The sequence below is a fragment of the Haliotis asinina genome, chromosome 11, assembly GCF_037392515.1.
Source record: "Haliotis asinina isolate JCU_RB_2024 chromosome 11, JCU_Hal_asi_v2, whole genome shotgun sequence".
NCBI lineage: Eukaryota > Metazoa > Mollusca > Gastropoda > Lepetellida > Haliotidae > Haliotis > Haliotis asinina.
Window position 1 is genome coordinate 4,444,384 of NC_090290.1, and position 72,089 is coordinate 4,516,472.

Here is a 72,089-nt window from a genome sequence, read left to right on the forward strand (position 1 = left end):
GGATCCGCTATTACCGCAGATTTAAATGCAAACATCAGATCTATGTTAACTGGGTTCATGGAGGAATCTGGATTCACTGAACGTAACTTGGTGGATCTTATTCTTAGCATGAGTCTAAATCTATAACAACGAAAGGCACAGCGCTGGATAGCTCTGGACATGCGACTTCCTTATTGCCTGGACAAAGTTTGAGCCTCTACTTGTGGATATCCAGACATCTTGCTTGTCCATATCACCCAAGTCCAGAAACCAACACCTTTCTGTCTTGTTCAAGACGTGTACTTGCATGTATATATGGGCATTACTCTGTACCCGTGATTCGTGAATGCGGAAATCCAAGCGACATTTACAGAAAGCATCTAGATTATCGAGATCTTACTGATCTAATATGCTGACCCCAGCAATGACAGGCAATCAGCAGTTACACGACGCTGGCCTCCAAATAATCGAGTCCGGAACAAGGTCCTAGTATGGTCCTTCCCGACAGTTGCTGGCGGTCAATAGCCAAGCTTTACATTGCATTTTCCTAAAATAGGTTTCTACTTTTAAAGATATATGCTAGCTAGTTGTAACTCACATTGTGATACTCTAATGATTTTACTGGAACACAACAGCCACTACTAGTCGCTATGCGTGATGATGTCAAAGATGAATATTCATGATGTGCTGAAAACTGGATGAAGCAATAAACAGGAATATAACTGGCATGATGAATATGTTGAGTTGGGGAATCCACACATTAACTGCAATAAACATATTCAATCTTGAGTTTGTTTGTTATTTGATATTCCAGTTATATTCTGTCGGTCTGTAGATAACTGAGTCTGTACCAGACAATCCAGTGATCAACAACTTGAGCGTCGATCTACGCAACTGTCATACGATAGCATGTGTCAACCTAGTCAGTTAGCCTGACCACCCCATCCGCTAGTCACATCTTGCGACAGTCATCGGTCGTTGAAGATCCTAACCGAGGTCTAACCTAGGTCTTCAGTTACTGTTATAAGACGTGACTGAAGATTGCTGATAACCCGAATGTGTTGGTTTATTTGTAACACACGCACACGCACACGCACACGCACACGCGCACCCACACGCACGCGCACGCACACGGACACGCACACACACACCCTTTGACACGTATAAAAGTTGGCAGATTTATCCAGTGGGGAGAGTACTTGGGTAAGGTGCTGGGCGGTACTGTAGAATACGGTGTCACGGGAACAGACTAATAGACGAGCTCTGACGGGGTTCATGTGGATTTTGACTGTGACTCTGGCATAAGATGGCTGGGGGTGAGATACTGTCAGTTTGCGATACAGATCTGTTGAGAGTTCATATTTATTGTGGAGCGTCTTTAACGTAGCCTTGTGCTGACGATGAAGCTTGGCAGAAGGATCCCTCTTCATCTTCCTGTAGGTTGAGGTGTCATCTAGGAGGTTGTCCACCATGGAGTGGACGTGGTCTTTGTCTAGGATTACAGTGGCTCTGCCCTTGTCAGCTGGAGCGACGACAATATCTGGATCCTGTTTTAGTTGTTTAATGACTTGTTTCTCAGCTTATGTGATATTGGCTTTTTGAGGTTGGGCTTTGTGGAGAATGCTGATGATCTGGGGTCTGATGAAGTCAATCTTTCCACCGGGTGCAAGCTGTTGGAGGCCTTTCTCAATGATGGCGACAAAGATTTGATTTTGGATGGTGTGGGGGCAAACTTGAGACCTTTGGCAAGGGCACTGACCTGTTGGTTGGTGAGTTGCTTCTTGCTGAGGTTGACGACTGTGTTGTGGATATCGCGGGCTTGTGGTCTTCTTCCGGTTGGTTGCTGAGGTGGTGAGTTGTTGTAGCTTCTTGATGTGTCCTGCCTTAGTTGAGGTATCTAGTTTGTTGCTGGCGATGGTTTGGGCAGCCCGTAAGGATGAGAAGAGTTCGGGGTCGAAGGTGGAACTGAGAGAGGTGTGGATGTCACTGATGGCGGACATAGATGTGGCCTTGACTTTACGATGCGCTCAGCGAGGAGTTTTCTAGACGCCTGGTGAAGAATGGTTTTAGCTGCCACAGACTGGATAGGGGAGCGGAGCTGTTGGCCTTTAGGTATGATTTGTTGGTCACGACATCTCATCAGGAAAGTAAGGTGGTTACTTGAAAGGATGTGCTTCTTCTCAAAACGGGACAATGTGTGTGAACTGCCACGTCTCCATGTAGACGGCGGATAACTTGTTTGGGTGGCATTTTAGAAGTTGAGGTGTACAAATAGGTCAAATTGTTACTTCTTTGTTGCGTGATTGCGACGTTCCGGTACAGATTCTTGTACTGTTGTCAAGCAGGAATGATGCATAGTTATAGTTTACTGGCGTTTTACGTCGGCTATTAACATTTTGCCAATATCGCCGACGGGGTAGGTGGGGGTAAATTTAATATTAAATACTGGTAATAAATTAAACCACCTACCCCAAAAAGTGGTAAATGAAGGTAGTAAACCTAAGTAATTTGGATGGGACCATGTTGGTTGGATGCCGAAAGGAAAGAGGGGAGAGGGTAGTTAACTTGTTGGTATAAGTTGTAGAAAGATTGGAAAATAGATAGTTGGGTGTAGAAATGGGTGGGGTGTGTGGAGCCGTTGAGGGTGGCAGGTGGGGAAGGGGATGTTGAGGCGGGAGGGGGTGGTATAGCATAGGGGGTAACAGTGAATAATACAGTTAGGCTGTATGCACTCTAGATATGAATAAAAATAAAGTAGATAAAGGGTGAGGGGTGGAGGGGGAATTAAGCGCTGTAAGGCTGGGGCCTGTGTTTGCTAAAATTGAGTGTTGATTAAGAAGTGGTGAACTGGCTAAAAATGGGGGAGAATAAGTTTAAGATATGTTTTGGTTATAATGGGTATGGTATATGATAAAATAAGTATTAAAATGTAGGTGATTGTGAAGATTGATGAATTAACGGTGATATATGTACAATGGTTGGGGGTGGTGGTGGTTGGGGTCTGGTTGTAGTGTGCTTTGTTATGTACATGATGTTGTGGGATAAAATATTTTTTTGGTTATGAAAATATATGTGATATATAATAAAATATAGGATAAGATATGGATTGGTATAGGTTAAGACGTGATGACTGAGCTGACGGTAGAGGTTGCTTGTCATATCTTCCTACACACCTCTATTCTAGCGGCGAAAAATGGCAGCAGATTTATTTCCCTTTTTTCTGTCCAATCAGAACACGTGTTACATCGACCTAGATTCAACTTGACAAATGCAAGCAATGTGGAGAAACGTGACTGAGTTCTGTCTAGAAGGAACATTTGAGTATCGCGCTCGGGAAGAGGTTCTAGTTTTCAAGATGCATCCGGAAATTACCGAGATCTTGCGAACGATCACTTTTGAAACAAGGTCGCTGACTGCACTACTAAATCTGATTGCCTCCAATCACGAGTCGTATTAGAACAGTGGTTACGTAGGAAGATATGACAAATAACCTCTGTGGGAAGAGAATGAGGGGATTAAGTACAGACGGAGAGCGTGTAGCCGGGCGTGGACGTCGGAGAAGACGACCGCGCACCGGCTTGTGGGACCGTTCGGTGGCTTACGGTAGAACTGTGAGCAAGATGGCGGACGTGGCTGGAGATGTTATGGCGGAGAGTGTTTATATTTTGTGAGCTATGGCAGAGTTTAAAATGAAAGTTGCAATGGCGTTGAAAATAGGTTTTGCGTTAGCGGGGTTGAGTAGGAGGTGTATGTTATGGTGATATTTAGGGGGTATTGAGCTGTGTAGTTGGGTAATGTTGGTGTGTTGTTGTTTACATTATGTGTGTTATTGATTCTTTTGTTTTGCAGTGTGGGCAGAGTCCATCTGGGTGTGACCTGTGAAGGTCCCGGGGTAGAATAGCCCTTCAGCAACACATGCTTGCCATAAAAGGCGACTATGTTTGTCGTAAGAGGCGACTAACGGGATCGGGTGGTCAGGCTTGCTGACTTGGCTGGGACATGTTATCGGTTCCCAATTGCGCAGGTCGATGTTCATGTTGTTGATCACTGGATTGTTTGGTCCAGCCTCGATTATTTACAGACCGCCGCCATATAGCTGAAATATTGCTGGGTGCGGCGTAAAACTCAGTCACTCATCTGGGTGTCTGTTTTGTCTGTATAAATTGTAGTTAAGGTTGGTGTTGCCTGTGATGAGTCGTGCAATGAGGGTGTTTGTGTGGGGGGTGTTTGAGAATGAAGGTGTTTTAGTAATGAGTTGTGTGATGATGGATTTGTAAAGTTGAGCGTGGATGTATTTGTTTTGATGAGCTGTTTGATTTCTGTTTTTGAGGTCTGGAATGGAATGTGTGGGGATGGGTGGGTAGTTGCTAATTTTGCTGTTATGTCTGCTGTATTATTGCCTATGTTGTTTGTGTGTGTGCTGGGATCCATAGTAGAGTGATATTTTTGTTAAGTTCCTGAAGAGTGCTGGTTTGTAGGGTGATTTGGTGAATGAGGTGGGGACAGGATTTAGAGTATTTGTTTTGGAGTTGTTTGATGGCTGAGAGGGATTCGGATACAATTAGGAAGTGGGTGGCTGGGAGGGTGGGGATAGTGTGTAGGGCTGTGAGGATAGCTAGCAGTTCTGCGGTTGTGATGTTATGTGATTTGTAAGGTGAAAGTTTGTGGTGATGGAGGGGGTTGTTTGTACGTGTATGCCTATTCCTGCTGTTTTGTGTGGTGAGATGGATGCGTCTGTATGTATGTGTATGGTTGGGGTAGTGAGTGTCTAAGTGGGTTTGGATGATGTTTGTTTTGGAGTGAGTGTCAGGTTTTGTTGTGGAGTTGAGTATAGTAGCTTGTAGTGTGGTGTCTGTTGTGGGTGGTGTATGTAGTTTGCTATGGGAGTTGTGTTTTGTATTGTGTGTAGTTGTTGTGCATGCAGTAGACTCGTGAGATGTGAATGGAATGGTCCGAAATTTTATTGTTTTTAAACTTTTTAAGCATGGATTTTTTTATGTTAGTGTATTTTGTTTTAATGGTGTTATAGAAGGGGTTATATCGGGCCCCAAATCGAGTGCGGTTTGGTTTATTCTTGTACTGATTGAAGGGATGCCTGTGAGTAGGAGTGTGGATAGGGGGGTGCCAGTCCTGACCCCTAGGGCTAGTTTGAGGGCTTTATATTGGATGGAGTTGGCTTTTGGAGGTTGTAGGGGGAGAGAGAGTGCAGGACTGGAGTGGCGTAGTCCTGTTTCAACTGTATGAGGCAATGGTGTCTGTTTATACGTGTTTGTTTGTCAGCTCCCCATGTGGTGCCACGAATACATTTCATTAAATTTAAGTCTTTTTGACAATTGTTGACCAAGTTATTAATATGGGGAGTCCATGTTAGGTGTTGATCAAACATTATTCCTAGAAATTTGGCTTCCATTTCGAAAATGATTTTTTTATTGTATAAGTGTAGTTTGGGGTATAATTTTGCATATGCTGTTTTTTTAATATTAAGATGCCCACGGTTTTTTAACGTTAATATGGAACCCCCACTTATGGGCCCAATTTTGAACGTGATTTAACATGCGCTGGGCTTTAGTAGTGGCTTGTGTGATTGAAGTAGAGGAGATCAAAAATGAAATGTCATCTGCAAATATGGCGGTGGATATCCGGCCATTTTTCAGGGAAAATGTCATTAATCATGAAGTTAAAGAGAGTTGTTGATAGGATACTGCCCATGGGGGTGGCATTTTCTAAGAGATATGGGTCCGAAAGGGTGTTGTGAGTTTTGACTATTATTTGTCTGGTGAATGAAATTTAGAATATTTCCGTGTATGGCATTTTCTTGGAGTTTTTGATGAGGCCGTTGTGCCAAACCGTGTCGAATGCTTTACTAAAATCGATGCAAATGGCCAATGTGTATTGTTTCTGTACTTGTGCGACTCTAATATCATCCAAATGCAAAATGTGGTCTAAAGTTTGTCGATTTGGAGTGAAGCCGCTCTGGTCCTGTTTTACGAGTTGGTTGGATTGAATATGGCGCTTTAACCTATTGTTTACTATTGTTTCCATGGTTTTGCAAAGATGTGAAGTTAGTGAAATTGGCCTAAAGGAATCTGGGGAGTTGGTGGGTTTCCCTGGTTTCAGGATTGGCACCACCTTGGCTGTTTTCCAAGAGTTGGGTAGGGTTCCTAGGGTCCAGATTTTATTAAATAGTGTTAGGGTGAGAGAGAGCATGTTAGGGGGGAGTTTGTTATGATTGTGTAGGTGATTTGATCTGGACCCCGGGCTGAGACTGTCTTTTTGTGTTTGAGTTCGTGTATATTTATTGATTTATTAAGGGGTAGGTGTGTGTGTGTGTGTGTGTGGGGGGGGGGGGGGGGGGGGGGTTAGGGTGTGAATGGGTGATGGTAGGCGGTATGTTGTTGGAAGGTGGGTGAGTAGTTGGTGGAGCTGCTAGTGTCCGAAAAGTGGGCTGTCATCGCATCGCTTTGTCTTTGTTTGTGGGGTGGTCCGAGAGATTGGATTGAATGAGGTTTTTTTTTAATTTCCCTGTATACCTTTAAATTTGTTCCACAGTTTGACTGAATTTGAGGGATGAGCAAAGCTTTCGCCAGTGGTTTATTTTGGCAGCCGTGATAGCTTTTTTGGTGTTGTTTCTTAGTTTTTTGGCCCAAAAGATTTTGGAACGGCCCTTCTTAGCTTGATTGAGGGGCTTTTTTCTTGCCTTCCTGGCGTTAATGATTTCTGTGCTCCACCAGGGGACTGTTTTTAGTGCAGGGGTGGGCCGAAAAGTGGGGATGTATATATTTGTGATGTCTATTATGGTGTTTGTGAGGTTAGAGTTAAAGGTGTTAATGTCGTGGTTGTATATGTCTTTTGTATTGATTTGGCAGCAAATGTTATGGAATTTATTCCCGTCTGCTTTTTTTATTGTATTTTGTTTCTGTGGGTGGTGTTGGGGTAGTGTTGGGTTGGTGCTGTGCTTGTAGGTGGGGTATTGTTATTTTGATGGGGCAGTGGTCACTGCCCCAGGTGTCTTGGTGTGCCTCCCATAGGCAAGCTTTTGGTAAGGTTGGTGATGTGATGGATAGATCTATAGCGCTTGGGAGTTGAAAGTGAGATAGGGGAATTCTAGTGGGCTGGCTGTCGTGGAGGGTAATGAGGTTGTGGTTGTCTAGCCAGTCTGATAGGAGAAGTCCATTTCGGCAGGTATATGGTTTGGTGCCCCATGATGGATGGTGGGCATTGAAGTCCCCGAGGATGAAGGTGTTGGGGGTTATGAATTTTGAAATGGTTTCTAAATCTTTTATATTGAATTTGACTGATGGACTTCTATAGACGTTTATAAAGGTAAGTTCTTTATTTTTAATGGTGGTTTTTATGGCCAGGACTTCGAGGTCTAAAGTTGGTATGTCAATTTCGGAATAAGTTAATTGGTCTGATATGAAGATGCCCAGCCCTCCTGAGGGGGGCCGGGGTTATTTACGGGCCGAGGGCGGTCTTTCCGAATGTAAAAAAAGCCTGGTATTTTGAAGGCATTTCTGGGGGATAATTTTGTTTCCTGTAAAAAGATTAACTTGGGGGGCAATTTTGTTTTGGGCGATGAGTGCCTTAAGCTCATGCCCGTTTGCTCGGAGACTGTTGCAGTTCCACTGCATCAGAGCCATGATCGCAGTGATTTGGAATAACAGTTTATTAAAGATCATGGGTGGGGCACATAATTTTGATAAATAGGGTAGGTATGCTAGAGCAGCTTAGTGGGTGTAGTTTAGGAAAGAGTTTTGACAGCTACGAGGAGACTGGCCAGGGGCTTATGGTAAATATTGAGTTTGCGGGCAATTGTGTGAATTTTCTTGGCGGTGGGATTTTGAGTGAGGGCTATGGTGGTGATACATTCTACAAGGATGTTGAGGTTTTGATTAAGTTTTTGGGGGGTGAGCGTGATGTTGGAGTTGGTTGTAGGTGTGGTGGGGGTTTTGTGCTTACGTGAGTGGGGCTTTATGATAGCTGGGTATGTGGGTTGTGTAATAGTTGGGCGGAGGTTTGTTTTGAGGGTGGGTTATGGGGGAGGTGTGGCAGTTTTGGGCCGGGGTTTGATTGGGAGGATGGGGGAGGTGGTAGTTGGTGTGGGGAGGAGGGGGCGTTTAGTGGATGTTTTGGGTTGGGTGGGTGGTTGGGGCTTGGGGATGGGTTGGGGTTGGGTGTAGTGTTTGGTGTGTTTGGGTCCAGCCTGATTCTCACATCCCTGTTCATAAAAGCTCTGTATTGCATCACACCTGAAATTGGAGGAGGTGTGGATCTGTATCCTATACAGAGTACTGCTGATCGGCTGTCTTTATTCTGCATGGAGCAATCTGTTCAGTTTTGTTCAGTAGCTTCAAAAAGTTTTCGACTTGTCCGTTCGCATTCGGGTGAATTCTGTGGTGCTTGAATCCACCTTTGAAAGCAAAGTCCGTTACTTGCTGTGAACTATATATCAGTTTCTATTTGTCGTGCCACATCGTGCACGAGATTGTAGTGACCATCCAGCTACAGTCCATGGATACCACCTCCCGTGGTCTGTCAGGTATAGTTGTTCTTTCCACAGGCTCTCTGGTATGACCCTTTGTCGTCACTTGGCATTCATAGCAATCATTTATGGCTGCTTCTATCACACTGTCCATGCTTGGGAATCAATATATTTCTCTTAGCATTATTTTAGTCTTGGACATGCCTGTGTGGCCTAGGGAGTGTCTGGCCTTGATTACAATTCTTTGTAATTGTCTCGCAATTTCAAACTTGTGAAGTCCGAAGATAATTCCATTGAAAACACTATATCTTTCTGAATTCCATAGAACAACAGAACATCTGGGTCTTTTCAGTGCTGTTCCCAGTTTTCCTTTTGTATTGATTTTGTTTGATTTTCTGTAACTGTTCATCTCCCTTTATCTCGTTTAGTTCTGAACACCACTGTATGTTCTTTTTCTATGAAGCTTTAACAGTTTCTTCTGTGTTGCCGTGTCCAGTCCCCAGTAAGGGATGGCATGAAAGGAAGTTGAGTGGGTCTGCAGCGTCTCTCCCTGGTGACCCGTGAAGGTCCTGGTGTAGAATAGAACACCCATGCTTGCCATAAAAGGCGACTGTGCCTTTCGTGAGAGGCGACTAACGGGATCAGGTGGTCAGACTCGCTGACTTGGTTGACACATGTCATCGGTTCCCAAATGTGCAGATCGATGCTCATGTTGTTGATCACTGAATTGTCTGGTCCAGCCTCGATTATTTACAGACCACCGCCATATAGCTGCAATATTGCTAAACTCACTCACTCACTCACTCACTCTCACTGGCTCATAGATCAGATCATAGTCAATATTCTACATATCCACCACCCATCTTCCTGTTCTCTGTGGCAGTTTGACGCTAGCTTTGTTGAACAATGGGAACAAGGGTCTCTGTGCTGTGGTGATTTTGAGTCTAGGTGCTCCAAGCAGGTACATGCCGAAACGTTGTTTCACCTACCTGATCTATAGCATCCTTTTCTGTTTGACTGTAGCATTTTTCTGTGTCAGACATGTTGTGAACTGACTGCATACCTTGTCAGTTTCTTGGAATATTCCCACTGCTATTCCTCCTCAGTAACTTGCTTCCACACGTACCACTGTTGGTTTTCTGGAATCGAAGTAGGTGACAGTTATACCATTTGTGAGATGGTCTTTGGGGTCTTGGAAAGCACTATTTTCTGCTTTGCCCCAATGGAATTTGGCATTCTTGTGGGCCAGTTCTCGGAGAAGAGCTGCAAGGATTGCATATTTTGGAATGAATTTCGAGAGATATCCAGTCATCCCCTGACAACTTCTAATCACTTCCTTCGACTTCGGTGCTTTATAATTCTTCACAGATTTCAGCTTTCATTCGGTGGGTTTCAGCTTTCACTCAGTATAGATGTGACCTTAGAACCCCATGGCCTTGACTCCAAAGTGACACTTGTCCCTGTTTAGTGTGATACCGAAGTCACTTTTGTTTTGTCATGCTCTTCCTTACTCAAACAGATCTTGGGATGCTTTAGCTTCAAATATCAGCCGTTTCGACCTGTAGTTACCCCCAGGACGTTCTGAATGTTGTGACGCTTCTTCAGGCTTGGTCCATTACAAGTTGTCGGTATCTCTGACGCATATCCAGCTTGGAAAGGATGACACAGTCGTTGAATTTGTAGATGGAATCAACAACTGGTGCCTGTATGATTCTGCTTTTTTCCATACTCTTGTTTGCGACCCTCATGTCAATACTGGCTCTGATCATGTTTGGTGAAAGTATTTTCTGTGCTACACCTTTTAACTTTGGTTTCAGTTGTACAACCAGTGGCGAAGTTATTAGTTCGTATGTAGGGACACGTTCATAGATATCGTTCTCAAGACCCTGCTCAATCAACTCTTTCAAAGGTTTCTGAAGATAACATGGAATCTGGCGTGGCTTCTGCGCCATTGATACAGCATCGGTTTCATTGGTAAGGAACATGGAAAGTCTCTAATACTCCTGAGATCACAAAAATCTTCCCAATTTCATTGAACAAATGTCAGGATTCCTCCATCATGTTTTCCGTGTTACAAGTTTCCTTCACAACTTGCTCTGTTTTGTCTCGAAGATTGTTTCCTGCTTTGAGTCATCCATCTTCTCTGATTTGCAACATTCCTAACTCCACGAGAGATTTTCCTCTAATCAGCGGGGGTGAGTTTGGTGTGTCCTTTCACAACGATGAACTTTGTCTTGATATCATTCGTTGGATTTTTAACTGTAGTCTCGAACTCTCCGTTAACTGTTAACTTGAACTTGATTAAATCTAAATGTGCTGTACCACCAGTTGTACTTTGCTTTCTTTTACCAAACTGTCAAACTGAAATTCGTCCATTATATTAACATCTGCCCCAAAGTCAGGTTCTATGTGTAGAGGCACATCATTAATGACAATTGGTACCGTTTTACTGCGACTTTCCACCTTCTTGATTACTATAATGAACAGGTGAGACTTGAAACATTCTTCATCTGATGAATCTGAACATCTGCAGCCTCTGGTTTCTTCACAGTCTTGTGTTTGTATTTACCTTGTGTTTGCCTTGATTTATGACCTGAATGTTGAGCTATTCATGCCTGGTTTGTGTACGCCTGTCAGTCCACAGTACGTACACTGCTGTCCTTGAAATCCATGATTCTAGAATCCTCATCCCCGTCCATTATTTTGTACCACTTGCACTCTCAGGCCTCATTTCCTGTATTTGTGACCTTTTGTCTTCGACCTGTCATGCTTCAGTGAGGAACTGGTTAAGATTAAATGATTTGTTGATTGTCCTTGTATCAAATTTTAGTTCTCACTGGTTTGGATTTAACGTTAAAGAATTCGTTCATCTTTCGAATTACCAAATTCATAATCGTGTGCTTTCTCTCTTAATCTAGCTGCATAAGATGTGGTGCTTTCTTGAGAGTGAGGTTTCATTTTTAAAAATAATAATCTTTCAGCTTCTACGTCTAACGCTGCATCTTCAGAATCCGGTAAACTCTTCTCTAGTCTTGAAATTTATTTCCCACCGTAAATAATAAGAGCATCTGTCTTATCTTTGACACTCGTGATGCAAAAATACCGAAATTAGCGCTCATTTCCCTCTAAAATTCGTCCCAGGCGCTGTCGCTGGTTATATGGTTGCCTGGTATGAACTGGGAACTCTTCAGGTTTTAGTCTGAATTGTGACAGTAGTTAGCGCCGGGGCAGCTTCTAGGTCTGCGTCCACCATTTTCTAAAACACATGTTGTGAACCCGCCCTCTATCGCCGAAACAGGTAAAGTCATAAATTACAACCTTCTGTCTATTAAAACTTGCACTGTTCAGTATACGCACTTACCTGTCCGTTCTTCACACTCGTCCCCAATGCAATATTGTTCACCTTGCCAGCATGCTCACAACCCTTGCTCGAAGACAGCATGACAAGTACTTAGCTTACTAGAGAGACTATAATTCCCTCCCTTAGACTGCATGCTGAGTGAGGAGGTGTGTCAGCTTCGATCACTGTTATCAAAGAGGGGTCCATTTAGGATATAGATTCATAGCGGGATATATACACATACACCATAATGACACAAACTAGCAGAACTAGTCTTGTTCTCAAGAAGACGTTCCCGTACAATGTAAGACACCGGAGGATGTCGTCCATCCATATACTTCACCCCTTGCATGAAAGCACAAGGAAGATGGTCAGTAAACATGAATATCAGGAACTATGTCTTGAATACAAACTACAACACAAGGAAACGACTTAGAGTGAATAACAAGTGGACATGAGTGTGCATAACTTCCATGTCAACAACTGTTTAACATTGTTTAACATTTGCACAGAACGACAATCGAGACAAATCTAACATGGGATCATCAGTATATATTATAGCATGTCGCAAACTGAGTTATAGCTTCAATCCTTCACAAAATAAAGACTAACAAGAAAATAACAGGAGTACATCAATGTCTGTAGTTACATAAGTCCTACGTAGGAGACAGTAAGTTCTACGTAGAGATAGTGACACCACAAAACATTTTCACCGTGGCCCTAATACGCTTCCGTAGTTACACGCCTTCAAAGAACCATGTTTAATTATTCTACCGTATCACACTGTGTGGCAAAATACTAACAATTTACATTGATATTACTCGTCAAACATGAGAATCAAAGAGGTTATACATGTCAGGTCTTCCTGCACGGTTTGCTAGAATGGCTGCTGTGTCCCCATCCTTGTTCCTGTCGTTTATGTCGACAAGGTTCTGTGAAAGGATATACCCCACTATCTCCAGATGTCCACCTAAAGTGGCCAGATGAAGTATGTTATTACCCCAAACATCTACTATGTTTGTTAAACCACCTTCACGCACAAGCAGATCAACCACCTTTCCTTTTCCATAATATGCCGCCTTCATCAAAGCTGTCCTCCTGTGTTTTCCTCTGCTGTTGATATTCACCATTTCTCGTGACAGGATATACTGAACCATCTTTGTATCATCCCTTAATGAAGCATAATGAAGTATGTTTTCTCCATTACCATCAACCTGTGACACATTAGCTTTCATGCGCACGAGGTACTCAAAAACATTGATGTGTCCGATAAGAGCAGCCTTCATCAGAGGGGTAGCTCCGTATTTTTCACGACTGTTGATATTCACCAGGTTTTGTGACAGGATATACTGAACCATGTCTGTATGGCCCCCGAATGAGGCATGATGAAGTATGTTGTCTCCCCTATCATCAACATGTGACACATTAGCTCCATTAGATACGAGGAACTCAAAAACGTTTTTGTGTCCTACATATGCAGCCTTCATCAGCGGGGTTGCTCCCGTTTGTGTTCTACTGTCAATGTCTGTGGTGTTTAGGGAAAGGATATACTTCATCATCTCGACCTGTCCACTCAAAGCGGAAAGATGAAGGATGTTGTGACCCTTATCATCCACTAAGTCCATTCGACCACCAAACCTCACAAGCAGATCACAAATTTCTCTATGTCCATAATATGCTGCTCTCATCAATGGTGTCCTCTCGTATTTACCTCTACTGTTAATGTCCACCATCTCTCGTGTTACGATAAACACAACCATGTTTCCATGTCCCGCAATTGAAGCATGATGAAGTATGTTGTCTCCGTCAGTATCCACGAGATGCCTATTAGCTCCAAATGACATGAGGCACCTAAAAACGTGTATGTGTCCTTCTGATGCAGCCTTCATCAGAGAGGTTTCTCCGTTATTCCCCCTACTGTTAATATCAACACTGCATTCCTCGAGTACATACCTCACCATATACTCATGCCCTCCTCTGCATGCCAAGTGCAGGATATTCTCACCATCGTCATCCACGTGTGACACATTAGCTTCCTTGGACACTAGGAAAATGAACACGTCCATGTAACCACAATATACAGTCTGGAGCAATGGAGTTGATCCACGCATTCCCTTACTGTTAATATCAACAGTAGTATGTTTGACTATATACTTCACAATAGCCATAAGTCCTCCTCTGCAGGCCATGTGCAGGACATTGTCTCCGTTTTCATCTACGAGTGATACATCAGCTCCTTTGCGTACGAAAAAGTGAACTAGTTTTACATGTCCCTCTTGAGCCGCCACCATAAGTGGTGTCTTTCTGTGCTTCTCACCTCTACTGTTGACATCAACCGAACCTTGGAACAGGATGTGTTTCACTCGGCCCAGGTCCCCTTTCCTGCAGGCTTTGTGGAGCTGTCTGTTATCGTGGGTTTCCATCTTGTCTTCTTTTTCTTGTTTGCATCGTTCATGGGTGTTCCGCTTCTTATCTGTTGAATGAATATTTGAATACAAAATGACAATTTGATAGCAGTTAGAATTACTGTGAAATCGTCTAAACTTAATTATAAAGAAAATGTAAGTTATATAGTGTCGCTTTTCTCGGTTAAATTGAACATTGAAACTTCACTTGGGCAGGCACATAAATGTTTTTGACTGTAAACTCCGGTTGCATATCTTGGCAATTCTTACTACAACCCTGCACTTTAGTCTCAATTAGATCTTATACAAGTCATCAAATCAGTAACGTCAATTAGAAGTTACAAAGTCTGTTTTTACATGTAAATATTATTTCCCCATACACTGTTTCAGAGAGCATGTTACTATTATACTTTATTGAAAACTTCAAAAACATTATGCTTGAAACCATTAACAAGTATGGATTATTGTAACAAATAAATTATAGTTCGTAACCTTTCAGTGATACAATGCCACGTTGGCTGTATTGCAAATTTATCGTGACAGTGAAAGCTCCTAGAAACAGACATGAATCATATATTAATTGTATCTGTCAACAAAGGAGAGCAAAACAGTTAAAGTGTTACAAAGTATTCCTTAGCTCTATCATGTTATCATAAAAAGGCATGATGCACAATGCAGGACGAACAGCATAATACGGGCTATAGATCATAAGCGAGTGAAAGAATACGACACTCTCAGGTCTAACAACGTTTTAAGGCTTGCTTGATTTTAGGTGAATGTACAAGAAGGATAGCGCAGTGCAGTATGTAGTATTCCCAGGAAGTATTGAGAAAACATCTTCAATCTAGAAACAATCACTATTTTGTTGGGATGCATATTGTAAGTACTGCAGTATCAGCAATGCAGGTATACGTACTCGTAGCCCAACAATACATTGCTCACATGCCCCAGTTCATAATAAGAATGTGTTCATTATTTCTTGATTAATATTGATATATGTCAATAACGCATTTTGCATGTTGAAAGACATTAACGTTGCATTTTTAAAACCACCGAGTTCTGCAAAGCACTGAGTTCTCCAGAGGACTTTCTTATATTACCATGACAACATTGTCTATAAAATCAGGGACAATGAGTTACCTGTAGAGATAAGGATTGTGGATGAAAAAGCGATTGACTGAATTCATTTATGCCAGGAAATGCAGAGCACCCATCACCATAATTAATTGTTCTTCACTTCACACCGTTGTCAATCAGATCCACTCATGTCTAACTCGATATATTGTTAAAACATATGTCCTTTTCAGACTATCGCTCCTCTTCCTTATTTTCTTGGTGTTTATTGGCCTCATCACTCGTCGCTAGGATTTCAAACAGCACGAAACCGTCGTCACAACTCAACCCTTTCCGAAACCCGCAGGTGACCATAAAAGTGTTCCAGAAATGACCCAAGTTGCCATGAAGGCAATACAAAACACATTGAATAAAACGGCAAAACAATAAATTACGTCAGGACGTGATGTTTTGTTGTGGATATCTGTTATGTTCTTCAACAGTGGCCATAAGGCTTTGGTGGTACATCACTGATGATATGGTGCACGTTTTAATATTTATAGCCCGGAGTCACTTACACGAAATATTGCTGGTTGCAACATTCCTCCATTCTTATCAAGTCACAAACACGTTCAAGTCAATCCCTATAGTCTTTCTTCTTCGGCAAATGGGGTCTGATAGTAAAGCGTCCGCTTGTCACACTGATGACCCGGGTTCGATTCTCCACATGGGTACAATGTGTGACGCCCTTTTCCTGTGTCAATCTGTGTCATGGTGATGTACCATCACTTGTTGGCGATCTATAGCCTGTTTTTATACACTGTATCGTCTTTTCTAGCTTTTAAACTTCCTGACTAGTTTTAACATCAATATATCTGTGAGAATCTAGTCCGCTTTACTGTCTTTCCTCGACGAATATTTTAGATTGATTACCTTGTTTTTATCTCTGTATGGCTGTAATATTGCCGATGCGATGTAAAATTTTAACTCACCCACTCTGTGTCAACCGCCGTATTAGCGCTAGAATAGTGCTAAATGCGGCGTAAAACTGAACTCACACACTTACGTGAGAGAATGCTGATTGGAACATTCAACGGTATCAAGTTACACGCAAATTCGAGTCAATCTCTGTAGCCTCTTATCTATGGGAACCTTTGTCATTCCTGAAGTCGGCATATTTTTTTTGAGTTATCGATATCACAACACGCATCTTGCTGAAAGGTTGAAAGAGGGCTTGCCAGGTCACGAAATGCCTAGAGTCAGCAGTTGTTCGTTATAAGAACAGAACTGCCCCGCATAGTGATCTTAAAGGGAGCTGGGACACACGTGTTACTATATATCCCAAATACGCACTTGTTTCATAGGCCGAAAATACGCAGAAAAATCATTGGACTGGGGTATCTTCAGGGTGTCGTAGTTAAATATTGCAGATAACTATTGAATACAGAACCATTCCTCGGAACGCCATCGTTACGTGGGTTCCTGTAGGCTTAGCTAAAGAGTTCACGTTTGGAATCACAGTCAGATCAATGACTGACATTTTCATTCTTTAGATGGATGAGCACCCTGACCTTCATGAGTGAGTGAGTTTACTTTTACGCCGCACACACAGTCGCTTTTTATGGCAAGCGTGGGTTGCTGAAGACCTGTTCTACCACGTATCTTCACGGGTCCTAAACTTAATGAACAAGATTCGCAATAGCACTCTTGAATCACGATACAGATCTTCGCCCTCTACTAGATTCATTACAAACATAGATACACAAACAAATACACACACACACACACACACACACACAAACACAAACACACACACACACTCACACACACACACACACACATTCACTGAGACTCATAAATCCAAGCCTTACACGAAATGTATAGCAAAGAGACACATTTATTCTGGAAGTGTGTCCATTACAACATAATACATAATACACATCACAAACTCAAATCTCTTCATTATCATATACATTTACCAGATACACAAATCATTAACAATTACTTCCCATATTCAGTATCAAATGTAATATAAAGATAACATTTCATTTTAAACATTCACTTTGTGTTATTCAATATAATACAATTAATGGCAAATTTAATTATGACTTGGAATATATTCATCACAACACACCTGCAAATATGAAGGAATGATCAATTATCTATAATATTTAGTTCACCTTGCAGTGGCATTTCAATGTAAAGACAATAATAGTTTTGTACACAGTAGCCATCTCAATATTTACAGTCAGTTGGAATATGTACTAAGGGAGACAAGAAAGATAATTATTATAAAGATTCGTCCCTTAATAAACAAAATATACATACGTCAGCAGACTCAATTAAGTTATTTATAACTTAGACTTTTAATTTAACAATTAAGCCTAACTACATGATTTTGTTAAACAGTGGCATGGAGAACTATGAAATAATACTAATTAATTGAATTGGCGGTTGTCAAGGTGAGCCAGTGACAAAATGTGTACCTTTTTTCATATTTTACACACAAGTACTTTAGAGTATTTTTACTGTAATATTTTAACATAATTTATGTATATATTTAATTTGTCCACTTTTATTGTCATAAGTTTCAAGCTTGGCAGACGCTAATCCGTTAATCTCTTATAACAACATCTAGTTGCCAAGTTGCTAAGTAAACAGCTTGTAATTAATATAGCTCACCTTGTCAACCTCCAATTGCTGACGTAGTTTCCTTAGCTGCGAAGACCTATAAAAGTCGGGTCTGTGTGCAACTTGAAGAATAAACTGTGGAAACTACATCAGCAGACTCAATTAAGTTATTTATAATTTAGACTTTTAATTTAACAATTAAACCTAACTACATGATTTTGTTGAATAATGGCATGGAGAACTATGAAATAATACTAATTAACTGAACTGGCGTAATGTCTTTTTCCCTCCTGGGCCCAACGCGACTGGAGGTTCAACTATCTCATTAATAAATGGTATCATCGATAGTCCTGTCCATCTAAATACTCCGCTTTAAGCTGTAGCACTCCGTGTAACGTTGCACATTGGTTTTACATGGTGTACCTGTACCTTCCACCATCTTCTTGTATTCAGTCCTAACTTCACGATCTCTATGACCAACTCCACAAGCCCTGCATTATTCTGGGTGATTTTCAGATGAGCTGAAGAAGATAGCCGATGAATGTATTCCTAAGTCCACTACAAATCAACACATTCGAAAACCATGGTTTAATGATACCTGCAAACAAGCCAGAGGCACGGAAGAAGGCTGAGCATTATTTCCGTCGCCATCCAACTTGAACAAACTGAAAATGTTAAATGCTAAAGCACGGCGTACCTTTAATTAACCCTTATGCGATGGAAGCCCAAATGTTACAGAAAGTCTGTAACCAAAGTCCATCTGGTGTGGTAAGTATGTTAAACCATAAATAATTTCAGTTTCACCATTGTCATTTTCATGTAATACTTTTTATACACTGATTTGTAAGACAAGAAACTACAAAAAGTTATTCAGACACTGTAAACAGTAGGGTTTTACGTGTGCAGTATGGAGAGAAGCTGGCACCACCGGCAACCACCTTGGTCTATCCGACTCCAGGAAAATACGATGACAAATACCTTACCAAGGTAAGTATGTATACATTTGCGTCTGCGCATGTAATCCATTTCATAATGCTTTTCAGTATTACGTCATAAAATTGATGTTTGATCTCTTTATTCGTACACGATCGGTATAAGTCAACACTGATTAACACAAAAAGATATTTATTTCTCACCTTATAAATATAGGTCACAAATCGGTACAATGTACAATGTGATTGAATTGGTACCAGCAAATTCACTAACAAATGAATTCTTATACGTGAATGATTCTATTTGCAGGGTCGCCATGTCACATTGGCAGAGATAGCATCACTGAAATTGAGGGTAACCCCAAACCTGTGCTAACTGTCGGGCAACAAGACCAGCCAAACCAGAAAGAACCAGATCTTCCACTGCCCCATACTGAGGATATTGTGCTGCAGAATACTTTCGTACTACATTAAACTCAATTTCACAAAGAATGTGTGAACACCCAGCTACTAACGTTGATTATACAAACTAAATTGGAACAGAAACACATGAATGATTATCACGTATGACGTATGAGGACAAACAAAAGTGTAACGAAATACAACATTGTTCAGGAGTGTCAACATTCAATATTGACTCGAGCCCATGTCTGAAACGAACAATTGTTACTTCCAGCACTGAGTTATTATTGAGTGCAGTCATGACACACAAACCGTCCACGTTGTGGACATGTTGGTTTCATGCACTTGGTACTTGGTTTTCACCTTCCTACCACTGCTTCTGGAACAAGAATGGCAGCGTCTTTTCTTTGTAGGTGGACCTGCTTCGCTGCTTGTTGTATGTACTTCAGCTGTGTACCCAGCATTTGCAAAGTCACTTCGAAGTTGATCGCGGGTGTTTGAATGTTTGGTCCTGTTAGTGCCTCGCCCAGTTCCAAAAGGAAATGTCGCGCCTTGTTCTCTGTTTGTTCAGCCAGAGTGGATTCTTTCCCAGCCAGATGACATAGGCAACAATGGCAGCTATGTCGACCATATTCATGAAATACACAACAGGCCATATGTTGGTTTTTCTCTTGACACTATATCGGTGTGCAATCTGGTCTAGGGAATCCACACCACTTTTTGTTTCATTGTAGAACAGAATCATTTCAGGCTTGTGATTCTTGTCGACAATGACATCAGGAGAGCAATGCATGGTTGAGAGCTAAAGGAGAGCTTTTGACTTCTTTGGTAGATACGACACCGTAGTTGCAGTTTCCTGAACATGCACGTATTGGTAGAAATGCAGCTGGAACAAATGCTCTGTTTGAATGCACCGTTCCAACAAGAGTAAGTTGAGCCTTCTGAAAGTTCTGAGCCATATTCAGAAAAGTTAAATAGTTGTTCATTTCTTCCAGAACGGGCATAAGGTCGTGCCAGATCTGTGACGACCTTTTCTCCAATGCCAACATGCATTCTACCAGCCTCCTTTCCAATATAGGGGTACGGCTTCTGTGGGTAGAACGTTTTGGCATCAACATTCAAAAATATTTTGAGTCCATATTTGTCTGGCTTTGATGGAATATATTGCTTGAAGCCGTATCTTCCCCTAAAGGGCACCAATTGTTCATCTGCTGTGAGATACGCGCCTGGAGAATAAAAACGTTGAAGTCGGGCATTCAATGTATAAAACACGTTACGAATTGGAGCCAGTTTATCACGTTCTTGTCTCTGGGATCGTTCGGCTTTGTCATCAAATCTGAGATACGTCGTCAGGTGTTGAAACCGCTCCCTAGACATGGTTGACCGTACTTGTAATAATCCATATTTGGTGCTCATCTCTGTACTATGATTGATGTTGGGGGTAACACCAGAATCGAGAAATGTTGCTTTCAGATGCAACAGATGATAATCTTCATCAGATAGATCATCACTTTCATCAGTTTGATCTCCACCAAGGTCCCGTTGCATAAGTTCAAATACGTGTTGATAGTCCATTTAGAACGTGTTCTAGGCCCACAAGTGAGAGAAAACTTGAAAGGGTTCAATGAATCCGATTGCCTTGAGCAATTCTGAATGCTGGTCAAAGATTTGTCAGCGGGGTCTGCACGGACCCCATCAGTCCCCAGTAGGGTATGTGCAATAACACATCTAACACTTTATATTGGAAATTGTTTTTGAATCTTAATCTGATTTTAAGAAAGAAAAATGGTAAATTGAAGATTACCTAACGTCCCATTAAGATAGTTTACCACTGACCACAATATTTATAGTCTTGGGGTCCGTATGGAGCCCGCTCCATCGGACTAGGGTAAATAACGCCAATCTTTGCGAACCTATGTCTCCAAAATCAATGCACGTGCACCAGTTTCTAAAGTATGGGACCCGTGAAGGTCCCGGGGTAGAATAGATCTTCAGCAACCCATGCTTGTCATAAAAGGCGACTGTGCTTGTCGTAAGAGGCGACTAACGGGATCGGGTGGTCAGGCTCGCTGACTTGGTTGCCACATGTCATCGGTTCCCAATTGCGCAGACCGATGTTCATGTTGTTGATCACTGGATTGTCTTGTCCATACTCGATTATTTACAGACCACCGCCATATGTCTGGAATATTGCTGAGTGCCTCGTAAAACTAAACTCACTCACTCATTTCATTAACTAGCTCCTTTTCCAAGACCAGGGATCAATAATCGACTTGTTTGGTACATGGAAACTAATAACTTAATAACAGATATTATTCAATTTGGTTTCCATAAAAACAGAAGTACTATTGATCATTCAGTGTGTTTAGAATCGTTTGTGAAGAATGCCGTGCGGTCTCGATATTTCTCGATTCAGAAACAGTATACGACACAACCAAGAAACATTGGATTTTATGACACTGATATGACTTTGGATGGCGGGGCCGCTTGCCGCAATTTATATCCTACTTTTTTTAAATGACAGGCAATTTCAAGTCCGAGTGGATCTACCCTGTCTGATCATTACAATCCGGATCAGGGTGTTCCACAAGGCAGTATTATGTCTGTCACATTGTTTAGCATCAAGATCAACAGTTTAAGGTTTTAAACCATTCAGTTGATGGATCACTCTTTGTGGATGATTTTAAAATATCCTGTCGTGGCAAAAATATGCATGGTTTTGAATGCTTTTGTGTTTAATCAAAGTAGATAAATGATGTCTTGAAAACGGCTTTAAGTTTTCTAATTCCAAAAATAATTGCATACATTTTTGCCGTAAATACAAACCACACAAAGACCCTGAACTATTTCTAGATGGCACTTCAATATTGTTAAGATGGCCGAGTGCTTGGGTCTTATCTTTGATTAACATTTTACCTTTTTGCCGCATATTTTTTTCCAATTCTAAGTGGGGAGGGGATCAAACTACCCTCCTTTACTTATATAGATCATTGGTAAAACTATGATCTAACCTTCATTACGGCTCCATCGTATATGGTGGAGTCTGCACAAGCAACTTAAAAATACTTGATTCTGTCCACCACCAAGGTTTAAGACTTTGTCTTGGGTCCTTTGGAACCTTGCCTGTTGACAGTCTCTACGGCGAGGTTGATAAACCATTTCTTTAGCGTCGCCGTATAAAATTAGCTTTACAATGTATAACAAAACTATATTCCAATGAGACAAACCCAGCAACTGTGTCTTCACTCCTCTCTATGAGGATTTATACAAGACATCTTCTCCCGTTCCGCCTCTTGGTTTGAGAATTAAACAATTTATTTCTGCAGCCGGCAATTTATTTCTGAGCTTGATAATCTAGCTTCATCCCGTCTTCTTTCTTCTCCTTCTTGGCAGTTGGTCAGGCCCCAAATGGACTTAACATTGACCACATTTTAAAATATCAGAAACTAATGAACTACAATATAAACACGAATTTAGTCAATTACGTAGTGGATACAATACTGTAGCTTGTGCCACTGTCATTGGATCCAGAACAATATCTTCCCGATTGCCTGACAACAGTTCTATTTTCACAGCGGAAGCAAACGCCATTTAAACAGCCTTAAAGTATATTAATAGGCACCCTAAGTATAAACAATATATCATCTGTTAAGACTCTCCTTCTTGCCTTCAGGCTATTAGAAACGTATCATGTAAACATCCACTTTTAATTGAAATTTTTGAATTGTGAAATGATCTTGCTACTGGCCAATAAGACATCTTCTGTTTTTTGGTTACCCAGCCATGTAGGAATTTCTCCCAAGCAGGTATAAATAAAACACTTGCGATACTCCAATACTGGTTATACCTATTTGGGTTATCAGTCCAGATTTGAAGAGATCATCATGCGACGATACACGCACGAATTTATACTAAATGGTGAGGATCCTCCGTTTTGTATCTCTTGTGATGAAAGACCCATGGTCAAGCATACATATTTTGCTTGACTGTGTTGAGTATTCCATCACAAGGGACAAGTATTTCAAATCGAGATCTATGAAGGGTCGTTATAACAATACCAGTTCTCATTTAATTCTGGCATTTTGAACTGCTAACTGACTTAGATAAATAGATAAATATTTTGTAATTGGAGGTTAAATTTGTAACTCAAATTGTTAATGGTTGTACCCCCAAAGTGCTGTAAAATCATTGTCCTCCTGAGAGAGTATGTAAGTTCCCAAGCGTTTTGATGTAAATTTAAGGTTCCCAGGTTTTTAATGTTAGTATTTTTGTTATTTTAATGTATGGCTGATTCTCTGCATAAATGCCAGTGGCTTAGCTGAGGGGATGGTGTAAATCGGGGCCCATGCAGGTAGCAAAAGTAATGTAAGTCCCCATGGTCCCTAGTGTGGTGATCTACGTTCAGTTGTTGGCAGTCTATACCCCATTTATATATAATATTGTCCTTTATAGTTAAATTGCTTTATATTAGTTACTAGTCCTAAACTGATGCCTGTGATATGCTAGTGGTTGTACTGTTCTTCGTCAACAGGGTTTTAGTTTGTAATTTTCTTAAGTACACTGTAATTCCTACTTGTTCTCGTCCCGATATGACCGCAATATTGCCGATGTGACGATAAATACTAACTCACTCGCACACTACAACATATTGGGAGCTGACATTCGTGTGACCATTCACTGTTTGGCTTAACCCCTTGGCATCATGGATCATGAAAACATTACAATTAGTTATGTCCTTATGATGAAGTCACCTGGAAGTGGATGGTTAGTATCTGTGAAACAAGCTCTTTCAGTAAAAATGAAGTGAGTAGTCACCTTAACAAGCCGTTGTAGTTTCAATTTTTTTACATGCACTTTAATGCATAAGTTTGACTTCTACCTACCCCAAACACACAGTGTTCCTTGCATATTTTCTTTCCTGGAGTTTGTGGTGCTTCTATTCCAGATTTTGCGTTGTTGGGGGATACCAAGATAAAAGTCAAACAAAATAGGGATCGTGAGGCTGGTACACAGCAAACCAATTTGCTTGAGGTTGACAGAGGTTGATATTTAGCAAAATAAAACATGAAAACAGTTGCATTATATCCTTGTCGTGGTGATTCACTGCGTTTTGTCATCCCCTCGTATCAAATAATGCCCAATGGCTTACTTACATGGCACACAGTGGGAGAAACCTATCATGGGATTGTTAAAAAGAAGTAACTGCGTGAAAGAAGTTCTCTGCAGATTACTTCATTTGCATATTCATATCCATACCACTAACCATAATATGATAATGCTTTTATACTGGTAGACCCACATTGGTGATTAAATAGCGTAAGTGAACAGGTACACCTTGAAAAGGTTTCGAGGTAGATTCAAAACATACAAGTTCAGATATGTTTTATAATCATAAGACGAAAGCAAGTAAAGGTAAGTCATGTGTTCAGCATAATATTCACAGGAACACAGTCAGTAAAAAGAGGCGCCTTCACCAACCTAAATGGCATCACTCTGGACGATGTGATCTGTGAATATCTACGAACTACTCCTTGGTTGGTAATTGGCCGAATAGTCACTTTAACATTTTTGATATGGAGATATCTTTGTTTCTTGTTTAACGCCGCACTCAGCAATATTCCAGATAAAGGGCGTAATTAATCGAGTCCGGACAAGATATTGTGGTGGTCAATATCATGACCAACGTGCTATGTAACTAGGATACAATGGTATCGCTTGTGCCAGTGTGATGGGATCAGAACAATATCTTCTCGATTACCATATCACTGCTCCAATTTTTCAGCAGAAGCAAACGCCATATATATGGTTGTGAACTATATTGTTAAAAAACACCCAAAATATACTCTATTCGCTACGATTAGATCGTATATCCGTTATCCCAAATAGGCATGACTGTTGTCAATCCAAGTTTGAGGACGTCTTCATGCGACGATGTCTCATTGGCCATTCGAAGTATACACATGAATAAACTCCTAGTTTTGTACTCATTTAACCATTACATATGAACGACCTGTGGTTAGTCTTAAGCGGAACACCATTATATTTCTTAAAATAAAACGCGTGGTTGATTAATACCGAGCTATTAAGAGTTGCCAAAAATTCGCCCCCTTCAGTCTCACCCGCCGACAAAACCATAGACAGGTTGCGTAGCCCTGTCGCCAGAGCCCTACAGTGGCGTCATATGAGGAAAGATTTACAGTTAGTTGCATATAAAATGTGTAACTAGCTCCCAGGTGCCGGGTTATTGTGTCACCATGCACAGTTATCCATGGGACCCCCAGTTCGTGCTAAAAATGTGAGTGCGAAGGACGTTATGGAAGCCTGTACATATTAAATCGGGTGGTTGGACACCTCGGTTCCAAGATAGAGGATGCTCTTTAGATTTGTTTCCATTGAGTTAAAAAATCAAAGCTACTTACTGGTAAATAATTGATAACCAAAAGGATTTTGCATGACACAACTTGTAACATACGGATTTCTTCTTCAGAAACGATCGAGGTTTTGCTCGAAGTGAAAAATAATATTGTAAGTAGTGTTATATTGCCACCCACCTCGCTTTCAAGAGTGAAAGTTATTATGTTATATAAGTAGTGTCATGCAAAATCCTATTGTCTATCAATTGAATAAATATTGTACTACCAGTAGAAAGTAGTTTACAGTTTGTAATTCGGTGTAAACAATCCTGAATAGCATTTATTCTCAGACTGGCGGATGATCGGTTATGGTTTGTTTTCATCAAGTTAGAGGATCAATTTACTTCCTACTTGTAGTTACATATGTTTTTGAATCATGACCAAAAAGAGTTTGCTTGATATCGCTTGTTACAGAATGATTTATATCCATTAAAACAAGCGATTTTGAAAGAATCGAGTTTGAAAACATGTTGTATCTCGGAAAATAAGCAAAGCAGGGGGCAAAATTAAACGGCAGTAGATTGTGCAAACATAAAGCTTTTATTTTTCAAAACAGTTGTCGCGATTGCAGGTTTAGACAAACCTAGATAATTTACCCTCGGAAATGTAGATAAATACTACAGCAGCCATACAGCAGGTACACCTCATATTACGTTTTGGAGGAGCGGCCCTCTGGTTGAAATATCGTTCGCGGGAGAGATTGTGCACTGTTGTCTAAACGGTCGATTTAAGGTAATTAAATGTCGAAATGAGTAGAGTTAATGACGGGATCAATAAATGATGAATCTGTTTGTACCCCTAGTGTAAATAAAATCTTTAATAAACGGCGAGGATCCTCCATTTTGCATCCCTTGTGATGAGAGACTCATGACCAAGCCGTGCTTGACTGTATTGATTTTTCATCACCTGGGATAAATACTTCAAAGTAAACCTTTTAAGGATCTTTCCACTTCCGTTTAATTTCAACTATTGTTTGTTTTAAAGAACATGGATTTAATCCATGATTTTATTCATATGCCTTGTACATACATGTATTTTAATAATTTGTGGTTAAATTATTGTGTCAATGGATTAATCAAACTCACGTCCTCTGTGTGACGAGCGAACGCCTTAAACATTAATAGACTTCCCCACAGCCCATTCATTACGTGTATTCCCACTGGCGAGTAAAGAATTAATCAAACGTGGTGTGTATCCCTCAATCTTCTCATTGTCGTGAACACTTCATGTACGACTATTCCTCCAGTTTAGCTATACTTTCCCTCACCCATTCACCCTGCAGCTGAGTCTGTATTCCCACATTTAATATTGAAAAAAAATCTATACTCGCCGCTATTGTGGTAATTTCTCCCTGGTGTGATAAAACAAATTACTCTTACTCTATACTTTAAATAATAATTCACAGTCTTTTGTTCATACATTTCGATGTTCATGATGCCAGTCACATGATTGCCAGGGACCTGACTTGGTTATTTACAGACTGCCTTCAGTTAGCTGTAATCGTGCATCCGTAAGTTACGAAAAAGATTGAATGCATAATGGGATGTTCCAGTTTCCAGTATGTGGTTCCAACACTGTCAACGTCAGCATTACTTTTGCAGTAAAGTTTCAAGTTTTATAGCTTATCTTGCTTATGGGAAATGTATCCATTGATATATAGATAGGCTGCGTAACATCTTGCTAATAGCTGAAGCGAAGAATGAACAGCATTTAGATACACGTTGTTTCTATGCATTCATCAACTATACCAAACTGACAACTCCTCAGCTCATGCTTAAGGAATCCGAACTGGATCTACTGGAACAGCCTGGTTAGTGACTGATACCAGCCACGTGTATGCTATCTGTACATGCTGTATCTCAGAAGTCAAACAAGGCCATATTAATAAAATACTTGTCTTTCACCCTGGCTCAGGCAGAAACAGTCGTGAAAACCAAAAAGCAGATTATTCCCATCCGACGAATTCCTCAGCAGATTATATATCACTTTATTCATTGCAACACGAATGTGGATTTTAGCTATTTTAGACTCGGTTAATGTGCATAGTTTTGTGGTACTTCACCGAAGAAACAACGTAATGCTGCCCATAATGTATTCCACCCGTGAAGGTCCCGGGGTAGAACAGGCCTTCAGCAACCCATACTTGTCTTACATGGCGACTATGCATGTCGCAGGGGGCGACTAATGGGATCAGGTGGTCAGGCTCGCTAACTTGGTTGCCACATGTCATCGGTTCCCAATTGCGCAGATCGATGCTCATGCTGTTGATCACTGGATTGTCTGGTCCAGCCTCGATTATTTACAGACCGCCGCCATATAGCTGGAATATTGCTGAGTGCGGCATAAAACTAAACTCACTCACTCACCCCATAATGTATTCATTATCGTCGGTCACCAAACGCACTAGTATACTACTGACTGATGTGTTCCTAACAGTTCATAGTGAATTATGTAACTGTCTTGATTTCCTGCTCAAGAAACCAGCACTAGACACAGTTACCGTCACGAGAACGCCCCAGAAACCAGCACTAGACTCAGTTGCCGTCACGAGAACGCCCCAGGAACCAGCACAAAACACCATGTTACCTAGTATGGTGATCTCATACATAACGATTCTGAAGATAGTCACAGTGTGTATTATTATGTGTAGTGATGGATATCTTGTCATTTGCATACCAGCTACGTGTATATAAGCCTGTGACTTTCTGACGTTATGTGTTCCTGCTGATTTCATTACGACAGACGTAAAGGTAAGTAAATAACTTCTGTCAGTTCTGTTACTACATCATCACGGTAGTGGACGCCAGACAGTGTGTGTGTGTGTGTGTGTGTGTGTGTGTGTGTGTGTGTGTGTGTGTGTGTGTGTGTGTGTGTGTGTGTGTGTGTGTGTGTGTGTGTGTGTGTGTGTGTGTGTGTGTGTGTGTGTGTGTGTGTGTGTGTGTGTGTGTTGGAACTCGAGAGTAGTGTGACGAACACCCAGTTTGGCCACCAGTCTATCGCTGCACCTGACTGAAAATGTATTTTCAAAAGTTACTGTGGATACTCATCAAAAATGTAGGGGAACCTTTTAGTTTGCATAGGAAGCTCTAAGAAACTTTTCAAAGGAAAACGTCTTATAAACGCACAACCATTTTCCTTCACCACCACCCCTGGGACTAAACATAATGCATGGGGAGCCCGTGCACAATACAGTAGGGTGTCACATGCATAGGGTGTCATTCTTGATTTTGATGTTTTTCAAGGTGACCGATAAATCACTGTAAACCATTAATTCTGACAACCATCTTTCATCACCTAATTGTTAGTCTTTGTTTCTAGCCGGTTTTGTACACGTCATACATAAATCATCTTTCAAAAGCGAATACAAACAACCATGATCACGAGGAAGTGCAAGTTGTGATGCCCTCTAAAATATTCACTGTCATATAAACATTGGCTGACACCGATATATGTCCCTCCCAAATCTTTCAATCGTAAAGTGAGTGAGTGAGTTGATATTTAACGTCACACCGGCAGTATTTCAGCCATATTGTCACGAGAACCGTTGATATTATACATAACAGTGAATGGTACAAACGTAAAGTGAAAATGGCGTTTAAAGAACATAGTATACCAATGCCTTATTGTTGTTCACATTAAGGAAAAGTCGCAAAGTCTACACGAAGATAGAAATGCGCATCCTGCATCTCTCCTGCATATGGAATCCGAGAAGGGACATTGTTGCGTTGACGCATTGTCGCCCTCTCAAAAACAAGCAAAATGAGGCAAAAATTAACCAAAGCGCGAGAATGCGACAACGCGCCATTTCGCCCATTTGTCGCATCGTCGCGATGTTGCGTGTGGCGGTTTGAAGAACACTTTCTCTGTTCCGTCAAAGTGCGACACGCGACATACCGACAATTTTCAACGTCACATATGTAGCGATGTCGCATTGTCGCCCTGTCTAAGATGTGTAAAGAAAAAAACCAAATCATTTACTAAAAAACGACACGCGACAATGCGACACATTGAAATGCCGCATTGTCGCGTTGTCGCACTTTTCGATTACCGGTGCGCATGCCTAGAGAGTCTTCTATGGTATTTTTGCTACTTCCAATGGTTTTTAAAATGAAGTAGTGCTCGAAATGGCAGTTGGGCTGCTTTTCTTGAACTTAATGCAAACCTTCATTTTTGGTTTGAAAATTATTTTATATATAAAATTAATGTATTTAGCCAATGAAGTGTGTGTTTAACAGCAAAACGAATTATTAGCGCAACTATTCATTGTAATTACGGTACACTATGCCCTTGTCATTCAAGGCGGGGCAATTTGCTGTGCAGAGATAGTCTCTTAGTCACACCAGATAACTATTATCATAAGTTCGAATCCCAGCACCAGACACATTAACCACTTTGGACATTTCGATGACAGGTTGTGTTGACAGGTTGTGAAAAACTAAAATATTGTTAAAATTCAAGCCACATCGGCAGAAACATCAGGTGATGTCCTCGAATGGGTCACTTTGTTCCATAATGTGGCTCCCGACAGTTTCATGGTACAGTCCTGTCCGACGCTGATGAATTTGTCTGAGATCTGCCTCTGTTCAGCCAGCAGTGGATGGATACCAGGTAGAGTGAGATATCACTTAACCACCCGACACCTCAAAGACAGTTTAGGTCGGCTTTGAACGTGATAATGGGAAACCGCCTTACAAATGGACTGTTATCATTGTGATATACTATCCCAAGAAATAAACGCATATACGAGAAATCTGTTGCGAAAAAATGTCAAACATGTATAACTCGTCCATAAACAGACTTTAGTGCATAGCGAAGACGTGGAGCGCGATGATGACGACGTAGCACGACCCTGACGTCGGGCTTTCTGGCTCTCAAACGAATTTCTTTTAACCTGTTCCGTACACTATGATCTGACATCCTCTAAAGCCCAAGTGCCCTGGCTGTTGTGCTCTCACCCGTGGGAGTACGATCACGCAACTGTAGCACCAGGATGTACCGATCTTGAGCTGCAGTGGTAACTCGAGGTCTGCCAGCACGGGGCCGGTGATTTCTTATAGCTGTTCGGCTGCAACGAGCTGCAAGTCATTATATCTTGCTCAGACTAACATTCAGACGCCTGGCCACAGAAGACTGGTAATCTCCTGCATGCACTCTTTCAATGACGATATTCCGTGTCGAGTCAAGACGTAGTGATTTGACTTTGAAAAGCCTTCAAAACGAATGCCAATTTCGGAAAGTAATCTTGATTTTTATTGCCAGTCAGTAAATTGTTACATATTTTGACGATTGTGTGAACAAGACAGGTAATTACTACAGTTGTAAAAATACAAATAGCCTATGCGTCTCTTTTGCAGGGATGGTTTATTAGAAACGATTAAATGGCTTGGTAGTGTTGCGTACCCTTGAAGTGCCAGAAAGCAACTCTCCCTCCCTCACCTCTTCCTACTCTGCAAAGTTCAACTCCATTCCACACCACACCTCTCCTCTCCCCTCGTCCCGCTTCTCTCCCCTAGCGCTCCGTTCTTCTCCTCTCCTCCCTAGCCCACTCCTCTCTATTTCGCTCCACTCCACTCCTCACTCCGCCGCCTCTCCACTCTCTCAAGATTTAGGAAGCTTCGCAAATTAGCAAGGTATTTCATTACAATAATGAGTTGGGATGTCTGTTTTTAGTTCTGTTGCAATCCTGTCTTATTAACCCTGCACATGAGACGATTCACAATATATCTCATACTTTCTGATATGGATACTATATCCAGCGATACTCATGTACTTGTATCGTTTCAAACATGCACCTACTCAATCATAATATTCTTCAGCAAAATGGACAGTCTGAGCACGTCATTCCATTAACCACGCACTCTTAACCCACACACTACACGGCAACATGGACGTTCATTTATCATAGTTCGATTCACGGGTATCTCAGCTCTTAAAATGCATATAAAAATAATCATATTTGTGATAGTTTTTGGATTCCGCCGTAACTAATAAAACGCGACACGTGACACGTGACACGCGACAATGCGACAACACGACATTTCATCAAAAGGTCGCGTTGTCGCATTGTCGCATTGTCGGATTGTCGTGCGTCGCGTTTTAGTTAATATCTTATAATACAGGCTGCAGTCAATATTTTAACAAAGCGCGACACGCGACAATGCGACGATGCGACATTTCATCAAACATTTTTTCGTAACAGCGGAATGTAAAAAAACAAACTATCACAAGCATGATTATTTTTCGATATTTTCAAAGAGTTCAGATACCCAGGGATCGAAATCAGAACAATAGTAAATGAACGTACATCTATCCGTGAAGTCCAGAGTGGCTCAAAGTCGTTGCTTTATGGAATGGTAGTATTCAGGCTGCCCATTTTGCTGCAAATTATTATGATATAGCAACCGTTTGAAACGATGCAAGTACACGTGTATCGCTGGATATAGTATCCGTATGAGAAATGTATGAGGTATATTGTGAATCAGGCTATGTGCAGGATTAATAGAATAGGATTCACACAGAAATGAAAACGGGCATCACAATACATCACAATTACATTATACCTTGCTATTTACTAATAAACCTTGGGTGAGTGGAGTTGAGCGGCGGAAGAGTGAGAGGAGTGGAGCGGAATGGAGTGGAGTGAGGGAGGGAAAACTGGTTTCTGCCTCTACACGTGTAAGCAACTCTACCAAGTGATGGCATTGTTTCTAATATCCTACGGCTAACAGTCCATTTGTAAGGCGTTCATGTTTGAAATTTTTCGCAACAGATTTCTCGTCTATGCGTTTATTTCTTGGGATAGTATATCACAATGATAACAGTCCATTTGTAAGGCGGTTTCCCATTATCACGTTCAAAGCCGACCTAAACTGTCTTTGAGGTGCCGGATGGTTAAGTGATGTCTCATTCTACTGGGTATCCATCCACTGCTGGGCGAACAGAGGCAGATCTCAGACAAATTCATCAGCGTCGGACAGGACTGTACCATGAAACTGTCGGGAGCCACATTATGGAACATAGTGACCCATTCGAGGACACATGATGTTGATGAATTTTAACAATATTTTAGTTTTTCACGACCTGTGATCACAACCTGTCATCGAAATGTCCAAAGTGATTCATGTGTCTGGTGCTGGGATTCGAACTTATGGTTATAGTTGTCTGGTGTGACTAAGAGAATAACTCTGCACGTGAAATTGTCCCGCCTTGAATGACAAGGGCATAGTGTACCGTGATTACAATGAATAGTTGCGCTAATAATTCGTTTTGCTGCTAGAGCACACTTGAATGGCTAACTACATTTACAATATGTAAAACAAGCTCAAGAAAAGCAGCCCAGCTGCCATTTCGGGCACTACTTCATTTTAAAAAACATTGGAGGTAACGAAAGACCAGTGAAGTCTGAAATAGAGTTTAACATTTTCTGCGCATGCTTAGATTAATTGACTTTCTACACATGCGCACCGGTAACAGAAAAGGGCGACAATGCTAAGTATATTTTGTCGCATTGTCGCGTGTCGCGTTTTCGTCAATTTGTTAAATGCAAATTATGGTCAATATTTTAATAAAGCGCGATGATGAAATGTCGCGTTGTCGCGTTGTCGCATGTCCCGTTTGAGTGAATTCTTACATATCTTAGATAGGGCGACAATGCGACAACGCGACATATTTTGACGTTGAAAATTGTCGCTATGTCGCATGTCGCACTTTAGAGGAACAGAGAAAATGTTATTCGAACCGCGACACGCAACATCGGGACAATGCATTGTCGCATTTTCGCGCTTTGCTTAATTCTTGCTTGTTTTTGAGAGGGCGACAACGCGACAATGTCCCTTCTCGGATTCCATACCTGCATTGTATTTGTATCGTTTGTTCCTAACACCTTAGCAAGTGTTGAGTACTCTAGATAACTATCAATAGACAGTACCCTACACTAGATTACCATCACAAGACAGTACCCTACACTAGATTACTATTACAAGACAGTACCCTACACTAGATTACTATTACTAGACAGCACAATACACTGGATTACTATTACTAGATAGACTAGCAGCGCTGCCATGGCATATCAATAGATGCTTCGGGAAATGATGGCTGTCTACACTGCATTTCTCGATCTGTCTGACAGTTTTCATCGAGTTCTCAATGTAATAAGTCACGTTTCAAGAGGCCTTGATTGATCACAGATTCCTTTTTGTGCTACAGATAACGACTTGCAATGATGCTTCTCTTTGTTTGCCTGTTGTACCTCCCACTGTCGGTACTGGGTGATGACAGAGACGCCCACTTGTATAGAGTGAACATCTATATGCCTCCCGAGAAGGGGAGGGACGAGACGGCTGAGATACGTCAAATCAAAGACACTGTGAACGATCTTACTGACATCAAGGTTCTGTTTTCATTTAAGGTCTGTATAATGCTTTGAAGCAAATATTATGCTATAATATTACGCATCATGCTTATGATACATGGTTCTTCTGATAAATACCAAGGACGAGGCAATCCCTATCACTTCTGATTAGCCAGCCGTGTAAATGGTTGTGTATATTGAATCTAATCAGGCATACACTGGAATGTCTACCCTTACATAGAAAAGGAAAGGAAAACGATATTAATGTCAAGGAGATAAGCTAAGGGACCCACGAAATCATCATATTCATATTAATCGCTGTTTGTTTCACAGGAGCTCGGAAATCCAAGAATTCTTCTTGGTAAGTCCAATATTTGTCAATACTCTAAGGTAACTGTACATTTTATATGCAAGTGACAACACCATTCGTGTTTGGGTACTTGCCTGCACCTTGATTCTGATGATCACTTTGGGGGGCAGGGACACATGTATTTAAGACACCACGGGCCCACATGCTGAAAGTCATAGGAACAGAATGACATAATTTTCCAGTTTCTGTATTTTTAGGGGACTGTAACCGGTTTGTAGAATCTATCAATATGGCAGTGTAACAAAGTAGATGTTTTCACTAAGTAGGACAAGCGATGCTCAATAAAAGATGAAGAATGAAAGATTGTTGAATAATTCCAAATGCACACATTACAGTTCTCGACGTTGAGAAACCAGGAAGTTGGTCCCAGCTGACGGGTTTCTTATCAAGGAAGGGATACGAGTTCAGCGCAGTGTCCCTCTACCAATGCGGTGACTTCGCCAAGGGGCTCGGTGTCTCCATACCCGACGATATGTGGTCGTCATCATTTGAGGATGAGGATCTACTTATGGACAGGAAGACACTTCTTGTAGGAGGTAAATTGTACCTGAAGCCCAGAGTATCTTCCCCAAAGCATAAGAATGATATCACCTTTTTGTAAATTACACTGGTAAAAAGACAGGTATTAAGAATATCAAATATTATTACTCGCCCGTGGAAGATACTGCAGTCTAATATTTTACGGCAATATTACACTAGTGTAATACCACTTGACGTATGACGTCAAAATGGTTCAAAGTTGTGACGTCACAATGCTAATGTGGCTGTTGCAGTTTTAATACACCTTGCTTGAGTCGCCGAATTGCAGAGAGTCCTCAGACTGTAGGCAATTTCGTTTCTGTCAATTTATGTTAACGAGTAATAAACAGAATACTAAACGACCTTCCGTGAAATACCATATTCATTATGGCTCGTTTCATAATAATGGTATTACACGGAAGGTCGTTTAGTGTTCTCTATGTGTAATAAGCATCACCTCAACATCATGTAAATGACATGCTTTTTGTTGAAAGTATTGGAGAATATTATACGTTTAGTGTAGAATAACCGTGGGATTATACCATGGAACTAGTGAGTGAACAATGCATATGGGCGATTACATTCACCACATCCATCCTCGAATGTCTGCTACACAATGGGTGAATATTCCATGGAGTTATCACTGAAGACCAAGATTTAGACAAAGTGTTTGAGAGATATAAACATTTCAGAGTCAGTTTTCATTTAATCATTGCTTTCTTCAATAGATAAAATTTATTGAAAAGTCTTGACTAATGCCTCTTGTAAATCGATCAAAGTAATGTTCTTTAATTAGTGCCTGATATGGTGATCTTCCTTCAGTCGGTTGTGATATATAGCCCGTATTTTTTATTGTCTCGTCCAAAAAGTGATATTAGTTTTAACTTTCCACATTAGTTTTAATTGTAATTGTGATATTCTAGTTGTTTTACAGTCCTTTGACGACAGGTGTTTATGAAATACATATATTCGATTTCAGCATTAAATGTTCTTGTCACGCTATGGCTGAAATATTGCCGATGTGACGTATTAACTCGCTCACTCTTTAATTAGTGCTGCATTATTAGATTAGCAACCGAGACTGTTCGTGGCTGTGTCCTAATAGAGTTTAAAATATTGTTAAAACATTCTCTTTATGAGAGGGTATGTAAGTTCCAATATGTTCACAGTACATTTTGAGCTACCAATCTGTAATATACCGGCCAAAATAAGTAAGGGATATTGGTATTTTTTGATTGATGTGATATCAGTGTGTCAATGAATAAATAGATCATTATGTCATGTTATGTGTTAGCCTGTTCACTCACTCACTCACTCACTCAATGCTTTCCTCTTAATAAATGAATTATAAACTGAACACAGCAAAATGATTTGCCATATTACCATTTAAGCGATGACAACTAACCTGCATTTTGCACATCAAGCCCATATGTCACACAATCGCAGATTTCAGTCTCTCGTGGTTCCACTATTTACCTGTGTATCATCATTCACAGATCCTTTATCTGGGACATATATGTGTAATTTAGACAGCTCACTCACTCAGTTTAATAGACCAAACACATGCCGTGCGTCATGAAACAAATACAAAAATGTTAACAATCTGATAAGTATAAAGTTTCAGATAACGAGCAATATGGTGCGGTATGTATTCCTCCTTGAAATCGTGTAATGTTAGATGGGCTTTCAATGTGCATGACTGCATCATGGCTGGAGTTACAATTAATTGGATGACACGCTGAAATGCACTTGTAGCGATATCATTAGTATTGCCCTTTACCATTTTACAAACACGTGCTGAACATTTTGATAGGAGACTTCTACTTGTGCATCAAAACATGGAGCCGTTCATATGCACACAGCTATCTCTGCTTATATTTATACCGGCAAAGGGACAGTAATGATATGAGTGGTAACATAACAAATGCACTGTACTTATTATTTCAATTTTTTAAAGACACTGCACTTCTGTGACCACTGAAGCATATGCTGTATCTGTAGTATTGCCTGCAATTTGTTTTGTCAAAGCTTTCCCAGCTTACCAGTTTTTGAGCTATTGCAAACTGTAGTGGACGTGACAATAGCTTACATTATTCTTCCTTTTCTCAGATTTGTCAAGTCTTGAGTACAATGAAATGCTGAAGTGGACGTTCGAGAAAGATGTAGCCCTTCGAAAATCAGGCCAGAAACAAACATGTTTCAAAACTCTCGCCGTATTTCCAGTTGAGGTGAGCAGTTTCATTGCAATACATCATAAAAGTTGGTTTGCCTTTGCATGTATTTGTGATGGGTGCCGTCGATAGGACAGAATATGCTTAATCACGACGAGCCTCATAGCAATTCATAAACTGATGTTTGTCAGACATTGTTCATGATTTAAGGATCATTCGTGAGATTTAACCCACACCATATTACACTGACCATCGGAACCTCATCTGATCCCAGTTTTGCAAAATTTCAGCGTTCCGATGAGTTCCAATCGAAATTCACCCAACACCCTTTTCTGGGTCCCCTTTTTTCGGTCCTATAGAGATCCAACTTTGATCGGATTAATCGGATGAAAGATGACCTGCAATGACTTTGGGATCCTGAGAAGATGCATAGAAGGCTACATCGCTATTGGGTTCGATCACGGCTGCAAGCTTATAGATGGAATGAATGAATAGCATTCTTCCATTTCTGAAGAGCGCCAGAATCGTTTGATGAACTACTCCAGAGCCACGCACCAAGAGTAACGAAGGGTGTTACCACCCAGCACAGTTCTCCAGCCTGGTCTCAAGTTGTCCTACACCACAGGGTACCTTGCAGGTCGATTTTGCCGTCTCTCCTCGAACATTTCTGTTCATTCTTGGATTCATCTCCAGGATCTTGTTGCTGTAGTGTCCGATGAAAATCTGCGGACTAAATGTCAGCTGATCCTCTATTTGTAGTCTGATGTTACTGCTTGCCGAACGATGGCAGTGGAGTTAATGAGGGGTTAACCTCGAGTGTCACAATGGACAGCAATCAGACAGTGTTAAATATAATGTTACCCCCTGATGAGAATCGAATTGGTGATGGGTGGCTATCAGGCGCGTCGAGCAGACAACAGATTGCAATAAGATGAGCGTCAGATGATGACTGTTAATCATCCAAACCTTATCAAACTGCCACCAGGCGTCCGATAGTCGCACCACACGAATCTGACACATGTCAGACTGACTTAAAATTTATCCGGCACTGACGTAATTTGCAGCCGGAAATAACGTCCGACAGCAAACTAATTAATATATATAAGTTCAGAGCTTAGTTCCCTTCACGTGGGTAAATGATTCCTCCCTGTATCAATGATACAAGGACTGGTCCAATGGAGATAACGTGTCAACATTTGTCAGATATTAACATCAGTGGACAAACAGGAGGACATCTCAGCAAATTTCAAAGATTATATGTGAAGGTGAGGGCAACCTGGAAGGTGATTTTCACTTAGAGGTAGACGGTGATGTTGAGCTTGTCAAGACGCCCAGTTGGGACGTTCCAGGAGCTATGAACGGAAAGCTGAAAGATGAGCTGGAACGACTCAACAAAAAGACATTATGACTCGGGTCACAGAAGCAATAGGATCAATCTCTGTGATGGTGGTGGTTGCCAAACCAAGTGGAAAAATATGAATGTGTATTGATCCAAAACCATTGAACAAAGCTTTGAAAAAGTGTCATTATCAAATACCTACTATTGATGGCATTCTGACAGAACTATCTAATGCTCGTTTCTTCACTTTGACTGATGCACAAAAAAAACAAAAAACATTTTGACATATGTCCCTGGGCAAGGAAAGCAGTCTACTGACAACCTTCAAGACTTCTTGGGGCAGATGTAGAACATTGACGAAGCCCTTAAAATATCACCCACGCCCAGGAATTTCAGAGAAGGATGGATGAAGCTCTGACGAATCTAGGTTGACTGAAAGCCATACATGATGATCTTATGATCAATGGTATTGGACAGACGGAGGAGGAGGCTGATCACGACCATGATAGAAAAATTACAGCTTTCTTGAACAGATGTCGGGAGAAGAAAATCAAGTTTAGCAAGTCCAAATTCAAGCTGGCGTTACCTGACGTTCAATAACTAGGAAGTTTTTAACAGGTTTTAACAGAGAATGGTCTCAAGATTGATCCATCCAAAGTGGAGGCAGCTGGCAAAAATGCCAGCCCCATCAAACAAACAGGAGTACAAAGTATTCTTGGAATGGTGAACAACCGTCCAAAATTTGCTATGCTCAGATCCAAAAGCAGCTGCTCGCTATTGTGTTCAGAGTTCAATGCTTTGAACTTTACACATACGGGAGGAAAGTACATGTCATCACTGACCACATACCATTAGAAGCAGTGGACAGGAGCTTACACAGTGCCGGGTGATGTTGATGAAACTTCAAAAGTTTGATGCCACAGACATTTACAAGGAAGGTACAGAGGTGTATGCAGCAGACACCCTCAGTCGTGCAAGCCGACCACAGACAGGATCCTCCAACGATGATACTGGCCATGTCGTCTCTATCAGATCCCCGACTGAAAAGACAATGAAGCCATTGACATGAAGCAGTATGTCTCAATCTCGGACAAGTCATTTGAGAAACTTTCAGATGCTACCCGTGCTGACCATGGTATGAACAGACTGATCCAAAATGGATGGCATGAAACAAGAAATGGTCTTCCGAGGTGTGCCCAAGACTATTTCAATTTCAGAGATGAACTCGCAGTTCAAGATGGCATCATCTTCAAAGGTCAACGTGTTGTCACTGTACCAAGTATCCAACATTTGAATATCAAAAGGACGCATTCAAGTCACACTGAAGTTAACGGGTGCATTCACAAGACAGGAAAACTGGTCTACTGGCCATGCATGGTTAAGGATCTGACCGAATTCATCAGTATGTGTGAGATTTGCAAGACTGAGCAGCAACAGCAAGGTAGCAAACCACTCTCAGCACAGACAATGGAGAAGATGGCATGTGATCTCTTTTAATTTGATAGACGAGACTAACAATGTAACTATATGTCACACATGTAATTCCAGATGTTTTGTCATTGTTTTGTTTTTTTTAATATTTTGTATCACAGACAATGGCCCGCCATTCAGTTCTTATACTTGTTGCCACCTTTGCCCAGTAATACTTACTACATCATGATATGTCTTCACCAAGATGCCCACAATCAAATGGGAATGCAGTCAAGACAATGAAAAGGTTGATGAAGAAATCCAAATCCAAAACTCTGCTGAAATATGAAAACAGTGACACGTTGGTCGAAAACTGCAAACCAGGAAAAGAAAGCAATCTAAGTACTATTACCTCAAGTGGAAATACAGTTTAAGATTATTATGTTTTACAGATTCAGATCGATATGCAGCAGAGAGGGTTCGGGTGATGGCACAGTCAGGCCGGTGAGGCTCATCATCAGCTCAGGGCCCTCGCCCCCTCTACACGCAGCCCAGACAGCGAATGGGACTTCTCCCAGGAAACACTGACTAGTCGAACCCACCAAGAACTTTTCGGAGAATATGGAGGCTCCCCAACACTGCAGCCTTCTGCATTACCCAGATTGTCAGAAGGGCTGTGCTCCCGGTGGAGAACCCGGGCACTCTCCTCATCTGCGCCAAGAGATCAGGAGGTACCAAACCAAGGGCACAGAGAACAATGGGGAGCCTGACGACAGTGTACTTGGGATGTAAGCGAGACATTTCAAAGGCGAGGTCCGCATATTTATCATGCTTTTCCTGAATGTTGCCAATCACATTGCTGTCAAAAGGGACAGAAAATTCTATGATATAAATAATTTCATTGGCTTTATCAAAAAGGACAAGATCAGGTTTGTTGGCTGGAATTCGTCTCAGGCTGTATATTGGCCTATTCCAGAGAAGTTTGTAGCTGTCATTTTCCAGGACGCCCTGGACATGCTCAGGGTCGTACCATGGATGGACCTCGGAGTCAAAGCCACAGGCATGGCGGAGACGATAATAAAAGCAGCGAGCCATGCCATCATGTCTTTTAAGATATGCTGTTTGTGCCAAGGAAGGGCATCCACTAACAAGGTGTTGGACAGTTTCTGTAAACTGATTGCATAGACGACATTTCATATTGATATTTTCTTTAAGAATAACATTCTGGCGATTGCGAGTGGGTCCTGAGCAGCAAAAAGGAAACCCTCAGTTTCACATTTAAGACCAGCCGACTTCATCCAGGCGAAGGAGTCGGTTGGATTGCTGTTCTGTTCCACACACTGCATATACACACGATGTAATGGCTTCTCAGACAGCTTCTCCACAAAGGACCGACTCTAGGCAGACTTGGTGAAAGACTTCACCTGGTTTACTCCCATCACTTTACCGTCCAGCAGTACATCGCCATCAACAAAATCAACTTCAAATTTCAAATTGTGTCCAACAACCTTGGCACGTTTAAAGTAGCTGTGGAATTCCTTGCTTTCATCATAAATCTTAACGTGCATCACCAGAGGATCATCTGACAAATAAATATGTGCAAAAGTACACAATAAAATTCTGTCATGAAGAGCTTCCACATTAATCAAACCCCGACCTCCTGAATTGATTGGCATATATAAACGATTAAGAGAGGAACGAGGGTGGTGTGCTCTGTTATCAGACATGATCCTTCTGGTCAGGCGGTCAAGACTCTGGGTGTCTTGTTTTGTCCAATCAACTACTCCAAAGGAATAGGAGAGGACTGGCACAGCAAAAGTATTGGTGGCTTTGACTTTGTTTCGAGCATTTAGCTCTGAACTCCAGATTTTCTTTAAACGAGATTTATACTCGGCCCGAAGTTTATCTTGAATCTGGGCATTCTGGAGCTTGTCTCGAACTTGCATTCCAAGATAGGTGTAGGCCTGATCTTCCACAAGATGTTCAATAACTCCTCCCCCTTGTAACTTGACCGATCCATCATTAGTTACCTTGCCACGTTTCAAATGAAGAGTATTACATTTGTCGAGTCCAAACGCCATGCCTATATCATTAGAGACTGACTCGACAAGGAGAACCTGTTCTTTCAAATTGGTCTCTCCCTTGGCAAGGAGCTCGATGTCATCCATGTAGAGGAGATGAGTAAGAGGTGTTGGGGATCTGTGCTGAGGAGGTCCGGGATGATAACCCTCCTCCCTATTGAGCAGAAAACTCAAAGGATTCAGAGACAGACAAAAAAGCAAAGGACTAAAGGAGTCCCCCTGGAAAATCCCCCTTCTAATTGGAATAGATTCCGACGTCTGCACCTGCCCTTGTGAGTACATCTCAAGTTGAGTCGACCAGCAACTCATTAAAGACTTGAGTAAATCAAGTAATCGCTCAGGGAGGTCAATACACTGAAGAGACTTCAGAATCCATTCGTGAGGGACAGAGTCGTATGCCTTTTTGTAGTCTATCCAGCACATGGAGAGGTTGCGGTGATAGGTTTTAGCCTCTTCCAAAATCATTTTCTGTACAAGAAGTTGATCCTTGCACCCCCAACATCCCTTTCTCGCCCCCTTCTGCTCCCTGTACATTATCTCATTGGAAGAGCAGTAAGATGACACGAGGTTTGTCAAACACCCTGTGAATAATTTATATTGGGTATTTAGACATGTGATAGGGCGGAAGTTTTTTGGATCCGTCACGTCTCCTTTTTTGGGAAGGAGTATTGTGCGACCTTTGCAGAACCACGGAGGAACACCACCTGTGTCCACAAGAGAATTGAAACAGTGAAGTAATGGTGTTTGGACACAAGGGAACAGTTTCCAGTACCGGTTTCGAATGCCATCAGGCCCTGGAGCTGTATTAGATTTGGACTTTTTAATGACAGTTTTCAGGCAATCTGGTGAGAGGTAACAGACAAACGACCTAGTTACTTTCTCATGCATTGCATGGTCATAATCACTTACCCATGGTGCTTCCAGGTTACAGTTGCCGGGTACAGACCACAACTGTTTCCAAAACCTTTCATTGGCATCCATGGGAGGCCGCTCATCATGCCCACCATCACCACTTGTTTTAAGTTGCCTATAGAATTGCTTTTCATTATTCCTAAACATTTTATTTTGCTTGATGAATTTGTTTCTCTTTTCCCATTTTTTTCTTTCTTTCTGTCCAAACTTTTATTTTTGCCTTAAGGGAATCGACAATTTGGAGAAGTACCTTTTCTTTTGTTGTCTTGTACTGTAATTTTAATTTTCTCCAAATTGCCTTTTGTCGTTTAGACATGGGATTCCCTAATGATCGTAATTTGAGGCACAGCTCTATCCAGGAAATATATTTTCTAGTTTCTGTTAATTTCACTTGAAACCGGTTTTTTCTTGGTTTGTCGTTCTTAGTAGTAGAAGATTTTTCTTTGGAAACTGTGTGAAGTTCCTCCAACGTTCGCGCGGCAGCATAGACGCAGGAATTTATTTCATGTAATGAACAGTCCACAGAAAGTTTTAGAGAGATAATTTCATTTAGTAAATCAATTTCTGTTTTGGGAAAAGACACGTTTAGTTGTTTAATTGGCCTCCGTTTCTCTAAAGGTAAATCACAAATTTCCTCATAAATAGAAGTAAACAAAATGTACACAGGATTTTCGGTAAGGTCTGCAACTGAAGATGAGGAAGAGTGAGGGTCCAAAATTTCGGGGCCAATTGGTTCTTTCTCGGAAGAGTTTCCACCTATTAGTTAGACTCTGACGTTATTCGGACGTGTCAGAACGTCACAAGCGTTGTATTAAAAGTAATATTAGTCTAACAGCTGGATCTGTCTATTAATTACTGAGATAAAAGTTTGTTGGACAGTCTTAAAGAGCCTTCGGTGTTAATATTTAAGAGGAGGGATGTACCATGTGAAATTTATTGCTCCAGTGTCAGTGATACCACGACTGTTTCAATAGAGATAACCCAGTGTTTTGTGGGGTGTTTTGCAACCGATGTTTAAAACGTAATATGTTATTAGTTTGACCATATAATCAGATATTGTTACTTCCTCGGGCAGACATGTAATCAACATTCAGTTGTAATACTTTTAACAAAGAACCTTAAGAGATAGTTCTGACAATTTCTTCCTGCTCAGTTTGGCCTTTGATGAATTTTCTGAGACAACAAAATGGAGCAGGCACGTAAAATATATCATATTTTATAGAGCAAAAGTGGAAAGACGATCTTTGAGTATTTGGTAAGTTGTGAGTTCGTATTGTGTCATCATTTTGTAAGTTACGCTTGGAGAGATGTGTCGGTATATATAGATGGTTGCTATTGTCAAATTTATGTTTTCCATGCATTAGTCACGAATACTTCTGCATATTTTCAGCTGATGTACTTCGGGCCAGTTAGCCAACATGTCATGGACGAAATGGAAGAATATTTACGTGGACCTAGGAGATTCCAGAATGAAGTAACGCGAATCCAAAACCTTGATCATTACACATAAGTGTGCCAAAATGAAGGCAAATGTACAATCAAACAAATCAAATGAATACTGTCTCTATTTGACAGCAACCAAATACATGTTCTTTCATTGAATAAATGCAGTCATTTTATTTGCCACTTGTTACGGTTAATTAATAAGAAATCCCCTTTGAACCAGCAAACCATAACAATGACAAGACTAACATATTCAACAATAACAATGGGCAAGTTACCATGAATTACAATACAGACTTCTACTACAATGAAATTGGGTAACAAGTCGAAAGTAATGTTTCACAGATATTAAATATCAAGTTTCCAGAACCTTGACACTTACAGTGAGATCAGATATACTAACTGAAGGTAGTTTACAAAGTCAATGGTGAAGCTCGAAGCGTCTGTCTTCTAGGTCAGATGATTTGACAGACAGACGATGTCGGCAGGCAGAAGCACAAAACTCCAATATAACTCCGTGTGATTTCAACACAACAACCAGCCTTATTGTATACTGACACAGTGTCGGGAACATTCGAGCAAATCGTGCCTCAATCGCCATTCAACTTTCAGGATAGCCGGAAGTCAACAAAATAAACAGCCAGTCAAGGAAGGCAACTTTGGAGCGCTATCTAAATAGGTGTGGCGTTAAAATGATATAATAATTGCCTGTCGTCTGAAGTTAAGGTCAGAACGTTTCAGACTTAGAAACATGGGATCTGTATGTAAGGTGATCGATGGGTGGCAGTTCAAAGCTCTCTTTTTTGACGGGCTTCCAAGGTCTCACACCCATATCGTCACTTCAATTGCTAATGAACTAATGAGAACCTGATGTACGTGTATCTTCGTGTAAATCTCATGGATTTCGCTCACACATACACAAGCATACCACCATGTCCAAAATGCAGAAACATTTTAGAGGTCGAGAAATGTTAAGTATGTGGAAACAGTGTTTATTGCAATAAAGTTGAAACATGTCCCACAGACATGCACTTGTTTGCTCCCTCAGTGGTAACTCTGTGTCTGTAGGTGTTATTTTCCTGGAGGACGATAGAGGATTATTTACAGACCACCAACATATAGCTGTAATGTGTCGGTGTGCAGTGCTAAACCGCACCCAGATGGTTGTAAGGTATGTATTACATCGGTTTAATATGAAAATGTGATAACAGTGCTCTCGACAATGGAAAAAACACATTAAACACATATTAGTGAACGGTTTACTTTATTTTCACATCGGACCATCGAACAAAGTTCTGCACAAAGTCATAGTACAATAGTTGTATATTTGGTATGATATTCACCAGAATCATGTTTCACTACAGACTGTCATATATACTTCGTTTAGGAAAAGATGTACTCAACGTCCCTTTTGAAAAACTTGAATGTCAATATCAGTACGTGTGTCCATGTGGACACCTTTCAAATGACAAACATATAATATGGCGTTTTGTTATGAAACTACACTGTGTTTCCATCACAAGCTGAAACGACTGATTGCACACACATTACTAATGGTTCGAACGAAACTGGATGAAGCGATTGTTGACATAGATATGCTGTTTTAGAGGGAAACCACAGACAAACGTGATACAATTTCGCGTTATGATGTAACCCTGTACCTTTTTCAGTGCGTAGACTTTTTATACTCAGTTTCGAGTCTATTTTTCTTCTGTTTAATAGAAAGTTTGATTTACATAGGAACATACGTAAGTGAGCAAGGGTTTTCGACGTGTATTGATTTGCAACTATAAAATGGTGCATTGAAATTATAAAGTCATCATTTGCTATTACACTCTTAGAGTGAGTGGGTTAAAAGTAGCGTCACATCGGCAATAGTGTAACCATATCGTCAATTTGAATCATAAGGAATACAAAGCTATCATCGATGGACTGTAGAATAATTACGTCATCACAGTCATAAGTTACAACCAGTTGATAGCATTTGAAGATACAGATAATAGGCTGAACGTATCGAAAAAAACGTGCTATAGATCGCCAGCAACTGAATGTAGATCACAACGCTAGCTAGTACACTCCTAGATCCACGAGTTTGTGAGGTATCACATATTTCAAGTATATCACGCCAGATCGGTCTATTGTGGGAGGGAATCATAAGACTATAAGTAAAACAGTCAAAATTAAAATATATTTGAGAATGGAACCCTCATAAATGAGGCCTGACACACCTGTGAGCATATTTGAATTCAGAACAAAGAGGATACGCAAATGAAAAACTTAATGTTTCCAGTTTCTACTGTCAGTTTCTATTACAATGCTGAATAAACACCTGTTCATTATATCAGAGTACAATAGAACAGGAGCGAACACAATACTAAAGACTGCAACTGGTATCTCACATTTATACTATTCTGCATTAATATACGGAAACTATCACTTAGTACCATTAATGTACGGAAACTATCACCTAGTACGAGTTAAAGTTTATACACATTCCGATATCTATATCACGTCCAATCAATGTGTTTAGATCGGTTAATAAAACAAACATTGCGTATGTTTTTACACTTTGAAACACACACCTGTTGAAATATCAGGCAGGTGCGGTTTCGCAAGAACCTATTTACTTACGCATGCACATATAAAACAATCCTGAGGTGATTGTCCCTGTACTGTACTGTCGGAGTCATGGCTGGGCAACAACGTGTGGAGACAATCGTCCTCGTCAAACGAGAAATTCCAGAGGTAAGTTGCTTTCAACATTTCTTTCCATCAAGGAATTTATATCATTGTCAAGAAACACCTGTTATGATATCATAACTGATATCAAGGATCTGTCTCTCAGTCCATGGATATTTTTGTGACACCCAGTTTCCGTCTCTGTCTATCAGTGAGGTATACCTATACACTTCTGGTGACGTCAGTCTATTGTTCTTAGAGGACGCTTTTCTCGTAATTTTCCTCAAATCTGGTACAATCTCGTTTCCTCGAGCAATGATCTAAATAATGTCCCTGGGTCGCGGGCAATTATCTTGTTATAATGTTCCGGAGCCCCCTGCGTTATCATAATATAGGCCCCTCTATCCCGAGATGTTCCTCTATACTGTCCCTCTGCCGAAGATGTTCTGAGGAATAGCCGTTGACTTTGAATTATTACTTGTTTTGAAGACTGATACTAGTTCTTCTTGTCATCACTGAATGCGATAGTACAATATCACATGATTGGCAATTTCCAACATGTAGTGCCGACAGCCGGTTTCAAACCTACAACGCTTCACTTACTAGCGTGGCAGTTTTATCCTCTGGCCTACGAAGGATCACTGTGAAAAATGAGACTGATTGTCGGTATGAGAGGTGTGTTCCAAGCAAGACGGGCAGTGCACGGTACAGTTAGCACACGTCCATAGTACTGTTAGAACATGCAGGGCACGTGCATTGCGCGTGCAAGGCGAGGCCTCTGCTGCTAGTCTCATCCCAGCTGATTTCAACAGTAAGGCCGAATATTGAAATTATATCTGAAGTACATATTAGGTAGATTTATAAGTTGGACATAACGGGGTGTGTGGATATTACTGGAAAATATAAACCTCAGATGTCAAATTTGCTTCGTTTTGGAGGTTATTTTTCCTGAGGTAAACGTCCTTTCAGGGTTGTATACAATATCCCTGGAACATTCTATACAATATTCCGAAAGTAGATTTTCTCGAAATGAATTCTTTCAACATCAACATTCAAGTGTTTGAAATCAATTGATACATGTCATCAAATTGGAAGTACAGTTCCTATCTGGAATAGAACCGCTTCTGTCAGATCATGAATCGGATGCTCCACGTCACCTCTACTAAGTCGACGAAAATACTGGCGTTAAATTATCTATTAATAGTTAGGCCTACTGTCATTACATAGATTTCACTACCGCTTCGGTTGCTGTTATGTAGCTTCATTACCTGATTATCTAATTTATCTATCATTATATGATTTTGATAAATTTGTCTGTTCCTTCGATATATATGACAGATTTTACACGATCCCTCTGTATTGGCTAAAAATGTAACTATTGAATATTAAATATGAAAATCCTCGCCCTCGTGTTTACATTTTCAACCATAACCGAGGATTGGTGTAATAGCGTTTTCGTAAGCCCTCTTCCCTCGGGAAATGCCCGTGGCCCTTCGACATACAACAGCGATGATGACATGTCGTAGTAGTCATAGTCATGAACCTGCTGCTGATCTGTCTGTTTTCAGAAGGCACTGTTTCCGGAGGGAATGTGCCCAAGAGTAGAACATGAAAATGGCCAGGAAGGTGCAGACATGTTTATATCACACACTCCTGACGACGTTTTCGACACTAGCGAACATTATCTACGATGTGGAGCGGCGTTTGGTTTGGCAAGAGCGTCTCTTTGCAAGAAGATAATTCACAACAAGAACGTGATTGTGGCCATATGCTCACTGATGACGTTGACTGCCTACGCTGTATATGTCGGCTTCAGCATCAGATTTTCTTTCGGGGATGAAGGCTCTTTGAGGCTATTGCTTGGGACCGGTTTTGTCGCCCTGGTCTATGCCAAGATCAAGCTGTCAACTCGTGTTCATGAAATTTTGTCCCCATGGGCCACCAAGATAAAGGGTTCACCATCGATAAGGAGAACAATCAGATGGTGAGCAAATATACAAGACCTACTGTAGCAGAGATATAGCTGGGTTATTACGGAGTGCGGTGTTAAACAATACAACCAAACTCACATACGACAATAAATGTTTCGGGCAATATATTACTTATGGAGTTGGACTTCACCTGCTGGTTAACATTTTTATCAGACTTGAACGATAACGGCCAGCATCCGTAACCAAGAGTTTTTGTAGAGCTTCATAATGATGGCATTGCCTTATTTTCTCATACATGTAAGCAAATACAAACGGCTCAGTGTTGGTACGATGCTGTCCGACATCAGGTCCGATGGGTGGCCACCTTGTGTTTGCAGGTTGCTGTATATAGGGATGGTTCTCTTCATGGCGATCTACCTGGGATTGAATGTGACCAAAGCGGAGAACTTTCTCTCTCTCGCTGGAATGACTTTCTTCATTCTTATAGGATTCCTGATATCCGAACATCCAGAAAGGGTAAGGAGTTGAAACAAGATGGTGACAAACCCACATTAGACAGTCCTTGTCAACCTGATTTTTTGTTTAATTTATCAGTGTTAACGTCTCGGAGAACATTGTGTCTCTGGTTTGGTTCGCCTTTGTGGTTCTCCAAAAAGGAAAAGGAGTAAACATAAAGTACTGACACCAGACAGTCTTTATCGTCCTCAAACCTTAATCAAAGATTGACTGTAACTTGAATTGTTAACGTCTATCAGACTGTGGTAAGGTTAGAAAGATATTACACAAACGATACAAGTTACAACAAATTGTTGATCACACACAAGAATATTATCCATTTATCATGCTGAACCCCTGTAGACACCGAATACCCGGGTTGATTACCCAGATGGGTACAAATCCAGAAGTCCATTTCTGGTGTCCTCACTCGTGATATTGTGGAAATAGTGCATATAGCGACATAAACTAAATTCACCCATATCACTGCATACTGATATTCTTCGATTCTGTTTAAAACTGTAAGCTAATCAACCGATCATTTCAGTCTCAGGTCTGTGTACAATAAATACTAGTGACTAATAACATGTTGGGGAAATCAGAACTGGTGAAATCCTTAATGCAATTTGCTGAATATATAAAAGAACAGAATCAGAGAAATGCTAACTTGGTATGAAACTATCCATATGTGATAAACTTAAGTAGGACATACTGAAAACGGACGCAGTTTGAACCACTTACATATCACTATTATGTTCTTACTGTCTGGTCAGATCAAAGCATTTTACACGGAATGGCTCGTCTGTATGAATAATAATGAACAGCTTTGAGGCTATATCTGTGGCGCATGGTTTTACATTACAATTTCAGGTCAACTGGCACGCAGTATTTTGGGGTATCGGGACCCAGTTTCTGTTTGCGTTGCTGATACTCAGAACCAGTTTCGGGTTTCGCAGTTTCCAATGGCTCGGAGAAAGACTAAAAGAATACTTGGAGCACACTGATAAAGGCTCTGAATTTGTATTCGGAAAAAAATATCGAGATCACGAGTTTGCATTTCGGGTAAGTGGATCGCGTGACTGAAAGGGTCCTCAATATCCCATTCAATATTTAACAGAATAAGATGGCGTACAAATGGATGTTTCCTTGACTAGCCGTAAAACGATTGCCAAGATCGTTCCTCATTTTCATTTCTCCCAATGGTTTGTCTGAGTCATAAATGCACTAAAACCTGTCAACATTTGCTTGACTGAGAATGATATAAGAGTCATTATGATAATGTTTGTCAAGATCCTGGTTTAGAATCGATCCGTTTTGCAAATCATGCTTGCTGACTATCGCGTAGATCCATGTCACCCATTAATTGTCTGGTCCAAAGTGTGCAGTCAAACGATACGCAAATGAACAGACCTCCTAAAATAATATCATGATAATTATGTCAGCATGATTACTTGGAACTGGACCCGACAGAGGTACAAGAACTTCTTAGATTACAGCTACATTCGGGAGGATGAAATCATGAGATTAAAAGCCAGGTTTATGGATGTCAACTTCTTTATTGTGGAAAACACGACGTTCAGGAGAGTATGCGTGCTCCTTTATCATGTTCTCAACTACTGATGAAGGACCAAGCATACACTCCGAAACGTCATGTTTTCCACAATAAAGAAGTTGACATCGATAAATATGGCTTTTCTTATGCTTTCCACTTCTAAATGCCCTTCAAAGATTTAATGTGAAGGATATGTTTTAAAGAAAACACCCATGTACCAAATAGGATATGTCATTTGCTGCTCCTTGCTACAATATTACACTGTCTTGTGTATAAACAAGGCAGAATTACCGATGCTGTCTTGATGTCTGTTTGGACAGACCTGCGTGCATTGAGAGATTTATTGTAAAAGCAGGGTGGGTGCGTGTGTCTGTATTTGAAATCTGACTGATTGTGTTTGTCTATGTGTGTCTGTTTATGTCCGATTGTATGTCTGTGCGTCTGTACGCGTGTGTGCGTGCGTGCGTTTGCGTTTGCTTTGCTTGCCTGTCTATGTGTGTCAGTGTGCCTGTTTGTAAGCATATTATGTCTATAAATTTCTCTGTATCCTTATCTTTGTGTCTGAATGTGTACGTCACTTTGTGTTTCCCAATGTTCGCCTGTGAGATTGTGACTGTATATATGTATAAGTAAGTTCGGATCAGCTTCAGGTATTCTTGTGTTCTCAGGTGATGCCATTTGTCCTGATGTTCTCCTCGACTATCAACGTCTTGTACTACTACGGGGTTCTCCAGGGATTCGTGGCCAATTTTGGATGGTTGTTGTCTTTCTGTCTGGGTACCAGCCCCGTGGAATCCGTTAACACAGCAATCAATGTTGTGTTTGGGCCAGTACGATGGAATTGTGTACTTATTTATGAAAGACATAACCTCAGTAATACTCCCTCATGGCCCCTGATGCGATGGTCTACCGTCGGGTGTTGGCGATCTATTCTATGTTTGTTTGTAGAGGGTTGTCTCCAATAATACAATAGTTCTGGGTCTGAATTCTAGTTTTTCGTACTATCCTCCAGGTTTCTTATAATCAAACGTTTCATGGGCCATCTTGGTTGTGGTATTACTTTTGGTTATACTTTAATGGTGATAAGACATCCATTTCAATTTATCCGTCTACATATGATTGGTCATGTCATTTATGTTTGCATCATTAAAGATATTTACAAGTAAAATATGTTGTTTTAACGGGCGATATTTTAATGCTAGTTCATTGCCAGGCAGAATCACCACTCGCCATCAAACCGTTCCTACCTCATCTCACACCGTCCGAGTTACACACTGTCATGGCCGCTGGTTTCGCCAGCATTACAGGGACGATATTCGGGATGCTGACATCGTTTGGGGTAGGTACCAGGATTAGAATCATTGCACACTTTTCTTCAGTGACTCATATTAGTAACATTTCCTCTGTACCCAAAAAGGTGGATGTCGATGGCGTTGCTGCGTTAACGGGCAATTTTGAACAAACTCACTTACCTAAGGTGAAACCACATGAATCAAATGTGCTTCGTTGTGGGGCCTAGAAATTCTCAGGAGTCAGGTTAACAAACCTGGTCACCTATTCCAAGACTCTCAGAACTCATTATTGCTTAACGTCAACTGATTTGTGACCTGATCTCTGTGCCCAGAGCGATACACCACTGCAAACATTTTCTTCTATTTTAGACTATTTTGTATAGTTGTTTTTTCACATGATGGACGTGGAGTTGTGTAACTGTTCACTTATACGTTTATTAACAAGGTAATTGCATACCCGACAAACACCCGTGTAAGATCACCACAAAAAGATCATTCAGAAATTGACGTGAAAATAAGATACGTAATACCATCATCCAGAGAATCATCTACAATGGTGCCATTACATATAATGATGTATTTATATATTTACCGTTCAATAATGTACGCTCGTGCCATGTTCTAAGAAGAATGAACTTTCAGGCATTAGTGTTGGCATTACAGACTGAACAGTTCATGTAGTGACGTTATTGTCCACCGAAACGTAAGGGTATTATTCCTTTCCGGACACAAAAGTAAAATGGACAGTCTTCTAAATCTATCAGTGTGGTGAAACTTCCCGCCTGCCATGTAAAGATTTCGTGCTGTGACATGACACAGCATCTGGGAAATGCCCTGAGAGCGGAGACCGATACAAGGGATAAGAATGAGTGAGTGAGTGAGTTTACTTTTACGTCGCACTCAGCAATATTCCAGCTATATGGCCGTGGTCTGTAAATAATCGATTCTGGACCAGACAATCCAGTGATCAACAACATGAACATCGATCTGCGCAAATGGGAACCGATGACATGTGTCAACCAAGTCAGCGAGCCTGACCACCCAATCCAGTTACTCGCCTCTTACGCAAGCGATAAGAAGATGTCCACACATTGAAAGCTAAACGTGGACTCACAGAGTGAACGGGAAATCATATTTACAATACAATGGTTCATGTATTGTAAAAGGTACATAAAGAAATCAGTGATAGAAATGAAACACATGACATACTATTTCATTTGACAAAATGTTCGCAACATGGAACGTACTCATGAAACATTTTCACAGAAACCTTTAGAAATCGGTGTACAAACGTTGTGTGTTCGCTGGGTAGAGAGGTCCCGCGCTAAATCGTTGCCCTTTGATAGTTTTGGATTTTTTAATTAAAAAATATATTTTGCGCTTCCATGCCAACACGTTTGACTTCGGCTGAAATTAGTGTTGGTGTTGGTGCTTTTGTCCGAGGTAGAACTTGAAAACCCTTCACTGTTTCTTCACCAAACGTGGCATATGGATAGGTCTGGTGGTGAACTGGTTCTTTTTGGTAGATCCACATTTCTCAATTACATGTGTGTTTTTTTGCATTTCCATGGCAACAACTCTTACCTTGATTGAAATTGGTGTTTCAATATTCTCCTTCTAGTTTACGGGTATTCAAGAAATAACACAAATCATCAGTGCCACTCAATGGAGATTAGTTACTGAAGTACATCAAACCATGGAAGCATTCATACAGCTTCTGTTCTTCATACACGCATCTTGGTATAATAATAGTTTACATAGGTATGCTTTCGTTAGATGTGAAGAATGTGATGAACAGCATAAGACTTGTCATCACCATTTGACATATTCTTGAAGAATATTTTGCCATCACGGGGGATATTGATGACTATGTCTTTTTGTTATTACGAGGCTCCAGCCAATCACCTGCTAGCAGCCAGCGTCATGTCCGCCCCTGCAGCCCTAGCTATATCAAAGCTGATTGCCCCAGAGACACAGCCGACTAGGATCCAGCCACATGACGCCTACAACATCCCCGTTCCGTCAGTCACAAACTACATTCTTCATATATGTATTCATTCATAATGGTGGTCTCAATACGGTTTTTTTTTAAAAGCTGTGAGATAAGAGTAAATATCTGTCTCCCCTTTCTTACACAAAAATAAATCGCTGGAAATGTCCATATCATTCTTCACAACTTTGATGGCGATAGAGATGCCTAAAACGTTATAACCCAGGTCAAAATTCAGCAAATCTCTACCCTTTACTGCCTCTACACATACAATGTATAGCAAGTGAAACATTTCTTCTTTAAGTGTCATTTCAGAAGTTAGTATGATGAGGATGAACTTAGGATTGCTTTCATGGATAGACAACTTCTTCCTTGCAGTGGATGCAAGAAAGAAGTTCTCTATCCATAAACGTCTTCATCCTCAGATGAAACATTGCCGCCTCATAACATTATGCTACACAGTAAGTTCAACAGCCTTCTCGAAGCCGTGTCAGAAGGTGCTAAAGACGCTGTACCGATCGTCACAAGTGTCATGGTCACCCAGATGATTTTTATGGCCTTCGTTGACTTCGTTGACTCCACGCTGCTTTGGTTCGGGGAAAGAGTGGGTGTAGCTGGACTGTCGTTCGAGGTAATATGTAAAAAGTACCCCTGTTCTTTGAGTGGCATGTAAATTATATATATATATATATTTATTATCTTTTATATTCATATCCATTACCATGTGTTGTGAATGGGTGAGTGAGTGAGTTTACTTTTGAGCCGCACTCAGCAATATTCCAGCTATATGGCGGCGGTCTGTAAATAATCGAGTCTGGACCAGACAATTCAGTGATCAACAACATGAGCATCGATCTGCGCAATTGGTACCGATTACATGTGTCAACCAAGTCAGCGAGTCTGACCACCCAATCCCGTTAGTCGGCTCTTACGACAAGCTGAGTCGCCTTTTATGGCAAGCATGGGTTGCTGAAGGTCTGTTCTACCCCGGGACTTTCACGGGTCTGTTGTGAATGGTATAATGATCGATTATGATAAGCATAATCGAGAATCAGATGAAGACAGAGCACTATTCTAGAGACGTGGGGATATCACCTGTCTAGAAGTAGCCATTTTGTTCTTTGTCCCAGTATTATCATGTCCATGTAAAATGGTATTTTCTTTTGGTTTCAGTTCCTGTGTTCCTACGGTTTCTATCCCATCGTTTACATTATGGGCTTTTCGAGCTCTGATTTCTTGAGGATAGGCGGGTTGTTTGGCATTAAGACATTTGTAAACTCACTTTACGGTTATCAGCTGCTTGGGATTCTGATTAAGAATCGTGAGGCGTTGGAACAGTACGTAGCATCAACTAACGGGACTTGGCACTGGGAGAACAGAGACATCGTGCTGGACCTCACCAACAGGACGCTTTCTGGGGGGATCCTGACGGTGAGTGAGTGAGTGAATGTAACAAGCATAATTCATCAGAATCCCTTTGTTTTGTGTTGATAATTGTGGTCGTTTTGACGTTAACAAGTACTGCCAATTTCAAGATTCGCGTGTCGTTATGAAATCATATAACTGACAGTTTCAGACAATGAATTTGACGTTGAGGTACTGGATTCAATTACAGTTGCAATGATTGCTCATCACAAGTGTTCATCTGTGGTGTATGTATTTATTCTGATACGTATAATGCCCAACTGTAGTCAAATGGTAGAGGCATGAAACAAACTGGCTAATCTACCCACCGAAATATACTACATACAAACGTATAGGGACACCATAAAATTTGATAGTCATATATAAACTTATGATTAAACGCTGTGAGGTCATTGATACTCTAAGATAACTGAAACGTTCTGTGTACTTAATGGGTACTTTAAACGACATATCAAAACATGCAGTGGAGGAACTGAATCAATATTCGTTGAGTTTGAGTGAAATGAAACATTATCACACAAGGAGACACAGCCATCAATACCCCCGCATTACCTCCAATGTCAGGCGAAGTCAAACGTGTTGCCATGGAACCGCCAAAAATGGTTTATTCAGAATTCCTACACTATCAAAAGGCACCAGTATACCACTAGACCACTCTATGTGTAACATTTTGGTGAAATATTGAACGGAGTTCTGCTCCGGAAAAGTTAAATGTGTACGGACAGACGGGGTGCGTTATAATACCCCCGCAAAACGCGGTGCGGGGGATAATAAGTCTAAAACAAGGATGCTGGAACATACCAGACCAACGATGCTTGATGCAAACGCACAGACACAACAGCGTAGTGCCTGTGGAAGACAGACATCCCATGAAGACGCCCCAAGTTTCATTTAGAGTATAAATGGCATACCACGTTTATATATTACTATCAGATTTTAGGGTGTTATTTAGGGTGTTTTTGTTTGTAGTATAGATCAGCAATACATATCACCATATGATCCTAGATTCGAATCATGCATTCACCTGGACTTGGATCCTTTGGTTTCCAGCTCTATATCCGTGGTAGCGGGTTTAACCAAAGCCGTAAACCTTTAATATCTTGCTACGATCTCCTCTCCACTATAACAAACCGTGATATAACAGTTACTAATATATTCATTGCTAAGGCGTTAAACACACAGGGTCATTCACAGACCTAAAGAGACTAGGATGAAACATGCAGTCTGGTTGATCATCGTCGACATTCTCGTTCCCAGAAACGTTCTGAAGTGATAGGGACTTACGCATTCTGCGGCCAAAACCATCTAGCGGCGATTGGGTTGACCCTGGGAGTGTTCTTTACATTGATCCCCGAAAGGAAGGGAACCATCACCAAATACATCACACGTGCTAACATATCCGGACAACTGGCGTGCTACATGACAGCGTGTATTGCAGGTACGTTTACATGACCATGACATCGCGACATGGTGTAATACTATCCAAAACTCGCCATCCTGTCAACAACATGCTTCCCTTCCACTAGGTAACACTAGGTATTTGTTTTTTCCATAACTGAAAGACCGGTCGAAGAGCTAACATCTACGAAAGACTAATGCTGTCACTTTATAACATATAATACTTTTTTTCTATTTAATATTGATATAATACCAGCATTTTCTCTTATTTCTATAATTTTGTCCTTACTTTGAGTATTTTCTCATAATTTAAAATATTTTTATCCAAAACTTTACGAGTATGTTCTCACTGCTTCAAGTATTTTCTCGTTGCCGCAAGCATTTTTGTTTGCTCCGATTAATTTCTGGTGGCTTCGAATATTTTTTTGATTCACGTTTCTTTCAAAACATCGCTGTTACGAGTATTTCTTCGTTACCTCCATTATGTATCAGTTACTTCCATTGATTTCTCATTGAAATATGATGAAAACTTTATGAATGTACACCTGCATTGTTCTGTGAAAGACGACATAGATTGTTTGGTATCAGACACCCGTGAAGGTCCGGGATACGATAGGCCTTCAACAACTCATGCTTGCCCTAGAAGGCGACTATATTTGTCGTAACGGGATTGGGTGGTCAGGCTCGCTGACTTGGTTGAAACATGTCATCGGTTCCCATTTGTGTATATCGAGGCATATGCTGGTGATCACTGGATTCTCTGATCCAGACTCGATTATTTACAGACCGCCGCCATATAGCTGGAATATTGCTGAGTGCGGCGTAAAGCTAAACTCGGTCACCCACTCACTTAGGTATCAGAATTTCTCGTTGCTTCAAGTATGTTCCCTTCGCACTGTTTCCTTGATCTGAGCTTGTCTCACGTACCTATCGTTGCGCAATCACAACCATACATAAGTCCTTAATTTATGTCAGACTCACAACCGCTAGGAGCGCTTAGAGAAACCTCTCCCACTTACATCATCCAGCTCTTCACATTTCTCTCATTTTACTGGTCCAGTTGAAGACCTCGAATTTCTACAGCAGCACAGCGAGTCCTGGAGTCCTCTGTCCAGAAAGTGTTGGGCCATTGCCACATCTCTCATCTCCACTCCCTGTGGATGACCCATGAGACCACATTACACCTTCTGTAGCCAACTTTCTAGCCTTCCTCAACTTAATCATCGTATAATTCACTTTTACAACTCTTGTTGCAGGAATGCTGTATGATGAATCGATAGTCTGAACTCCCCTTGGCGTATTACACGACCCAACGGTCAATATGTTTATATATACAATGTTTTCTACGCCTACGCTCCTTTCACACTGGATTGTTCGTAGAGTGTTAATAATGATACCAGGGAGATGCAGGCACTTATTGTACATTCAACTTTCATGTATTGAAGGAGTATGGAAGCAAGTATGGCCATGCCTTGAACAAACAGACATGGTTAGCACAGCAGGAGAATATTTATGAATGATCCTAAAGTACCGTGACCGGCGACAAATAGAGAATTTGTTATGAGCACCTGTGGTTTATAGTTGATGGATCCGCTATTACCGCAGATTTAAATGCAAACATCAGATCTATGTTAACTGGGTTCATGGAGGAATCTGGATTCACTGAACGTAACTTGGTGGATCTTATTCTTAGCATGAGTCTAAATCTATAACAACGAAAGGCACAGCGCTGGATAGCTCTGGACATGCGACTTCCTTATTGCCTGGACAAAGTTTGAGCCTCTACTTGTGGATATCCAGACATCTTGCTTGTCCATATCACCCAAGTCCAGAAACCAACACCTTTCTGTCTTGTTCAAGACGTGTACTTGCATGTATATATGGGCATTACTCTGTACCCGTGATTCGTGAATGCGGAAATCCAAGCGACATTTACAGAAAGCATCCAGATTATCGAGATCTTACTGATCTAATATGCTGACCTGAGCAATGACAGGCAATCAGCAGTTACACGACGCTGGCCTCCAAATAATCGAGTCCGGAACAAGGTCCTAGTATGGTCCTTCCCGACAGTTGCTGGCGGTCAATAGCCAAGCTTTACATTGCATTTTCCTAAAATAGGTTTCTACTTTTAAAGATATATGCTAGCTAGTTTATGCTATATGCTATGCTAACTCACATTGTGATACTCTAATGATTTTACTGGAACACAACAGCCACTACTAGTCGCTATGCGTGATGATGTCAAAGATGAATATTCATGATGTGCTGAAAACTGGATGAAGCAATAAACAGGAATATAACTGGCATGATGAATATGTTGAGTTGGGGAATCCACACATTAACTGCAATAAACATATTCAATCTTGAGTTTGTTTGTTATTTGATATTCCAGTTATATTCTGTCGGTCTGTAGATAACTGAGTCTGTACCAGACAATCCAGTGATCAACAACTTGAGCGTCGATCTACGCAACTGTCATACGATAGCATGTGTCAACCTAGTCAGTTAGCCTGACCACCCCATCCGCTAATCACATCTTGCGACAGTCATCGGTCGTTGAAGATCCTAACCGAGGTCTAACCTAGGTCTTCAGTTACTGGTATAAGACGTGACTGAAGATTGCTGATAACCCGAATGTGTTGGTTTATTTGTAACACACGCACACGCACACGCACACGCACACGCACACACGCACCCACACGCACGCGCACGCGCACGCGCACGCACACGCACACACACCCTTTGACACGTATAAAAGTTGGCAGATTTATCCAGTGGGGAGAGTACTTGGGTAAGGTGCTGGGCGGTACTGTAGAATACGGTGTCACGGGAACAGACTAATAGACTAGCTTTGACGGGGTTCATGTGGATTTTGACTGTGACTCTGGCATAAGATGGCTGGGGGTGAGATACTGTCAGTTTGCGATACAGATCTGTTGAGAGTTCATATTTATTGTGGAGCGTCTTTAACGTAGCCTTGTGCTGACGATGAAGCTTGGCAGAAGGATCCCTCTTCATCTTCCTGTAGGTTGAGGTGTCATCTAGGAGGTTGTCCACCATGGAGTGGACGTGGTCTTTGTCTAGGATTACAGTGGCTCTGCCCTTGTCAGCTGGAGCGACGACAATATCTGGATCCTGTTTTAGTTGTTTAATGACTTGTTTCTCAGCTTATGTGATATTGGGTTTTTGAGGTTGGGCTTTGTGGAGAATGCTGATGATCTGGGGTCTGATGAAGTCAATCTTTCCACCGGGTGCAAGCTGTTGGAGGCCTTTCTCAATGATGGCGACAAAGATTTGATTTTGGATGGTGTGGGGGCAAACTTGAGACCTTTGGCAAGGGCACTGACCTGTTGGTTGGTGAGTTGCTTCTTGCTGAGGTTGACGACTGTGTTGTGGATATCGCGGGCTTGTGGTCTTCTTCCGGTTGGTTGCTGAGGTGGTGAGTTGTTGTAGCTTCTTGATGTGTCCTGCCTTAGTTGAGGTATCTAGTTTGTTGCTGGCGATGGTTTGGGCAGCCCGTAAGGATGAGAAGAGTTCGGGGTCGAAGGTGGAGCTGAGAGAGGTGTGGATGTCACTGATGGCGGACATAGATGTGGCCTTGACTTTACGATGCGCTCAGCGAGGAGTTTTCTAGACGCCTGGTGAAGAATGGTTTTAGTTGCCACAGACTGGATAGGGGAGCGGAGCTGTTGGCCTTTAGGTATGATTTGTTGGTCACGACATCTCATCAGGAAAGTAAGGTGGTTACTTGAAAGGATGTGCTTCTTCTCAAAACGGGACAATGTGTGTGAACTGCCACGTCTCCATGTAGACGGCGGATAACTTGTTTGGGTGGCATTTTAGAAGTTGAGGTGTACAAATAGGTCAAATTGTTACTTCTTTGTTGCGTGATTGCGACGTTCCGGTACAGATTCTTGTACTGTTGTCAAGCAGGAATGATGCATAGTTATAGTTTACTGGCGTTTTACGTCGGCTATTAACATTTTGCCAATATCGCCGACGGGGTAGGTGGGGGTAAATTTAATATTAAATACTGGTAATAAATTAAACCACCTACCCCAAAAAGTGGTAAATGAAGGTAGTAAACCTAAGTAATTTGGATGGGACCATGTTGGTTGGATGCCGAAAGGAAAGAGGGGAGAGGGTAGTTAACTTGTTGGTATAAGTTGTAGAAAGATTGGAAAATAGATAGTTGGGTGTAGAAATGGGTGGGGTGTGTGGAGCCGTTGAGGGTGGCAGGTGGGGAAGGGGATGTTGAGGCGGGAGGGGGTGGTATAGCATAGGGGGTAACAGTGAATAATACAGGTAGGCTGTATGCACTCTAGATATGAATAAAAATAAAGTAGATAAAGGGTGAGGGGTGGAGGGGGAATGAAGCGCTGTAAGGCTGGGGCCTGTGTTTGCTAAAATTGAGTGTTGATTAAGAAGTGGTGAACTGGCTAAAAATGGGGGAGAATAAGTTTAAGATATGTTTTGGTTATAATGGGTATGCTATATGATAAAATAAGTATTAAAATGTAGGTGATTGTGAAGATTGATGAATTAACGGTGATATATGTACAATGGTTGGGGGTGGTGGTGGTTGGGGTCTGGTTGTACTGTGCTTTGTTATGTACATGATGTTGTGGGATAAAATATACTTTTGGTTATGAAAATATATGTGATATATAATAAAATATAGGATAAGATATGGATTGGTATAGGTTAAGACGTGATGACTGAGCTGACGGTAGAGGTTGCTTGTCATATCTTCCTACACACCTCTATTCTAGCGGCGAAAAATGGCAGCAGATTTATTTCCCTTTTTTCTGTCCAATCAGAACACGTGTTACATCGACCTAGATTCAACTTGACAAATGCAAGCAATGTGGAGAAACGTGACTGAGTTCTGTCTAGAAGGAACATTTGAGTATCGCGCTCGGGAAGAGGTTCTAGTTTTCAAGATGCATCCGGAAATTACCGAGATCTTGCGAACGATCACTTTTGAAACAAGGTCGCTGACTGCACTACTAAATCTGATTACCTCCAATCACGAGTCTTGAACACTCGCACCATTAAAGGGTCGTATTAGAACAGAGGTTACGTAGGAAGATATGACAAGTAACCTCTGTGGGAAGAGAATGAGGGGATTAAGTACAGGCGGAGAGCGTGTAGCTGGGCGTGGACGTCGGAGAAGACGACCGCGCACCGGCTTGTGGGACCGTTAGGTGGCTTACGGTAGAACGTGGCTGGAGATATTATGGCGGAGAGTGTTTATGATTTATATTTTGTGAGCTATGGCAGAGTTTAAAATGAAAGTTGCAATGGCGTTGAAAATAGGTTATGCGTTAGCGGGGTTGAGTAGGAGGTGTATGTTATCGTGATATTTTGGTGGTATTGAGCTGTGTAGTTGGGTAATGTTGGTGTGTTGTTGTTTACATTATGTGTTATTGATTCTTTTGTTTTGCAGTGTGGGCAGAGCCCATCTGGGTGTGACCTGTGAAGGTCCCGGGGTAGAATAGCCCTTCAGCAACACATGCTTGCCATAAAAGGCGACTATGTTTGTCGTAAGAGGCGACTAACGGGATCGGGTGGTCAGGCTTGCTGACTTGGTTGGGACATGTTATCGGTTCCCAATTGCGCAGATCGATGTTCATGTTGTTGATCACTGGATTGTTTGGTCCAGCCTCGATTATTTACAGACCGCCGCCATATAGCTGAAATATTGCTGGGTGCGGCGTAAAACTCAGTCACTCATCTGGGTGTCTGTTTTGTCTGTATAAATTGTAGTTACGGTTGGTGTTGCCTGTGATGAGTCGTGCAATGAGGGTGTTTGTGTGGGGGGTGTTTGAGAATGAAGGTGTTTTAGTAATGAGTTGTGTGATGATGGATTTGTAAAGTTGAGCGTGGATGTATTTGTTTTGATGAGCTGTTTGATTTCTGTTTTTGAGGTGTGGAATGGAATGTGTGGGGATGGGTGGGTAGTTGCTAATTTTGCTGTTATGTCTGCTGTATTATTGCCTATGTTGTTTGTGTGTGTGCTGGGATCCATAGTAGAGTGATATTTTTGTTAAGTTCCTGAAGAGTGCTGGTTTGTAGGGTGATTTGGTGAATGAGGTGGGGACAGGATTTAGAGTATTTGTTTTGGAGTTGCTTGATGGCTGAGAGGGAGTCGGATACAATTAGGAAGTGGGTGGCTGGGAGGGTGGGGATAGTGTGTAGGGCTGTGAGGATAGCTAGCAGTTCTGCGGTTGTGATGTTATGTGATTTGTAAGGTGAAAGTTTGTGGTGATGGAGGGGGTTGTTTGTACGTGTATGCCTATTCCTGCTGTTTTGTGTGGTGAGATGGATGCGTCTGTATGTATGTGTATGGTTGGGGTAGTGAGTGTCTAAGTGGGTTTGGATGATGTTTGTTTTGGAGTGAGTGTCAGGTTTTGTTGTGGAGTTGAGTATAGTAGCTTGTAGTGTGGTGTCTGTTGTGGGTGGTGTATGTAGTTTGCTATGGGAGTTGTGTTTTGTATTGTGTCTAGTTGTTGTGCATGCAGTAGACTCGTGAGATGTGAATGGAATGGTCCGAAATTTTATTGTTTTTAAACTTTTTAAGCATGGATTTTTTATGTTAGTGTATTTTGCTTTAATGGTGTTATAGAAGGGGTTATATCGGGCCCCAAATTGAGTGCGGTTTGGTTTATTCTTGTACTGATTGAAGGGATGCCTGTGAGTAGGAGTGTGGATAGGGGGGTGCCAGTCCTGACCCCTAGGGCTAGTTTGAGGGCTTTATATTGGATGGAGTTGGCTTTTGGAGGTTGTAGGGGGAGAGAGAGTGCAGGACTGGAGTGGCGTAGTCCGGTTTCAACTGTATGAGGCAATGGTATCTGTTTATACGTGTTTGTTTGTCAGCTCCCCATGTGGTGCCACGAATACATTTCATTAAATTTAAGTCTTTTTGACAATTGTTGACCAAGTTATTAATATGGGGAGTCCATGTTAGGTGTTGATCAAACATTATTCCTAGAAATTTGGCTTCCATTTCGAAAATGATTTTTTGATTGTATAAGTGTAGTTTGGGGTATAATTTTGCATATGCTGTTTTTTTAATAAGATGCCCACGGTTTTTTAACGTTAATATGGAACCCCCACTTATGGGCCCAATTTTGAACGTGATTTAACATGCGCTGGGCTTTAGTAGTGTCTTGTGTGATTGAAGTAGAGGAGATCAAAAATGAAATGTCATCTGCAAATATGGCTGTGGATATCCGGCCATTTTTCAGGGAAAATGTCATTAATCATGAAGTTAAAGAGAGTTGTTGATAGGATACTGCCCATGGGGGTGGCATTTTCTAAGAGATATGGGTCCGAAAGGGTGTTGTGAGTTTTGACTATTATTTGTCTGGTGAATGAAATTTAGAATATTTCCGTGTATGGCATTTTCTTGGAGTTTTTGATGAGGCCGTTGTGCCAAACCATGTCGAATGCTTTACTAAAATCGATGAAAATGGCCAATGTGTATTGTTTCTGTACTTGTGCGACTCTAATATCATCCAAATGCAAAATGTGGTCTAAAGTTTGTCGATTTGGAGTGAAGCCGCTCTGGTCCTGTTAGTTGTTTAGTTGGTTGGATTGAATATGGCGCTTTAACCTATTGTTTACTATTGTTTCCATGGTTTTGCAAAGATGTGAAGTTAGTGAAATTGGCCTAAAGGAATCTGGGGAGTTGGTGGGTTTCCCTGGTTTCAGGATTGGCACCACCTTGGCTGTTTTCCAAGAGTTGGGTAGGGTTCCTAGGGTCCAGATTTTATTAAATAGTGTTAGGGTGAGAGGGAGCATGTTAGGGGGGAGTTTGTTATGATTGTGTAGGTGATTTGATCTGGACCCCGGGCTGAGACTGTCTTTTTGTGTTTGAGTTCGTGTATATTTATTGATTTATTAAGGGGTAGGTGTGTGTGTGTGGGGGGGGGGGGGGGGGGTAGTTGGTGGAGCTGCTTGTGTCCGAAAAGTGGGCTGTCATTGCATCGTTTTGTCTTTGTTTGTGGGGTGGTCCGAGAGATTGGATTGAATGAGGTTTTTTTTAATTTCCCTGTATACCTTTAAATTTGTTCCACAGTTTGCCTAAATTTGAGGGATGAGCAAAGCTTTCGCCAGTGGTTTATTTTGGCAGCCGTGATAGCTTTTTTGGTGTTGTTTCTTAGTTTTTTGGCCCCAAAGATTTTGGAACGGACCTTCTTAGCTTGATTGAGGGGCTTTTTTCTTGCCTTCCTGGCGTTAATGATTTCTGTGCTCCACCATGGGACTGTTTTTAGTGCAGGGGTGGGCCGAAAAGTGGGGATGTATATATTTGTGATGTCTATTATGGTGTTTGTGAGGTTAGAGTTAAAGGTGTTAATGTCGTGGTTGTATATGTCTTTTGTATTGATTTGGCAGCAAATGTTATGGAATTTATTCCCGTCTGCTTTTTTTATTGTATTTTGTTTCTGTGGGTGCATGTGTTGGGGTAGTGTTGGGTTGGTGCTGTGCTTGTAGGTGGGGTATTGTTATTTTGATGGGGCAGTGGTCACTGCCCCAGGTGTCTTGGTGTGCCTCCCATAGGCAAGCTTTTGGTAAGGTTGGTGATGTGATGGATAGATCTATAGCGCTTGGGAGTTGAAAGTGAGATAGGGGAATTCTAGTGGGCTGGCTGTCGTGGAGGGTAATGAGGTTGTGGTTGTCTAGCCAGTCTGATAGGAGAAGTCCATTTCGGCAGGTATATGGTTTGGTGCCCCATGATGGATGGTGGGCATTGAAGTCCCCGAGGATGAAGGTGTTGGGGGTTATGAATTTTGAAATGGTTTCTAAATCTTTTATATTGAATTTGACTGATGGACTTCTATAGACGTTTATAAAGGTAAGTTCTTTATTTTTAATGGTGGTTTTTATGGCCAGGACTTCGAGGTCTAAAGTTGGTATGTCAATTTCGGAATAAGTTAATTGGTCTGATATGAAGATGCCCAGCCCTCCTGAGGGGGGCCGGGGTTATTTACGGGCCGAGGGCGGTCTTTCCGAATGTAAAAAAAGCCTGGTATTTTGAAGGCATTTCTGGGGGATAATTTTGTTTCCTGTAAAAAGATTAACTTGGGGGGCAATTTTGTTTTGGGCGATGAGTGCCTTAAGCTCATGCCCGTTTGCTCGGAGACTGTTGCAGTTCCACTGCATCAGAGCCATGATCGCAGTGATTTGGAATAACAGTTTATTAAAGATCATGGGTGGGGCACATAATTTTGATAAATAGGGTAGGTATGCTAGAGCAGCTTAGTGGGTGTAGTTTAGGAAAGAGTTTTGACAGCTACGAGGAGACTGGCCAGGGGCTTATGGTAAATATTGAGTTTGCGGGCAATTGTGTGAATTTTCTTGGCGGTGGGATTTTGAGTGAGGGCTATGGTGGTGATACATTCTACAAGGATGTTGAGGTTTTGATTAAGTTTTTGGGGGGTGAGCGTGATGTTGGAGTTGGTTGTAGGTGTGGTGGGGGTTTTGTGCTTACGTGAGTGGGGCTTTATGATAGCTGGGTATGTGGGTTGTGTAATAGTTGGGCGGAGGTTTGTTTTGAGGGTGGGTTATGGGGGAGGTGTGGCAGTTTTGGGCCGGGGTTTGATTGGGAGGATGGGGGAGGTGGTAGTTGGTGTGGGGAGGAGGGGGCGTTTAGTGGATGTTTTGGGTTGGGTGGGTGGTTGGGGCTTGGGGATGGGTTGGGGTTGGGTGTAGTGTTTGGTGTGTTTGGGTCCAGCCTGATTCTCACATCCCTGTTCATAAAAGCTCTGTATTGCATCACACCTGAAATTGGAGGAGGTGTGGATCTGTATCCTATACAGAGTACTGCTGATCGGCTGTCTTTATTCTGCATGGAGCAATCTGTTCAGTTTTGTTCAGTAGCTTCAAAAAGTTTTCGACTTGTCCGTTCGCATTCGGGTGAATTCTGTGGTGCTTGAATCCACCTTTGAAAGCAAAGTCCGTTACTTGCTGTGAACTATATATCAGTTTCTATTTGTCGTGCCACATCGTGCACGAGATTGTAGTGACCATCCAGCTACAGTCCATGGATACCACCTCCCGTGGTCTGTCAGGTATAGTTGTTCTTTCCACAGGCTCTCTGGTATGACCCTTTGTCGTCACTTGGCATTCATAGCAATCATTTATGGCTGCTTCTATCACACTGTCCATGCTTGGGAATCAATATATTTCTCTTAGCATTATTTTAGTCTTGGACATGCCTGTGTGGCCTAGGGAGTGTCTGGCCTTGATTACAATTCTTTGTAATTGTCTCGCAATTTCAAACTTGTGAAGTCCGAAGATAATTCCATTGAAAACACTATATCTTTCTGAATTCCATAGAACAACAGAACATCTGGGTCTTTTCAGTGCTGTTCCCAGTTTTCCTTTTGTATTGATTTTGTTTGATTTTCTGTAACTGTTCATCTCCCTTTATCTCGTTTAGTTCTGAACACCACTGTATGTTCTTTTTCTATGAAGCTTTAACAGTTTCTTCTGTGTTGCCGTGTCCAGTCCCCAGTAAGGGATGGCATGAAAGGAAGTTGAGTGGGTCTGCAGCGTCTCTCCCTGGTGACCCGTGAAGGTCCTGGTGTAGAATAGAACACCCATGCTTGCCATAAAAGGCGACTGTGCCTTTCGTGAGAGGCGACTAACGGGATCAGGTGGTCAGACTCGCTGACTTGGTTGACACATGTCATCGGTTCCCAAATGTGCAGATCGATGCTCATGTTGTTGATCACTGAATTGTCTGGTCCAGCCTCGATTATTTACAGACCACCGCCATATAAACTCATGGGCAAAAGAAACTTATCACCCGACATTATTTGTGTTAAAAACGACAAAAACAAAAAAATGTCAGAAAGAATGTTTATATAAGAAAGATAAGCCATTTACACAGCAAAAACTGTATTTGTTGATGCCCTGTCAATGTTCATGCATGCAGGAAGTGAGGTAGATGACACATGGGGTGGACGTGAAAGTTTACACAGAGGATTGCATTCACAGAGTGTGTGGAAAACTGAATCTTGGAAGTGTCTGAGCACTCAGTACCTAGTGTGTCCACCCCTTGAATCAATGCACGCTAGTACACGTCTCCGCATTGATGTCGTCAAACGCCTGATGACGTCAGGAGGAATCCTCTGCCACAGTTCCAAGAGAACTTGCTCCAATTGTTGGCGATTTGCTGGTGGTTGCTGTCGTTGTCTTAGCTGTCTGTCGAGATGATCCCAGAGGTGTTCAATGGGATTCATGTCTGGGGAACGTGCTGGCCAGGGCAAAACGTTGATGTTGGCGTTGTTGAGGTAATCTTCAACGATTCTGGCAGTATGCGGACGTGCATTGTCCTGTTGCAAAAGAACACCTCTTGGCTGTTGACGCACAAAGGGCAAAACAACTGGCCTCAAGACTTCGTCCCTATACCTTTGGGCTGTCAGATTTCCATGCAGGATGACAAGCTGTGTCCTCTGATCAGCACAAATCCCACCCCACACCATGATACCACCTCCTCCAAATGGGTGCACCTCTTGAATGCAGTTCCTCGCCAATCGCTCACCTCTACGTCGGTATACACGGGCTCGGCCATCATTTCTGTACAAGTTGAAACGACTTTCATCAGTGAAGAGCACTCTCTGCCAGTCACGTCGCTGCCACCGACGTACTGTTCGTGCCCACTGCAGCCGACGTTGACAATGTTGGCGGGTCAAGGGCATTCCACGGAATGGACGGCGAGCTCTGATACCAGCAGCACGGAGACGTCTTAGTACGGTTCGTCTGCTGATGCGGTGTCCCAAGGCTGTGGTCGCCGTTGACGTCGCTGTGACGAATCTGTTCCGTAGGTGTATCGTACGGATATGGCGGTCTTCGGCGGGCGTCGTAACCCTTGGTCTACCTGATCTTGGACGGTCAGTGGTCTGACCTGTCTGCTGAAAACGTCTCAGGAGGTTGCTGATTGTTGCCTGGCTGCAGTGGAATGTTCTGGCAATCTGACGTTGTGACGCCCCCATATGGGCCATACCGATGGCCCTATTGCGTTGCTCCGATGACAGTCGTGGCATAACTTTGATATGCTTTTTGATAATGCATGATTGCACTGTCGAACAGCTGTATTTATGCAACCAATGTGCACGAGAACTTTTGGTTACACTCAAAAAACCTTTTTCACTGTTTTTCGTGCTTTCACGAAAATCACAATATCTCGGGTTTTTTGCTTCCTACTCAGCTTAAAAATGTGTTTTAGCGAATGTTTTCTCAGTATGTTTTACCTAGTTCAGTTTTGTTTAGAAGCGTAAATGGAAATTTTAAAGTGATAAGTTTCTTTTGCCCATGAGTTTAGCTGCAATATTGCTAAACTCACTCACTCACTCACTCACTCTCACTGGCTCATAGATCAGATCATAGTCAATATTCTACATATCCACCACCCATCTTCCTGTTCTCTGTGGCAGTTTGACGCTAGCTTTGTTGAACAATGGGAACAAGGGTCTCTGTGCTGTGGTGATTTTGAGTCTAGGTGCTCCAAGCAGGTACATGCCGAAACGTTGTTTCACCTACCTGATCTATAGCATCCTTTTCTGTTTGACTGTAGCATTTTTCTGTGTCAGACATGTTGTGAACTGACTGCATACCTTGTCAGTTTCTTGGAATATTCCCACTGCTATTCCTCCTCAGTAACTTGCTTCCACACGTACCACTGTTGGTTTTCTGGAATCGAAGTAGGTGACAGTTATACCATTTGTGAGATGGTCTTTGGGGTCTTGGAAAGCACTATTTTCTGCTTTGCCCCAATGGAATTTGGCATTCTTGTGGGCCAGTTCTCGGAGAAGAGCTGCAAGGATTGCATATTTTGGAATGAATTTCGAGAGATATCCAGTCATCCCCTGACAACTTCTAATCACTTCCTTCGACTTCGGTGCTTTATAATTCTTCACAGATTTCAGCTTTCATTCGGTGGGTTTCAGCTTTCACTCAGTATAGATGTGACCTTAGAACCCCATGGCCTTGACTCCAAAGTGACACTTGTCCCTGTTTAGTGTGATACCGAAGTCACTTTTGTTTTGTCATGCTCTTCCTTACTCAAACAGATCTTGGGATGCTTTAGCTTCAAATATCAGCCGTTTCGACCTGTAGTTACCCCCAGGACGTTCTGAATGTTGTGACGCTTCTTCAGGCTTGGTCCATTACAAGTTGTCGGTATCTCTGACGCATATCCAGCTTGGAAAGGATGACACAGTCGTTGAATTTGTAGATGGAATCAACAACTGGTGCCTGTATGATTCTGCTTTTTTCCATACTCTTGTTTGCGACCCTCATGTCAATACTGGCTCTGATCATGTTTGGTGAAAGTATTTTCTGTGCTACACCTTTTAACTTTGGTTTCAGTTGTACAACCAGTGGCGAAGTTATTAGTTCGTATGTAGGGACACGTTCATAGATATCGTTCTCAAGACCCTGCTCAATCAACTCTTTCAAAGGTTTCTGAAGATAACATGGAATCTGGCGTGGCTTCTGCGCCATTGATACAGCATCGGTTTCATTGGTAAGGAACATGGAAAGTCTCTAATACTCCTGAGATCACAAAAATCTTCCCAATTTCATTGAACAAATGTCAGGATTCCTCCATCATGTTTTCCGTGTTACAATTTTCCTTCACAACCTGCTCTGTTTTGTCTCGAAGATTGTTTCCTGCTTTGAGTCATCCATCTTCTCTGATTTGCAACATTCCTAACTCCACGAGAGATTTTCCTCTAATCAGCGGGGGTGAGTTTGGTGTGTCCTTTCACAACGATGAACTTTGTCTTGATATCATTCGTTGGATTTTTAACTGTAGTCTCGAACTCTCCGTTAACTGTTAACTTGAACTTGATTAAATCTAAATGTGCTGTACCACCAGTTGTACTTTGCTTTCTTTTACCAAACTGTCAAACTGAAATTCGTCCATTATATTAACATCTGCCCCAAAGTCAGGTTCTATGTGTAGAGGCACATCATTAATGACAATTGGTACCGTTTTACTGCGACTTTCCACCTTCTTGATTACTATAATGAACAGGTGAGACTTGAAACATTCTTCATCTGATGAATCTGAACATCTGCAGCCTCTGGTTTCTTCACAGTCTTGTGTTTGTATTTACCTTGTGTTTGCCTTGATTTATGACCTGAATGTTGAGCTATTCATGCCTGGTTTGTGTACGCCTGTCAGTCCACAGTACGTACACTGCTGTCCTTGAAATCCATGATTCTAGAATCCTCATCCCCGTCCATTATTTTGTACCACTTGCACTCTCAGGCCTCATTTCCTGTATTTGTGACCTTTTGTCTTCGACCTGTCATGCTTCAGTGAGGAACTGGTTAAGATTAAATGATTTGTTGATTGTCCTTGTATCAAATTTTAGTTCTCACTGGTTTGGATTTAACGTTAAAGAATTCGTTCATCTTTCGAATTACCAAATTCATAATCGTGTGCTTTCTCTCTTAATCTAGCTGCATAAGATGTGGTGCTTTCTTGAGAGTGAGGTTTCATTTTTAAAAATAATAATCTTTCAGCTTCTACGTCTAACGCTGCATCTTCAGAATCCGGTAAACTCTTCTCTAGTCTTGAAATTTATTTCCCACCGTAAATAATAAGAGCATCTGTCTTATCTTTGACACTCGTGATGCAAAAATACCGAAATTAGCGCTCATTTCCCTCTAAAATTCGTCCCAGGCGCTGTCGCTGGTTATATGGTTGCCTGGTATGAACTGGGAACTCTTCAGGTTTTAGTCTGAATTGTGACAGTAGTTAGCGCCGGGGCAGCTTCTAGGTCTGCGTCCACCATTTTCTAAAACACATGTTGTGAACCCGCCCTCTATCACCGAAACAGGTAAAGTCATAAATTACAACCTTCTGTCTATTAAAACTTGCACTGTTCAGTATACGCACTTACCTGTCCGTTCTTCACACTCGTCCCCAATGCAATATTGTTCACCTTGCCAGCATGCTCACAACCCTTGCTCGAAGACAGCATGACAAGTACTTAGCTTACTAGAGAGACTATAATTCCCTCCCTTAGACTGCATGCTGAGTGAGGAGGTGTGTCAGCTTCGATCAC

The 72,089-nt window shown here is 41.5% G+C and overlaps 3 protein-coding genes across 3 annotated transcripts; 2 read left to right on the forward strand and 1 right to left on the reverse strand.

Annotated features, from left to right (window-relative positions):
* Positions 1 to 12,625: 12,625 nt before the first annotated feature.
* On the reverse strand, positions 12,626 to 14,224 carry LOC137256444 (ankyrin repeat domain-containing protein 50-like). The gene has a single exon (XM_067794286.1). The coding sequence runs from the start codon at positions 14,222 to 14,224 to the stop codon at positions 12,626 to 12,628; it is 1,599 nt and encodes a 532-aa protein (XP_067650387.1).
* Positions 14,225 to 28,175: 13,951 nt separating this feature from the next.
* On the forward strand, positions 28,176 to 44,411 carry LOC137256031 (uncharacterized). The gene is made up of 6 exons (XM_067793689.1): positions 28,176 to 28,387; positions 33,846 to 34,047; positions 34,324 to 34,351; positions 34,696 to 34,896; positions 36,989 to 37,107; positions 44,183 to 44,411. The coding sequence occupies exons 2-6, from the start codon at positions 33,859 to 33,861 to the stop codon at positions 44,300 to 44,302; spliced, it is 657 nt and encodes a 218-aa protein (XP_067649790.1). The 5' UTR covers positions 28,176 to 28,387; positions 33,846 to 33,858; the 3' UTR covers positions 44,303 to 44,411.
* A 2,512-nt stretch (positions 44,412 to 46,923) lies between these two features.
* LOC137256445 (solute carrier family 28 member 3-like) lies at positions 46,924 to 58,282 on the forward strand. Its single transcript, XM_067794287.1, has 11 exons — positions 46,924 to 46,980; positions 48,483 to 48,898; positions 49,223 to 49,361; positions 50,211 to 50,402; positions 51,561 to 51,722; positions 52,106 to 52,231; positions 54,075 to 54,205; positions 54,637 to 54,805; positions 55,348 to 55,605; positions 56,857 to 57,037; positions 58,254 to 58,282. The coding sequence occupies exons 1-11, from the start codon at positions 46,924 to 46,926 to the stop codon at positions 58,280 to 58,282; spliced, it is 1,860 nt and encodes a 619-aa protein (XP_067650388.1).
* The last annotated feature ends 13,807 nt before the right edge of the window (positions 58,283 to 72,089 follow it).

Coding starts and splice junctions, on each gene's coding strand:
- LOC137256444 (XM_067794286.1), bottom strand. CDS start 14,224: ATGGAAACCCACGATAACAGACAGCTCCACAAAGCCTGCAGGAAAGGG.
- LOC137256031 (XM_067793689.1), top strand. CDS start 33,859: ATGATGCTTCTCTTTGTTTGCCTGTTGTACCTCCCACTGTCGGTACTG. Junction 34,352..34,695: donor AAATCCAAGAATTCTTCTTG/GTAAGTCCAATA, acceptor CACACATTACAG/TTCTCGACGTTGAGAAACCA. Junction 37,108..44,182: donor TCGCCGTATTTCCAGTTGAG/GTGAGCAGTTTC, acceptor GCATATTTTCAG/CTGATGTACTTCGGGCCAGT.
- LOC137256445 (XM_067794287.1), top strand. CDS start 46,924: ATGGCTGGGCAACAACGTGTGGAGACAATCGTCCTCGTCAAACGAGAA. Junction 48,899..49,222: donor ATAAGGAGAACAATCAGATG/GTGAGCAAATAT, acceptor TTGTGTTTGCAG/GTTGCTGTATATAGGGATGG. Junction 57,038..58,253: donor CATGACAGCGTGTATTGCAG/GTACGTTTACAT, acceptor CTCTTGTTGCAG/GAATGCTGTATGATGAATCG.